A 72,089-nucleotide genomic window follows, 5' to 3' on the forward strand; every position below is an offset into this window, starting at 1 on the left:
GCATACACTCTAAAAAACAGTGGGTTATTTCATCTACCCAACCATGGGGTTATGAAATGTTTAACCCATTCTGGGTTATTAATATGGTATTGGGTTATTTTTGTGCAACCCAAGTACTGGGTCAAAATATTTTTGTCTACCCAACCATTTGGTTATGAAATGTTTAACTCATTCTGGGTTATTTATATGGTATAGGGCAGGGGCGGCGGGTGCTGTAGCGGCTAGGGAAGGCTAAGCCTTCCCAAATATTTGTGTCACTGCATCCTGGTAAAATACAAATATAGGCTAATGTATAATGTCTGTGTCTTTGACATTAGCGCTGCTAGCCACCCGCTAGCCCTGTACTACGAAGCCAGTTCAACATACCCTGGATATGTTTGAGTAACAAACAAACAAACGAGATCTCGCTAAGCGGTCATACGACGCTGGTTATCAACTCGGTAAATCAAGCCAGGGTTTCTCTCACCAGATCTGACTTTAATTACATTTGACTCGAGTGTTTCGTGAACATAATGTATTGCTTAAAATAATACTTCTGCATACAGTATGTGACACTGTAAGTGTTGCACGGCCAGATATGGCTCTAGAAGCTGACTCAGATAAGGAAATATATGATATATTATAATATTATATGATCGATGATCTGATTGATGATGTAATATGAATGATAAGTGCGACACGTCGGCGTCTTCTCTGCATACGGCAGTTTAAACTGTATTTCCTTTATCCTGTAATATGACTTGAGAGATTTAAACTCTGCACACTGAGTTGATCTCTTTTCTATAGATGCCGGAGGCGGGCAGCGTCAGGTAAAAAAAGTGATTAAGCCTTTCCAAACCTGAGCCTCACGCGCCGGCCAATACCCTATGGTATTGGGTATTGGTTTGCATGAATCGCAACCATTTCACATGTATTAGATTCATTCATGTTGAGATAAACTGAGACAAAGGGATTAGGGTATATCTGATTCCCACTCCAGAGCAGAAGGTGGCGGTATAACCACCAATAAACTGGATACCAACCACAGTCTATGATACCAACTAATGTAAACAGAGACAAAAATCAATCTACTTTTAAATGTTCACGGTTGTAAAGATGTGAAACAACAAACATGGCTTGAACAATAAGGCATGCTACATTATTGACTGCTCTTGGACACTTCCATGGATGTATTAAGAGAACTCTGCCATGGTTTGATTTTGACCGCGATCTGGCGGGAAAGGGTTTCCCCTGCATCCTGTGTGCACTCGCGATATTTGGGCATAACCGTAAACTTAACCATCATCATCGCGAGAGAGGATCATTGAGACAAGAAAGACCGTATGGCGAAAGTTGGAGGAGGTAGCAGAACACATTGTCATCTAACTGTGAAGCTGTTAATAAATGTCATCAACTGCTAGTCCATGAGCGATATTGTGGTAACGTTGATAGTTAATTTGTTATTTAGTGTTATTTTTATCTCACTTAAAAAGCCGAATGAGCCGACAAACATGCTAAAGCTAACGTCGTTAACTAGCTAGTCTGTGTAACTGCCAGTTAGGGAGATGGTTCAAATATAGGATATCAGGATTGAAAACTAAAGGACGGTAGCATTACCCTGGGAAAGTTAAACGGAAAGTGTGCTACCCCAGGCGCTTATATATGTCAGTAATATCAGCCCCTTTTACAAAGGAATGTTGCTGCCGTTATTCGGCTGCGTCACGTAAAGTAGCTGCCAAGCTAGCTGCCATGCGGAGCTAGCTGCCATGCGGAGCTGACTGCCACTGTGGTTTTTCGCTCTGCAGTTAATGTTACGTGACGGATGCCGCTCTGCCAGTGTCGGTAGTCGCACTCTCTGTCTGATAAGGGGACTGATAAGGTTTGGTGTAAAAAAAAGCAGGTTCTCTGTAACTTAACTTTCATTGGTCCTCTCAATTTTTCACAGCAATTTGTGACTGCAAAAGGTTCCTGTGGCTGCTGTCCGTAGTTGGTTAACTAATCTTGCTCTATTGTGGGTTGACCTGTTTCTAGCAGTCACAAAAGTGTATCACTCTATATAAAAATAAAGGCTTTGATATAACCATAAGTCTGCAGATAAAATACAATGCTAATAACCATAGTAAGTGGGGCTCATGTGTGCTAAATACAACAGGTAATACAAATAAATAAATAGGAGAAGCAGACATTTGTCAGTTTTAGTAGCCTCATCAACTGAATAAATTAGCCCCAGAAGTGAGGTTGAAGTCATGCAAATGTACATTTTATGTTTTGTTTTAATTAAGCTCTTTATGTGTTTTTTGTCTCAGATCAATGGACGATGTTGTGTGTGACACGTTGACACAGTGGCAGTTGACAGACGTTATTGATAGATTTAAAGGTAAGAACATGTTTTTTTTTACGTTCACAGCAAGCAGATGGTCTGTATAGCTAGGTAAAGGAATTATTTGAAATGGCATTGACTGCATTGTATTTTATGTTACTGAAAATGCATTTTTATTCCAATAGCTTCCATGTAATTAGCCTCTTATTTTTTGCTGTTCTCCATGGTTTAAATAGATGTCCTTGTTTTTTGTTTTTCAGACGAGGGAATTGACGAGGAGAGTTTTCTTCTTTTAGACGAGGGACCATCAGCCAATTGATTCCAAAAGCTGGCCCCAGGCTTAAGTTCCTCAAAAAATGTAGAGGACTTGTAAGTATAGTTAGATCACTGCAGAATGTGAGAGGCTACACCCCTCCCCCACACACGCATATTCATTCTGAGGATTTGTTCAAATTTGTGAGCAGATGGCATATATTTGCTTTAAATGCAAAAGGCAAATTCCAGGGGATGCCAAGACTCTCTTTCAAACATTTACGTGCAGTACATCATGTAAACCATTCATCAACATATTTCCAATGTAGTGAAACTGGTTGTGGTAGAACATTTTCTTTTATAAGGTCTTATAGAAGACACCTATTAAAGGAGCATGAAAACCAAAGTGATACTCTCGATGATCCCCTTGAAGGTCCAGCCCAGCCTGTTGACATACAGCTTGCTGAAAATGAGCCTGTACAGGGAGATGAGGAAGTTGAGGATGAATGGGATGAACTAGGGCAAGATGACATGACCAACCGGGTAGCCCTTTTTTTAGGCTCATCTGAGGTCTAAACCTTCTGTAATTAGTAAGGATGATCTAAAAAAGGTTAAAGGCGCCATGCATCAATCAGCAGCTCAAATGTGGTGCCTACTTAGGTTGCTGCCGACAATAGGTGACCTGGTCCCCATGCATAGCAAGGAATGGAAACTTCTCCTACTAGTTACTGTTATGTATGGAGTTCATCTTCTCTCCTTCTCTTACTGTTGAAGCAACACTGTACTTAGCTAAAATCCTTGAAGAGCATCACTCTCTCTTCCTGCAGCTCTATCCTCTTCAAACCATTTGCTGCCAAAACACCACTTCATGCTCCATTACCCAAGAGCCATTCAAAAGCTCGGACCCTTGACTCAGTTTTTGGGCTATGAGATTCGAAGCGAAACACAACTTTTTAAACGGGTTAGCCATGTAACATGCAACTTCCGAAACATTTGCAAAAACCATGGCCTTTCGCCATCAGATAGCGCAGTGCTATAATTTGCTGTGTGGAACTGTGTTGAGCCACAATACAGAAGTTGGTCTAGGGCACACTACCTTTCTGGCCAACATTGAGGGAGTTAAAGACAATCGAAAGTGGTCTAACAGGCATTCCCCTTTTCAGTGAATTGTATGAACCAGCCTTGGTTACCTTTAAGGGAACTGCATATCGAGCAGGCATGACTGTATTCCTGTCTTATGACCCAGATGGGGAGCCCCAATTTGGTCTCATAAAGTCCATTTTAGTACTAGACCAAACATCACACACACCAACAATAAAACTTGTTGTACAGAAGTGGGAAACACAATGGTTTGATAGGCATTTCTTTGCATACAGTGTGATTCCCACTCAAGTTTTGGCAGCTGTTGATGTGAGAGAGCTGCTTGATCACCATCCCCTACATGCAGTGAAGTCATTCAGCGAGACTGATGACAGTTTATACATTTCACTGCGCTATAGACTTTTTTAGAAAATCAGCTTACTGCCACCAAGTGTGTGTACAGTAGGTATGACACTTTGTAAATAGCATTTTTACTCGTCAAGTCCATTTTTTCCTGCCATATTTGTTTAGTGGTTAGCTATAAATGCTGCTTAAAAGGTGCCTTTGGACTACAGGGATGATCATGCGATGGAGTACTGGGATGTTTCTGTAAATACTGGGATGGATGTGATAAATTGTACAGTAAGTATTTTTTGTTTAATCTGTCTACATATCGTTGCTGTTGGGCAGAAACCTTGTGTCTCCATATTTAAACTATGTTTTTTATATTTGTAAATGTACTAATTCGTCATAGTGTTGTACAAAAGTAGTTCAAATAGATCTACAAGCTCCCAATGTCAAGAGCTTGTCGATTGGCTATTTCACAATTTTGAAATGTTAAAAATTATAAAAGGAACAATTTTGGACATACACGGTTTCCACCCGACGGCGACGATGTACAGTAGTAGTCACTGTCAGTTAAGAAGTTACATGTTTGTTTTATATCTTTTTCAATTTGCCGCAGATCTGCATGGTCCAAACTTGTCGCATTTGTCATTCACTCGGGTGAAAACTTTGGCGTGGTGCATATCTCTCACACCATGCATACTGTGTGCAGTCTTCTGAGTCCGCTGGTGTGGTACACTGATTTACATTACTGATGCTCATCCGGCAATTCTAGGTGGCTGTCACTGTTTGTTACATTAACCTGGGTTCTGTTTAGATTGAACCTGCTGTGCCACCTACAAGTCCTGATGTCCAACCAACTGCCACAACTCCACCCTCCATGGAGGACCAAACGGCACCTGTCGTACCAGCGATGATACCTCAAACACTACATATATTCCACAATTTGTAAGCTCCACTTTTAAGACTTGGGTTTCACTTTTTTCTTTAATCAACACTAAAGAGTAATAAACGATATCTGTGATGTTGTCCCTTCTTGCAATTTTCTCAGGATATCCGCCAGATTCTCACAGGCTCAACTGAAGGCAAGCTGATCCTGGGGAGCCTTGATGAGGATGTGATCATCCCTTCGCAAAGAAAGTGCCTTGTCCGTATTTTGGTGTCTCACCTCATGGAGAAGTTTGGAGAGAGGTAATTAAAAATAGTGGGTTTTTTTTCTTGTTTTTAGTGAATGTTATGTTAGTTTGAAAAAGGTATATGAATCTTCTTTCAGGGGAAAAGAATAAGACGGGACACTACTTTCAAGTCTGACCTTTACCTAGACCACCAACATAAACATGCACAACACATGTACCAAAACACACGTTCAGTAGTGTTTTTAATTTATTAGGATGCCTATTAGCTGCAGAATATGCTACAGCCATTATACTGGGGTGCAACACATGTTTTAGAAATACTTAAGATCTAATTTGACTCTGCTGGTAATTTAGTTTTTCTGTGTTTGCAGTCCTACCAGTGAGACAAAAAAGGCCTTGGCTGCAGCTTTGATTCATGGGTTTCCCTCCTTGAAGGACGAGTCGGACTCAAGCAGTGGCTTCGTAAGTAATTAACATTTTATTGAGGAATTGATGCTAAAACAGTCAGTTGAACACAATATAACTCATCTCCCAGCACCAGAGTACTGGACTTCTGTGCTGTTTGATGCCCGGTGTTGTCAGACAGACATACAGACAAACCCTGTTCTAGATGGCTCAGCCACATGTTGTCGCCACGCTATCAAAATGTGCCTCATCTCTATTCACCAAAGACTTTCATTTCTTGACAGGGATACTGGTTCACCCCAGGACGGAACCGCCGCCCAGCCACTGGATTCCTCGAAGAGAGGCTTCGGAACGTCAGAAAGAGGATGAGAAAACCGGCCAGGTCACAGAGCACGCAGCAGACACCACCACAAAGTAGTGAAGCTGGCACTCGTAGGACATTCATACCAGGTAATCGTTGGAACTGAATAATTTGTTTAAGCAATACAGACATATAATTTGAGATTGTTAATATCCTTATGTGTACTTTTATAGAATGTACCATATCGGAAGAAAGAGCCATACAGTGTAAAGAATGGCTGAAACACAATTCGCAGCCCCTCAACCAGGTGGAGCAATACATGCAGGATACAGCAGTGTACAGGTCAGTAGGAATGCACTGAGGACACTAGCTGCAGCACTCATTCAATGTCATTTTGCCTATGCATGCACCTCATGGTACTGTAGCACCTCAAGTCATTCAAATCTGAACTACAGACTTCTCAAAACAAACTACTACTAGACCTCTCACACCTATGACCTAACCCCTGCTCATTATGATGCTATAGTGGGATGGCTCAGGGGAGGACAGAGTACAGCAACTTGCAATGGGCCTGGTTTTCAAGGGACCAGTGCCATGTACCTGTCAAAATAAAAGGGCACAACACCAGTGGGAGCTCCATTACTCTCTCCCCCCCCCCCCCATAATCGGCACAAACATGGGGATGAATGCATTTTACTATTATGCTACCAAAATGTGGAACACCCTACCACCAGCCATCAAGAAAGTGCAACTCCTTACCCTCCAAAACTGCCATACAAGAGCACCTGTCTGCAACTGCCCTCAGGGCTTTTTGTGATATCCTTTTAACATTCTTGTACTGCTGTACTTTCTGCAAACTATCAAACAGGGCCAAGTCTTTAAGGGAAAACGGGTGGGACATTCAAGGGATCCGCCAAGAGTTCCCACATCTATTCACTCCAGGCATGGTAAGTTAGGAAGGAGTATATGTTTACATATGATGTGGATGCATTGTTTATAACAATCTTTTATCAGTATGTCAGCTGCCACATTGAATTTTCTTTTTCAATTTTTCATTTAGATTGCACAGGACTTTCAGATCCTACATGGAGAGGCTGCGCCTAAGCTCTTCGAAACCTGGCTACCTTTGTTTAAAGACAAGATCCTGCACCTGGCGAGACGGGAAGGGAAACTTATCTCGTCGCTTGATGGATTAACACCCGGTAATACATTGTTATATTGTACAGCAGACTTTATTTTGCTACTAAATGACCAATTCACAGATATGCCATGCCACATATTGATACCTATAAAATTGTCTTCCTACAGATTGTTTGGGGGAACTTGCTCTGAGCCAGTTACCAACACTGCTTCCACCAACTGTCTACAGGGTTGGCCGAAAAGTGTTCCGGTACACTATCGAGGAGTCTAAGTTGGCCTTCATTGATCATAAGCCTGTAAGTCCCTCTGCATATCTAAAGGGAAATGTTATTCTTTAATCACTTGAACCCAGCATCCATATTCTTGGGGGGGTGGCGGGGACATTAGCCAAACATGGCAGCTAGATCGGCTATTTTTGGCGAAGAGATTTGGTGAAGATGGAAAACAGTGGTCTAAAGTACAGAGCCAACCCAGGTCCAGTTTAAGTGGTTAATAATGTGCCTGACTGCCTGTTATTCCTGGGCTCAAGAATAATTCAAAACATTGTTTCTGAATATGCATTGTATCAGCCACTGCCAAATCTTGCTTACTCTTTGCTTTTGCACAATCTTTTACTTTGTTTAATTTATCTTGTCTTTTGTTCTTTATTTCTTTCTCAGGTTGGAACAAACTTGGTGGAGTACCTCCATGAGGCGAAGGTGTCAAGACCTTACCCATATGTCCTGTCCCTGGGAAACGATATTTGGCACACCTCTCAGGCGTTCGTTATTCTTGATGGGGAGGCGTTGGAACAAAACACATTGCTTCAGGCAGTAGATGTCTGTTTCAAGGTATTCTATATCTTTGACATCGACTACACAAAGCAGTGTGAAGCTGTATGGAAATTCCTCCAAAATGCAGTGTACGAAATCAAGGGAGGAGAGGAGTCAAAACCTGCTACGTCCTTGCGTGCAGCAATACTTGCTTGCAAGTAGACTTGTGGTCTTGATCCTTTTATTTTCTTCTGCTGGTCCTCCTGTTCTATTCTCTCTCTTCTGCTGCTTGGCTCAGAGTAGGGTTCTATCTGGTTAAATTAAATATTGCTGGATTTGTGAAGTGTGTGTGTGTGTTATGTTCAAAATACTACCTAATGCTCAAAGTATTTTATGAGCAAGTTGTGTGCTAAAAAAAGAGCTAAATGGTGGAAGCATAAATTGTTAAAATGTTTATTTGCACATCTTAGTTTCCTGTAGTTCGGATCACCTAAAGGAGCAGTACATTGTTGTGATCATGTTGGAGGATTTTCTTTGTAACGTTTACATAGCCAGTATATGAACCAGTCATTTCTGAAAAAACGTATGTTGCTATTAGTGGTTCTCAAACCAGAGCTTGTAGATCTGCTAATGTGTGTTGTTTACAGGCTGTACTGTACATGCATAAATGTTAAGTTTTGTTTAAAGAAAGTTTTGCACTTTATTGTGAACTGAATATGTTTGCACTTTATTGAACTGTCAATTGTTATAACAATAAAATGAATATTTTTCTAAGATTCCAACATTGTTTAAAAGTGTTTATTGCATATTATATTATTTGCATGACCAAATATAGGATGCATTTTAAAAGGGTTTGTAATTTAAATGTTTAAGAGACATGGGTATTGCATTAAAAACATGACGATAATAACTTGTAGAATTAACCCATCGCAGCTATTATGACCCAGCATTTGGGTGTAATATTTAACCCAATTCATGGTAGAATTAACCCAGGGCTGTAAATAATTTGACCCAGCATTTGGATTAAATGTATAACCCATCTGCTGGGTTAAAATACGCAACCCATTTCGTTGGGTCAAATTAACTACTGCTGGGTTGGTCCAATATTGATCCTGGCGTTGGGTTAAAAACGACCCAAATTGGGTTGTTTTTAACCCAGCATTTTTTAGTGAGTATAGACCTGGTTGCATGGTCTGCTGGGTTGCTGTCTGTGGAGACATAGTGCCACTGGTCGGGGTGCGTGGATTGTCTGATGCGAGTCACTCGATTTGAAACATACACATAAAACCTTCTTTTGGGCTTGTAGATGTACCCAAGCACAATATCGTTGTCCGTGAAGAACTTGACTGCATCCACATCCAAATCGATCTCATCTATGATTAACTCGTATAGTTCAACAGCCAGTACAACTCCACACAGCTCGAGACGTGGAATGGTGTGAGCAGGCTCAGCTTGTTCATTTTCCAACATCTTCCGCATGAACTCAATGTAGTGACTTTGTATTTTTGGCTTTTTCTCAAGAGTTCTCCGAAGTGAGCAGACACGCTTCATAGCTTGCTCTCTGTTACTAGGAAGACGCTTACTGGGAGAGCGGAATGGCAATGGTGCCACCCAGCTGTTTCTATCATCTTGGTAAACCTGTTCATCCATGGATAGGGCTGGCTTGTCATCATCCTTGGACCTTTCAAAGACTGAACACCCTAGGCTATCTGTACCAACAGTGAGTCCTGTGTCTTTCCCACAGACAGAAGAGATTGGCCTATGTTGTGTCATGCCACTGTAGTCTTCCTTCACCAGAATACTGTTTGCACATGGACTAAGAAAGGATGTGCGACCGTTGTTCAACACGTTTGTTTTGTAGACGTTGACACCCGCTGGTTTGAGGACTGTTCCCAAACAGGCTTCCCCGACTATGACCCATCCTAGGTCAAGTCGCTGCGCATAAGGAGCAATGTGAGGCCTGTTGATTTGCTCGCGCACCTTGTGCACCCTTAAGATGTCTCTTCCTAAGAGCAGGAGGATTGGAGCGTCTGGGTCCACAGCTGAAATCTTGTCAGCAACTGGCAGTAGGTGGGGGTGATGGCGAGCAACGTCTTGGGAGGCAATTTCCATCCTATCATCCGGCATCAGGTCACACTCGATTAAGGTGGGGAGAAGAAACTGTCATTTTTCATCCAAAGACTCTATCATGAAGTTACTAGCTCTCCTACCTGAAGTCTCTGTTGTTCCCGAACAGGTTTTCAGCGTGTATGGAGACGAGATGGCCTTGACTTGAAGAGATCGAAGAACTCTGTCTTTTCTAGAGACCTGTTACTTTGCTCATCAAGCACTGCATACATCTTGATAGCTGTTTCCTTTTTCCCTGCAGGATATGCCTTGACCAAACAGATCTTTGAGCATGAACGTGGGCTGTCAGCATTTCCGCACACCTCTGTACACTTTGAGGTGACTGAAGAAGTGACTGAAGAAGATACACTCTCGCTTTGTTCATGGCTCTCCTCTTTATCAATCATAAAACTCTCTGTGGTCGAGGGAGGAGGACCTGGATGCAAGGCTGCAATGTGTTTTTCACTGTTGCACTCAAAGCACTTCACTGTCGCTTTGCAGTCTCTTGCTATGTGTCGGGTCGACCCACAACATCTGTAGCATATGCGGTTATCTCTCAGGTATACTTTTCTCTCTTCTATAGACTTGCATCTGAAGCTTCGGCACTTCTTGAGTGGGTGTGGCTTCTTATGTATCGGACACTGACGCTCTGGGTCATCAACTTTCTTCTCAGCAGGACCAGCTTGATTGTCCGAGGTGTCTGTAGGAACATCTGTTTTGTGCACACTCACTGAGGTTTTGTTGCTGTACTTCTCAGGCTTCTCCGCTTTGGAAGGAGCTTGACTGCTTGAGGTGGTGAAAGTGAAGCATGGATCATTTCTGATCTTCGCCTGACGTTGTACAAATGAAAAGAAGACAGAGAAAGGGGGAAATGCCACTACTTGGTCCTCCTTATAATTGGATCCATGAGCTATCCATCTTTCTTGAAGGTTAAAGGGGAGCTTCTCTACTATTGGGTTTACTCCACGAGTCGTATACCAGCGGCCCACCTGCAGCAGAGTACGTGGTTCTCAGGTCCTGCCATCATGTCTCATGCCAATGCAGAGGAGACACTCGAGTAAAGTCTTTTCACCCTCGTGAAGACTGAAGCCGATGCAGAGATACGGCCTGATGTGACGGCTCTGGTCACTAAAGCCTCCGGATCCCAGTTGGGTTCTCAACGCTTCGAGCGATTCTCAAGCTGGAGAACTCTCTTTGGGACTACAGCCAGACTCGTCAATGTTGCCACATCCTTCCATGCAGAGAATGCAGAACACATGGGCTGGAAGTGTTTCAAAGAAGCGTTCACTAGTAAGTAAGCTTTCACAGGCTAAAGACGTCATAATTCGCTCCGTCCAGTACGACGCCTTTAATGACGAGCTCAAATGTCTTGAAAAGGGAAAGACACCCCCCAAGCAAAGCCTACTCAAGAAGCTCAACCCTGTTCTTTCCGAAGAAACCTACGGAAAGGACTGAGTATGTTGAAGCCTAAGGCTTGTTTTTAGAGTATGTTGTATTGGTAGTGGTACAATGGTATGATACCAAGCGGGGAGTGTGTTGCCTTTCTTGGAAGATGAATATTAGTTTCAAAGTGAAACTGTTCAATATACATCATTAAGGTTGATTTGCATTGTTTATACTGCCCCCCTGTGTTCGTTTGTGGTGCCTAGGATGTGTGCATGTAATAGGGAATTTCTTCAGTTGACGTCACAACATGCAGCCGACTCCCGGTGCTGCAGAGTTCCTTTATTATTACGCTTTTGCTTTGGATACTATTGATCTTTTCACAATGAGAATCGTACAGTAAACATCAAGAAAAGCCAAAACCTTGTGATTATTGGAGGATTCAAGTTGTTAGCTACCTGTCTAGCTTTGCATAGCCGCACACTGCGAGGGCAGAACAACAGATACCCATTAAATAATAATAATATAATATACCCATACAATTTTCATCAACCGTTAGTGCCAAAGCAGTAGGCTATAATATATGAATTACTGCTGTAGACTACAACCACTACTTGTTTAGCTAGCTCCCGGTGTAACGAGATCACGTCTTAAGGGTCAACAATGGATAGCTTTGTTCATTATTCTCGCGTCCAGGAGAGACGCTTTTAAAAGTAAGGAGACCAATGGAGTCTCTGAGAAGGTTCAAATGGGTAATTTAATTAAAATGGCGCGGTAATGTTACAAGCAGAAGATGGTTCAGAGAGAGAGGCTGCAGCCTCCTCTCGCAGTGGCCGCCGTGCAGAAGAGGCTCTCCACACATTCGTCTTTCCCGCTTGGTGGCTGTTTGCTCCTCCTCTCTGGAGGCTGTGGTGACTTCCCCCTCGTTCGTGTCCGATATCGCGTTAAAAAGAGACACTTTACATTCATTGCTTACTTCCACAAGCCTTTTCTCCTCCTTATCTCTTTCATAACTTTAAATACCGCATTTAAAATCTGATGAACTCAGTGTACATCTGACCGGGTGACGACATTTCCTATTGACGCAGCAACCACTGTAAGTTATATTCTTGTTTAATTAGACTTCTCTGTTTCATTTATTCTGCTCTGTATAATTGTTCTGTAGTTATTGTAGCTAAAACGGCTAAATCGCTTTTGAGAGATTTTAAATCTCAGATCTGCTCAGGCGAAACCTGCTTCACAGGTCTCAGCTCTCAATCCTGCATTATAATATAGGCAGGGCCAGTCTATTGTCGCCCATCAGCTGTAGATAGTTAACTAATTAGAGGGGCGTGCTCCTACAGCTGTGAGAACTCAGCAATCAGGCGTCCATTTTAGGTAGCTCTTTCCTGGAGCGTCAGCTTAAGCGTCAGACAGCCGAAGACTGACAAAGACATTGGAGTCCTACGGGAGTAAGACTGACAAAGACATTGGAGTCCTACGGGAGTCACGAGGGAGGCAAAGAGGAGGCAAATCCTACTCTGATTGAGCTGGTGTCTTATTTCTCTTTTCTTTAGTTTTCTAGCCCCTCATGCTATAATCATGTGTATTTTCTCCATTCCTGTTCATGTGTCTTCTCGCAATTATCACTGGCCCCGTGTATCTCCTAATCGCTATAACCGGCCTGCTCTCGTCTATCCCACGTGCTCCACTGATATCCAACATCTAGTTTCAGGTGGCCTGTGGAATTGCCAGTCAGCTGTTCCTAAGGCTGACTTCATCTCTAGCTACGCCTCCCTGCAATCTCTGGATTTCCTTGCTCTCACTGAGACCTGGATTACTCCATTCAACACATCCACCCCAGCAGCTCTCTCCACTGCATATGTCTTCTCCCATACACCCAGACCAACTGGCAGAGGAGGTGGCACTGGTCTCCTGCTCTCTCCCAAATGGAGCTTTTCCCTCTTCAAACTACCTAACTTCACTCCTTCCACCTTTGAATTCCATGCCGTCACAGTCACCCATCCTATACAGTTAACCATTGTTGTTCTCTACCGTCCACCAGGCGCCGTGGGGGAATTATTGGAGGAATTCTTGGAGGAATTAGATAATCTCCTCTCACACATCCCTGAAACTGGCCCTCCCGCTGTACTTCTCGGAGACTTCAACCTCCAGACGGGGAAGATAGACGAACTAACATCCCTGTTAACCGCCTTTGCTTTCTCACTGTCTCCGTCCCCACCGACTCATAAAGCTGGCAATGTCCTTGATCTCATATTCTCAAGGAACTGCGCTACTTCTAACCTCTCTGTAAACCCGCTCCACACATCCGATCACTTCTTCATTTCATTCTCTCTATCCCTTTCCAAACATAACAAACTAATCTCTTCTCATCCTGCACTTGTCCGCCGTAACCTTCGTTCCCTCTCCCCCTCTACCTTTGCCTCGTCGGTGCTCTCAGCCCTCCCTTCCTCTGACTCGTTCCAACTCCTGCCTTCAAACTCTGCTGCAGAATCTCTCCTCTCTACTCTCTCATCCACTCTGGACTCTCTCTGTCCTCTCACATCTCGGCAGGCTCGTCAGTCCCCTCCTGCTCCCTGGCTAAATGATGCGCTGCGTGCTAATAGAACCTTCCTTAGGGCAGCAGAGCGGAAACGGTGGAAATCCAAACACCGTGACGACCTCCTAACCTATCAGGCTCTCCTCTCCTCTTTCTCTGCTTCGATCTCTCAGGCAAAAAGCACTTTCTTTCAAGATAAGATCCAATCTTCCTATTCCAATCCTAAAAAACTATTCTCCATCTTCTCCACCCTCTTGGACCCTCCAAAAGCCCCTCCCCCCTCCTCACTTCTGTCAAGCGACTTTGTTACCCACTTTGAAAAAAAGGTTGATGATATTCGCTCTTCTTTTTCTGACTCACCTTTACTCACCGCTGGGTCACCAGACCTTCCTTCCACCAACACACTAACCTCCTTTTCCCCTCTCTCTCCAAGTGAGGTTCTTACCCTCATTACCTCTGCCCGCCCTACCACCTGTCCTCTGGACCCCATCCCTTCAAACCTCCTTCAGACTATCGCTCCTGATATTCTACCGTTTCTCACCCATTTCATCAACACTTCTCTAACTTCTGGTCACTTTCCAAACAGTCTCAAGGAGGCAAGAGTAAACCCTCTCCTAAAGAAACCCACTCTCAACCCGTCTGATGTTATAAACTACAGGCTTGTCTCTCTCCTCCCATTCCTGTCTAAATCACTTGAACGCGCTGTCTTTAAACAACTCTCCTGTTATCTCAATCAGAACAACCTTCTGGATCCGAACCAGTCTGGTTTCAAGGCAGGTCACTCCACAGAAACTGCTCTCATTGCTGTCACGGAAGAACTGCACACTGCCAAAACTGCATCCCTCTCCTCTGTCATCATCCTGTTGGACCTGTCTGCTGCATTTGACACGGTGAATCGTCAGATCCTCCTTCGCACTCTCAAAAAACTTGGCGTTTCAGGCTCTGCACTTTCCCTCCTCACCTCATACCTGAAAGACCGTACCTACAGGGTGACTTGGAGAGGGTCCGAATCCGACCCTTGTCAATTAACTACAGGGGTCCCTCAGGGCTCTGTTCTTGGTCCCCTCCTCTTCTCCCTGTACACAAACTCGCTCGGATCAGTCATTAGCCCGCATGGTTTTTCTTACCACTGCTACGCTGACGACACCCAATTAATTCTGTCCTTTCCCCGCTCAGAGACCCAGGTCGTTGCACGCATCTCTGCTTGTCTAGCTGACATCTCTCAGTGGATGTCTGCTCACCACCTCAAGCTCAACCTTGACAAGACTGAGCTGCTCTTCCTTCCGGGAAAAGATTGTCCCACTCTTGACCTAACAATCAACATCGGCACCTCAGTTGTTTCCCCGACTCAGACTGCAAGGAATCTGGGTGTGACCCTAGATAACAACCTGTCCTTCACTGCAAACATCGCTGCTACAACCCGTTGCTGCAGATACACGCTTTACAACATCAGGAAGATACGTCCCCAGCTGACACAGAAAGCGACTCAGGTTCTGGTCCAGGCTCTCGTCATCTCACGCCTAGACTACTGCAACTCCCTCCTGGCTGGTCTACCTGCATGTGCCATCCGACCTCTGCAACTCATCCAGAATGCAGCGACTCGTCTGGTCTTCAACCTTCCTAAATTTTCCCACACCACGCCGCTCTTCCGCTGCCTTCACTGGCTTCCGGTAACTGCTAGAATCCACTTCAAGACACTGGTACTTGCTTACCATGCTGCGAATGGATCTGGCCCTTCGTACATCCAGGACATAGTTAAACCGTACACCCCAGCGCGTGCACTACGCTCTGCATCAGCCAAACGACTCGCTGCACCCTCGCTGCGAGGGGGACCCAAGTTCCCATCAGCAAAAACACGTGGGTTTGCTATCCTGGCTCCAAGATGGTGGAATGAGCTCCCCATTGACATTAGGACGGCAGATAGCTTGCACATCTTCCGGCGCAAACTGAAAACTCATCTCTTTCGACTCCACTTCGAGCGATAGAACTATTAACGAAGCACTTTTATACTAATAAAGGACTGGCTTATCTAAAGCCAGTTGAGTAGCACTTGAAATGTTTGGCTCTATGAAACCTGATGTACTTATATGATTCTGTTTTCTTCAAGTTTGTATTTTGTTGGTCGAACGCACTTATTGTAAGTCGCTTTGGATAAAAGCGTCAGCTAAATGCAATGTAATGTAATGTAATTATTCAGGTTTACATTAACTCTGGATAATAACACGGGAGAAATGAGCGGAAGCGCTCTCCCTCTCTCCCCCTCTCTCCTTAGAGCATGATCAATCGGTAGAGAGTGAGTATCGTCCGATATCGGGCCAGTGTTACAGTGACACAAGATGTGTGAACATTTATTTAGTTTCCTATCCATGTGGACATGATTTAAGTGGGGGGGGGGGGAGATTTTTTTATTTAAGTGAGACTCTTTTCTTTTCTGACTATATGGGTATTTGACTTTATATTAAATACATAACAATAAGAGTGCAGACCATCTAATACACTTCACTCTGAATCCAGAACAATACAACTGCAGGAGTTTGGATACAGCGAGATGTGTGCATGCATTTGGGCAGAATCCAGCAGAGTGGATCGTGCTGTTCATCCTATGTAATCTATATGTAAAGACACAAGTCTAAATATTTAAGATAAAGCTGTGAAACAATCTCAATAATTGGCAGCAACAATGTAAGGTTTTTTTTATGCATAAAAGGATACATGTTGAGATAGGAAGTTCTAATATCTTAAGAGAAGAGCTTGAATATTAAAAAATAAAAATACAAACTCTTTTGGCTCCTTCCTGTCTGGGTCTTTCTTGGCTTTGCTATCTTCTAGCTCTATTCAGGTTTTTGGAGTTTTTTTCTAACTCTATCCCTGATCATTTTCAGAGCCAGAAGGCTCTATGCGGACTATCTTCTGGTTCTCCTCTGGATCCATCCACTATCTCTTGTCTCTGTCCAGTCAATTACACTTGTGTTACTGGAGCAGGTAAAGCATACAACAGATACTTTCAGCATTATCGGAGCACGCAGTGGAAGCTTGGATGAAACACAGCGGACTTCTAAACAATGAACACCCGCAACTTGGAAGAAATAAAGTTGGGTTTTATGCGTTCTAATATTGCAATGCAAACCCATGATGTAATGACAGTAATTCAGAATAATTGAGTCATTGAATGCTCATTTCAGTCGATTTAATCAAACAAAACACAAACATATTGGACATGGCCTCAAGAATGTAACCTCTTCACATTCTGTTGAAATAGTCAATTACTAGCCTTATCTCACACATTGCTGTTTTGAATCTCTAATATGTGGATGACAGTTGAACTGCATGATGTAACATGTAACATCTGCTGGAAAGAAGACGCTCCATTGGCATTGTTCAATGTTTAGACAACAAAAACAGAGTGAAGCTCTCATTTCATCAACAATCTTTGAGTACAGACACCGTCCTGCAGAGAGCACACAGCCCAACAGCACGTTGTTGGTCTAGCATCACTTTACAAAACGTTTGCATTAAGACACTAAGACTAGCTGGTCCCTTGTAAAGGTGAGTCCACCTTAAATGAGCAGTGGGTGATCAGCAGGTGAAAGGCAGGACACGGGAACTTGGTCCTGAGGAGATGTAACGATTATTAAACAAGAAATACTCTCAAGGGGTCGAAGAAATGAACATTTGTGATTATTAGAGAATCGGTTGCAGGTGGGTGAAAACAGGCTTAGGGAGTAACGTATTACATGTAACGGCATTAGGATACAAAATAGACTAATGTATTCCCTTACCAACACACTTGGTCTTTTTAAACGATTACGCCATTTAAATCTTTTGTCACAAACTTTGCAGATCTATTTTTCCTCTCCTGTGTGGATTCTCATGTGTCTCTTTAAATGTCCACTATGTGAAAAAGCTTTCTTACAGACTGAGCAGGTGAATGGTTTCTCTCCTGTGTGGATTAGCATGTGTCTCTTTAAATCTCCACTCTGTGAAAAAGCTTTCTTACAGACTGAGCAGCTGTGTAGCATCTCTCCTGTGTGGATTCTCATGTGTGTCTTTAAACTTCCACTCTGTGAAAAAGCTTTCTTACAGACTGAGCAGCTGAATGGTTTATCTCCCGTGTGGATTCTCATGTGTGTCTTTAAACTTCCACTCTCTGAAAAAGCTTTCTTACAGATTGTACAGCTGAATGGTTTCTCTCCTGTGTGGACACTCATGTGTTCCTTTAAACTTTCACTATGTGAAAAAGCTTTCTTACAAACTGTACAGGTGAATGGTTTCTCTCCTGTGTGGATTATCATGTGTCGCTTTAAACTTCCACTCTCTGAAAAAGCTTTCTTACAGATTGTACAGCTGAATGGTTTCTCTCCTGTGTGGATTATCATGTGTCCCTTTAAACTTCCACTCTCTGAAAAAGCTTTCTTACAGACTGAGCAGCTGAATGGTTTCTTTGCAGCACTACGTTGTGGATCACTGACAGATTCATGTCTATTTTTCAGTGAGTTTGAGCCTGAGGCAGGTTCTCTGGTCTCTTTCCAATCAGCACTGTCTTCAGTGTCAGGTTCAGAAGAGTCTTCAGTGTCAGGTTCAGAAGAGTCTTCAGTGTCAGGTTCAGAAGAGTCTCCAGTGTCAGGTTCAGAAGAGTCTCTAGTGTCAGGTTCAGAAGAGTGTTCAGTGTGGTCCTCAGTCTTTGGTTGTAAACTGCTCTCTGGATCTGAGTTCCTGGCTGGTTCTGGTCCTCCACAGTCATCTCCATCAGCTTCTGTTTCCATGTGTTCAGTTTGTCTTTGATGAGGCTGAGAGGACTGAGGTTTCTCTTCATCATCTTCACTCTTCACAGGGTCAGGAGTGAAAGTGGACTTGGTGATATCAGCCTCCTCCAGCTCCTGAAGCTGCTCTCCTTCCTGTTCCTGCTTAATGTGTGGGGGGGGCTCTGGGTCCTCCTGGTCCAGACTGGTGCTCCACTCCTGCTGGTCAGGGAGAAGCTCTCCTTTAACCACCACCAGCTGCTGGACGTCTGCAGGAAACAGGAAACACAGTCAGAACAAACTGTTAAGTGTTATCATTCAAAATCTCATCACCATTACAATGGGAGACATTCTGCAGCCCTAATGAATGCCTTTGTTTTTATATTTTCACACTATCTTTCTTAGTCCCACCTATTGTGTATTTCTGTTGGCTCAAGTCACCTCATGTAGCCCAGCCCCTTTCCACTTCCAGTTCAAAATGTAAAAGGTTTTTTTCTTCTGGCGTAGCACTAGCCGCAATGTTAACACTGAATTGTATTTGGGATCGTTACCAGATACACTACGCCTACAGTATAGAATGAAAATACTGTTACAAATTAAAATCCTGCATTCAAACCTTATTTAAGTAAAAGTATGCAAGTATTAACAGAACATTTGACGGCACCTTCTTATGTAACAGTAATGATGGTGCAGTAAAATGTTCCCTGTCAGTGTTTAATTTATGTTGTTTCTTGATTATTTTGTATGTTGCATTTTACTGCTGTACATTCTTCATTGCATTTTTTGTATTTAGCTGACGCTTTTATCCAAAGCGACTTACAATAAGTACATTCGACTAGGAAGACACAACCTTGAAGAAAACAGAATCATAAAGTACATCAGGTTTCATAGAGCCAAACATTTCAAGTGCTACTCAACTGGCTTTAGATAAGCCAGTCCTTTATTAGTATATAAGTGCTTTGTTAATAAATCTATCGCTCGAAGTGGAGTCGAAAGAGATGAGTTTTCAGTTTGCGCCGGAAGATGTACAAGCTATCTGCTGTCCTGATGTCAATGGGGAGCTCATTCCACCATCTTGGAGCCAGGATAGCAAACCCACGTGTTTTTGCTGATGGGAACTTGGGTCCCCCTCGCAGCGAGGGCGCAGCGAGTCGTTTGGCTGATGCAGAGCGTAGTGCACGCGCTGGGGTGTACGGTTTAACCATGTCGTGGATGTAGGAAGGGCCAGATCCATTCGCAGCATGGTAAGCAAGTACCAGTGTCTTGAAGTGGATTATAGCAGTTACCGGAAGCCAGTGAAGGGAGCGGAGGAGCGGAGTGGTGTGGGAAAATGTAGGAAGGTTGAAGACCAGACGAGCCGCTGCATTCTGGATGAGCTGCAGAGGTCGGATGGCACATGCAGGTAGACCAGCCAGGAGGGAGTTGCAGTAGTCTAGGCGTGAGATGACGAGAGCCTGGACCAGAACCTGCGTCGCTTTCTGTGTCAGCTGGGGACGTATCTTCCTGATGTTGTAAAGCGTGTATCTGCAGCAACGGGTTGTAGCAGCTATGTTTGCAGTGAAGGACAGGTTGTTATCTAGAGTCACACCCAGATTCCTTGCAGTCTGAGTCGGGGAAACAACTGAGGTGCCGATGTTGATTGTTAGGTCAAGAGTGGGACAATCTTTTCCCGGAAGGAAGAGCAGCTCAGTCTTGTCAAGGTTGAGCTTGAGGTGATGAGCAGACATCCACTGAGAGATGTCAGCTAGACAAGCAGAGATGCGTGCGACGACCTGGGTCTCTGAGCGGGGAAAGGACAGAATTAATTGGGTGTCGTCAGCGTAGCAGTGGTATGAAAAACCATGCGGGCTAATGACTGATCCGAGCGAGTTTGTGTACAGGGAGAAGAGGAGGGGACCAAGAACAGAGCCCTGAGGGACCCCTGTAGTTAATTGACAAGGGTCGGACTCAGACCCTCTCCAAGTCACCCTGTAGGTACGGTCTTTCAGATATGAGGTGAGGAGGGAAAGTGCAGAGCCTGAAACTCCAATTTTTTTGAGAGTGCGAAGGAGGATCTGATGATTCACCGTGTTGAATGCAGCAGACAGGTCCAACAGGATGATGACAGAGGAGAGGGATGCAGTTTTGGCAGTGTGCAGTTCCTCAGTGACAGCAATGAGAGCAGTTTCTGTGGAGTGACCTGCCTTGAAACCAGACTGGTGCGGATCCAGAACGTTGTTCTGATGGAGATAACAGGAGAGTTGTTTAAAGACAGCGCGTTCAAGTGATTTAGACAGGAACGGGAGGAGAGAGACAGGCCTGTAGTTTATAACATCAGACGGGTTGAGAGTGGGTTTCTTTAGGAGAGGGTTTACTCTTGCCTCCTTGAGACTGTTTGGAAAGTGACCAGAAGTTAGAGAAGTGTTGATGAAATGGGTGAGAAACGGTAGAATATCAGGAGCGATAGTCTGAAGGAGGTTTGAAGGGATAGGGTCCAGATGACAGGTGGTAGGGCGGGCAGAGGTAATGAGGTTAAGAACCTCACTTGGAGAGAGAGGGGAAAAGGAGGTTAGTGTGTTGGTGAAAGGAGGGTCTGGTGACCCAGTGGTGAGTAAAGGTGAGTCAGAAAAAAAAGAGCGAATATCATCAACCTTTTTTTCAAAGTGGGTAACAAAGTCGCTTGACAGAAGTGAGGAGGGGGAGGGGCTTTTGGGGGGGTCCAAGAGGGTGGAGAAGATGGAAAATAGTTTTTTAGGATTGGAATAGGAAGATTGGATCTTATCTTGAAAGAAAGTGCTTTTTGCCTGAGAGATCGAAGCAGAGAAAGAGGAGAGGAGAGCTTGATAGGTTAGGAGGTCGTCACAGGGTTTGGATTTCCACCGTTTCCGCTCTGCTGCTACATGTTCAAAGTTGCGATTGTATAAATGATTATAGATGAGGGAACCTGCTAAATGTTCAAATATGTGTGTTTTTTATATACAGTACCAGTCAAAAGTTTGGACACCTTCTCATTCAATGTTTTTTGTTTATTTTAATTTGTTTCTACTTTGTAGATTAACACTGAAGACATCAAAACTATGAAAGAACACATATGGAATTATCTAGTTAACAAAAAAGTGTTCAAGAAAATCAAAGAAAATCAAGAAAATTATTTTTATTTTAGATTCTTCAAAGTAGCCCCTTTTGCCTTGATGACAGCTTTGCTCACTCTTGGCTTCTCTCAGTCAGCTTCATGAGGTCGTCACCTGGAATGGTTTTCTATTAACACGTGTGCCTTGTCAAGAGTCAATGTGTGGAATGACTTGCCTTCTGAATGTGTTTGAGACCATCAGTTGTGTTGTGCAGAGGTAGAGATAGTGCACAGTGGAAAGCCCTATTTTACTGCTGTTGTAATCCATATTATAGCAAGAACGACTCAACTCAGTAAAGAGAAGCGACTGTCCATCATCACTTTAAGAAATGAAGGCCAGGCGATCCGGAAAATGTCAAGAACTTTGAATGTATCCTCAAGTGCAGTCGCAAAAACCATGGAACGCTATGATGAGACTGGCTCTCATGAGGACCCCCCGGGAAAGGAAGAGCAAGAGTTACCTCTGCTCAGAGGATAAACACATCAGAGTTACCAGGCTCAGAAACCGCAAATCAAAGCACCTCAGATTAGAGCCCACATAAATGATCACAGAGCTCAAGTAGCAGACAATCTCAACATCTACTGTTCAGAGGAGACTGCGTGAATCAGGCCTTCAAGGTCCAATTGCTGCAAAGATCCACTACTGAGGATGAACAACAAGAAGAAGAGAGTTGTTTGGACCAAGAAACACAAGGATTGGACATTAGACAGTGGAAATCTGTACTTTGGTCTGATGGGTCCAAATGAGAGATTTTTGGTTCCAACCTCCGTGTCTTTGTGAGACGCAGAGAAGGTGAGCGGATGGTTTCTGCATGAGTGGTTCCCACCGTGAAGCATGGAGGAGGGGGTGAGATGGTCGGGGGGGGGGCTTTACTGGTGTCACTGTTGGTGATCTATTCAGAGTTCAAGGCACCCTTAACCAGCATGGCTACCACAGCATTCTGCAGTAGCCAGCAAAATATAAATCATATTCTTTCAACACTTTTTTGTTAACTAGATAATTCTAGTTAAAGGTGGGGTAGGTAAGTTTGAGAAACCGGCTCGAGATACACTTGTTATATTCCATGGAATGCTCTTAACATCCCGATAGCAATGAATATCTTAAGTGCTTTGTCAAAAAGTCCATAAATAAATATTATCTGTGGAAGCCGTAGTACTGTAAAAAGCACGACCAATCATCTGAGCCGGCTAAAGTAACTGGATGGCCTACCTGCCTGTCAGCCTTCCATCTGTGCACAAACTTAGCTCGTGCCCTCATTGGTCATGTACGCGTCCGTGTGTGTTGGAGGAGGGGCTCTGTAAGGAAGTGGCAGATTTTTTCCGGTTGTGTATTTTCAAATTCTAGCGCACTCGAGCTGGTTTCTCCAAAATTACCTACACCACTTTTAATGTGTTCTTTTATAGTTTTGATGTCTTCAGTATAAATCTAGAAAGTAGAACCAATTTAAATAAATAAAGAACTTTGAAAGAGAAGATGTGTCCAAAGTTTTGACTGCGACTAATACTAGTGTGTATCTCTCTCAAAATATATATATTCTGTGTGTGTATATATATATATATATATATATATATATATATATATATATATTAGGGCTGTCAGTCGATTAAAATAGTTAATCGCGATTAATCGCACATTTTTTATCTGTTCTAAATGTACCTTAGAGGAATATTTTTAAAGTTTTGAATACTCTTATCAACATATGAGTGGACAAATATGCTGTATGCTAATGTTTATTATCATTTGAACAATGACAAATATTCTCATGAATATTAAACACAACAACCTCTGAACATTACAAATATTTGCCTCAATTCAACCTGGAACCTCTCATTCAATAATACAATACAAATTGGGTGTGTGTGTGTGTGTGTGTGTGTGTGTGTGTGTGTGTGTGTGTGTGTGTGTGTGTGTGTGTGTTTGTGTGTGTGTGTTTGTGTGTGTGTGTGATGGATCGTTGGAGCTATGTGCAACTCAAGGCATATGCTCTAACGGGAGCTGCCTGGACGCTGCAATCATGTTGCGCACACTATCCGTGCTGAGTGTGCTGACTTTTCGTACAATGTCCCACTGTCTGGCTGCCTGCATAAAGTCAAGTGCTCGGCGCAGTTGTGGCGAAATGTTTTCATTTAAACAGCTCCTTGTATCCGTTAGCGCAGCTAGCTAGCACCAGATGCTAACAACAACAATGCACGTAAGGTCTCTCTCTCGCTCGGGCCACACATACACACACCCTCCCGATCCTCCCAATAGCCAGTCGGTGCCTGCCGGTGAGCGTGGAAGTGTGGTCTGCCACAAGCGGGCGGCAGGAGCGGGGCTGTCAGCATCAGCTTGTAGATGGTATTTTAAACTCGATGCACTCTGAAACTACGGGGCAGCATAGGAACAAAAATACACATGCGTTAATCGCGTTAAAATAATTAGTGGCGTTAATTTTTTTTTGCATTAACGCGTTATTAACGCGTTAAATTGACAGCCCTAATATATATATATTAGTGCTGTCAAAATTATCGCGTTAACGGCGGTAATTAATTTTTTGAATTAATTGCGTTAAAATATTTAACGCATTTAACGCATGTGCAGAATGGCCCGCCCCATACGTGCCACCAGTGGCAGCGCCAGGGTATGGCTGGGGTAGGCTACACCCATACCAAGAAATGGCTTAGCCCCACCATGAAAAATGATGTTAAAGTAAGCTAAATAAAGTCTGCCAACTCGCGGAGTAAATTGCACAGACAGCAGTTAGTAAGATTGATTTCAGTAGCCACGGTTTTGAAAACTTTTGTCACGTAGTGATCGTCTTCTCAATAGAACATCTTTGATAACGGCGTGGTGTTGTTGCAGGAAGTCCCGACGGAGAATACTTTTGCTGTAGTACAGGGGTGCACATAACTGGTACGCAGGTTATGTGCTTAATCTGAAATGCATACCGTCACTTGTGTCACAAAGCGCATTTGCGTACCGACGTACTTGTGAAGCTTTTCCAGAAGGCGGTTAGATCACCGGACGACAGAGTCGGTCTCCGTGTGCACAGACAGGGCTGCTGTTAACGTCGGTCTGTATCTGCTGCGGAGGGAGACTTCCCCCCTTCACTGGAGAACTGCGCTAAAACAGCTGATCACAACGTTCACACTCTGTGGTCACAAAGTACTCCACTAGCCGCCCCCCCCCCCCCTCTGTCGACTTTCCTGAAGTACTCCCCCGTTGATAGAAATCAACACGTAATGAATTAAGACCCCACGGTTTGATGATTGATAGGTGTGTGGGTTGTCTTTAATTTTGACACGCAGAAAAATGTTATAATAAACATAGATACTGTATGTTAAATGGATATATCCGCCTTCTTTCATTTATCTTTCCATTCCCACAACAATATGCATAAATAAATGGCATATTTTGGATGGTGATTAATGATGATTAATTAATTTTTAAGCTGTGATTAATCTGATTAAAATTTGTAATCGTTTGACAGCCCTAATATATATATATATATATATATATATATATATATATATATATATATATATATATATATATATATAAATATATATATAAATACACAGAATATATTATAAATACATGTTGGCAATAATTGATTGATTGAAGAGATTTTACATTAATTTATATTGTTTTAATTACTTAATGACCTTTGTACTAGTTCCCCTAATCTTTATCAAGTAACATTTTAGATGCGTTTAATTTATTATTGAACATATTTATTAGGGATGCTCCGATCGCCAATTTTGGGGCCGATCGCCGGAATCAGCATCGGCCGATACCGATCCGATCGGGTGGGCGGGGCCTATGGGGATCTTTCAATTCAATTCAATTCAAAGGGGGCTTTATTGGCATGAAAGTTAAATTAAACAATGTTGCCAAAGCATCACAATACAAAATAATTAATAACATCAACATACATTTCAAATGTTTACATATTATTGATGATATATATATATATACAGTGATACAATTACATTTCAACGTGTGTGTGTGTGTGTGTGTGTGTGTGTGTCATTCACTGTCCCTCAGGTTGTGGCATGTGTATACATATTGGGCATTAAGATGTGCCTTGTCTCCTTCTCCTAGGAGTACTCTCAGTCTTGAGAGGTCATCGACCTCCTTGAAACCTGGGATTACAGAGTTCAACTTGTTCCACTAAACGCTCCTTACTTCGTTGAATGTTTGGCACTTCAGGAGGAAGTGCATCTCTGTCTCAGTCTCACCTGTCGTACAGTGACCACATATTCTGTTCTCTTTTGGTTGCCAGGATCTTTTGAGTCTTCCTGTTTCAATAGCCAGTTTGTGGTCACTGAGCCTGTACTTGGTTAGGATCTGTCTCTGCTTTCTATCTCTGACAGTAGAGAGATATTCTGCCAGCTCATACTCTCTGTTTAGAGCCAGGTAACATTCTAATCTACTTTGGCTTTTAGTTTCTTCTTCCCAATGTTGTAAATAGTTGTCTTTACATTGTGTTATAATGCGTTTGACTGTGATTGGTGTTTGGAGAGCAGTGTTGTTGAGAGACTGGTCAGAGTGGCTCTGAGAGGGGGCAGCTAGCCTCAGCACCAGCTGACATAGGGTACTCTTCTCTGGGCTTAGCTCTTGGCTTTGGAGGGCTTTGGAGTGGAGGGTGTCTCGGGGCTGGATCTAGATGGTTAAATAATGTTAGTGCTCTCTTTTGAGTGTTAATGATCAGTGGGTATCTGCCTAATTCTGCTCTACATGCATTTGATCTCATTTGGTCATATTTAAATCCGTACATTAAATGACATATTATTCAATATATTTATTTTGGTAGGTTTGCTCTTCCGAAATACATTTTAATTATTATAATAAAGTACATGTGTCTAATAATACTTAAATACTTTTACTTAAATAACATATGAATGCAGTACTTTAACTGGTAATGGAGTATTTTCAGTGTGGTGTTTGTACTTTTACTTCAGGATCTGCTACCTGCAGCAAGTGCTGATAAAGGGTCTAAAGTGTTATTAATGTGATGATAAAGTGCTACTGAAGAGTGTAAAGTGTTAATTAAGGGTAAAGGGAACATAGATATATATATATAAACACTAGAAGACTCACCCGCGCTGCTGGCCAATGGAGACCGACGTTGCCACTTGGCCGCCATCTTGCTACAGGCAGTTATCTCATTCATAACATTATGGTTTACTATTTAAATAACCATAGCTTGCTCAATTTTCAACCAATTTTCAAACGGTTTGGTTTTTTATAAACATCAAAGATGTAGTTATGATACTGCATACTTATAATCATGGACTTTCTTATGAAAATAACATTAAGCAGATAAAGCAATAGCTATACACACACACAAGGTATTTCTATTAAATATTTACCGGTGTATATATTTCCATTTATTTGTATTATATTGTTAATATTTAAAATAAATTATAAAATTAAAATATATTTATATTTTATATATACAAATCGGTCTCATGTTACCACTCTGTAAGCCAAGAGTTGTTAATTTAGCAATGCCTTAGCTTGAAGAACAGGGACACAACTAATGACAATAGCATATGTTGGTATATTATTTAACTGTATTCGGATTACTTTCAGAGCCATGTAACTGATTACATTTACAAAGTAACCCTCCCAACCCTGGTCATATTTAAATCAGTAGGCCTACATTAAATGTCATATTATTAAATGTATGTATTTTTATAAATATATTTATTTTGGTAGGTTTGCTCTTCCGAAAAACATTTTAATTATTATAATAAAGTACATGTGTCTAATAATACTTAAATACTTGTACTTAAATAAGATATGAATGCAGTACTTTAACTTGTAATGGAGTATTTTCACAGTGTGGTGTTTGTACTTTACTTCAGGATCTGCTACCTGCAGCAAGTGCTGATAAAGGGTCTAAAGTGTTATTAATGTGATAATAAAGTGCTACTGAAGAGTGTAAAGTGTTAATGAAGGGTAAAGGGAACAGACCTGCTCTGTGTATCCGAAGCTGAGGCTGTAAAACAGCGTCCAGTAGCTTCTGGAGTCTCTTGTTCTCCTCTTTGGAAAGAAACAGCTCCTCCTCGAGCTCTGCTATTGTTTGTTCAAACAGAGCAAATATCTCTTCATTAGCAGCAGTGAGTCGCTGCTTCTTCAACGACAGCAGCATTTGGACTTTACTCATGTTTCCTAGATCACCTTTCCCTGCAGACTCCGTTAAACACACCGTTTCTCTCTGCATCAAACTCTCAATCTGACTAGTGTTGCTAACGTGTTTCCAGCTAGCATGCTAAGCTAGCTCCTATAGTCCGAGGTAAACGCTCCAGAAAAAAGATCACACAGTCCATTCGGAGGTTTATCCAGACACACAGATGATATATCAGTAGAGCTGGAGCTCACACACACTTTCTCAGGAACACAGAGAGAGAATCGTAGCGAGGAGACGCCACGAGGATCCAGGTTCTTCTTGTTCTTCTTCTACTTCTCTCGGGTTTTGGCGGATTGCAAACAGCTTTAAGGTGCATACCGCCACCTACTGTACAAGAGAGTGTATCACCATATCATCCTATCACCACTTGTGGAATTATACCATTGTGTTGTTTACGTTGTTTTAAATTCTTCCAATCAATCCTGTTCCACTCAAATACTCAAGAATGGCCTTCCTGCCTCTCTTACCCCCTCACCTTCTGTTCCCAGTGTCCCCATCAGGCTCCACTCCCTTCCTGGTAGCTCTTACCCCCTCACCTTCTGTTCCCAGTGTCTCCATCAGGCTCCACTCCCTTCCTGGTAGCTCTGACCCCCTTTTAAATGTTACACATCTTTCTGACATTATTCGTGTAACACAACTTTTAAATCTGATTCTTACATTTAGAGATATTAAACATTGTTCAGACCTTGTTAAAGAGGTCTTCTTCAGATGTTAACATTAACTAGAGTGCGTGATGTCACAGCTAGAGGGTAAGAAATCTTGAAATTTGCCTTCATATTTTTTTTAAACTGCCATGATTCCCAAACCCTACATTCCTGAGACATAACTTTTCATGACAAACGTAGGAAAACATCTCGTAGCTTGAAAAAAGACAAATAATTAAGCAATAATAATTAAACAAAATGCCTCTTGAGGGCATGAAGTGACAACAACTTTCTACATTAATATTTTAATAGTAAAACAATAAAAGCAATGAATGATAACACTTTACTTTATTCAACATAAAAACAAATGAACCTTAATAAGATATGGATATTAAGAAGGCCTTCAAAAGTGATACTGATGTATTGATGAAAGGCCGGCATTTTTTACGTTTGCTTACCGAAAAATGTAGAATCTCGCAAATATACAAAAAACAACCTAGTATAGTATTTGGAATATATGCAAAAAAAATACTTTAGTCTGTCAGAAATATGAAAAACAACATATATGTCCAAGAAATATGTTGAAAATATGTAAAAACAAAAACGACAAAAAAACACGTTTGGTTCTTTGATCAAATATTTCCTCAACAGAATCATAAAGCTGGACTGAGTTTGATTAAGGGGAGGTTATCCTTTAACTTAAGTAAATAAGTTCTGAACTAAGTTTCTCTATAACATGTGATGACTATGATCTGAAAATATCTAAAAGGGAAATGTGTCTCGTAAGCAAAGCAATCAGTGCTGGGTCCCTTTAACCAATAGTATAGTACCAACAGTGAATCACATTGTGTATTCATACCAGTAAGTAATGACGTAGTGTGGGTCCAAAAATAATCACTTGCACTTTCATTATGTTGCTACATTCCCACAGGTATGTTGATGTGTTCGTGGAGCTTAAACAGCTTTTCATTGGTTAATAAAGGTCTTGTAGAGCTGTAGTTGGAAGAGCAGATCTCTTGACAGCTGACAGATGAATACAGATGAAGAAGCCAGGATATTACTGCAGGCAGGAACTTGTTTCTGTACAACAAATCAGATTTAGATCTACAATCACTGAAGTGTCTCTGTAGTATGGAGTCCCGCTGCCCTCTGGTGGCTGACAGAGGAAGTGCAGAATGCATTTCCTTTTATTTCCCTCTCATTTGTTTACCTGCCAAATCCAGAACTGGAAACACATTAAACATCATAATGTCGGTATTCAGCGTGAGAAAAACATAGTGTGCAACATTGTATTCAACACAACCTTGTATCTTATTCCTGTAGGAATATTTGTTGTTGATCAACTTTTCATTATCAACTATTTTCTACCAGCAGAAATGCCTGACAAAGAGGATTTGCAGTCTTCCCTTGGTTGGTTTTGAACTCGGGTATTTGGACTGTTGGTAAAACAAGCTGTATAGTATTTCACATTTGAAGCTCAGGGAAATTGCAAAAGGCGTTTTAAACTATTTTCTGAAATGCTATAAACAAAAATGTTTAATCGAGGGAGAAGCCTGTGAGTAATTGGTAATAAATCATTACTCCTAGAAGTCCAGTCAGTGTTGGTGGACTTTTCCAAAGCCTCTGAGAAACCAAAAGACCTGTGATGATTTTCTTTTGGCACTAGAAAATGTTGTGGCCGTTTGTCTGACTGAATGCTGACGTTACGTGTTTACTCAGTAGGGTTTTTGTCAGCAGTTCACATCAGAAACAATTCAGAGATAATTCCCCCGGGGGCTTTTCTGACAACACACTCTCACTCCATAATCGTCCAGGAGCGACGTTTGGTCAGAGTCCGTGGCGTGCAGTTGTGACGCTCCTAGGCTCCTTCAGCTTCATAAAGGGACGCAAATAGCTTTCAACTGATTGCAATGTATTCCCATCTGCGGCGGGAGTTGACGCTCATGGAAGCACGGCATTTATTTGTGTCAGCTGCCCTTAAAGGCAATGTGAGCGTCCATTCTCATTGGATAACGGAGAATTGTACACCCGGAAGTAAGTATTCCCCTTACTGTCGATTGATTTTACAGTGATATCTGCACTACTCATCGACCAAAAAACACCAAATTATCCTTGTTAATTACACAACATTGATTGGTTTAAATTGTGTGCAATGCTTTTGTATTTTTCCCCTTCGATTCGGAGAAACAAATATTTTTTCGGAGTAAAGGATGGCAGAAGACACTACACTACCCAGAATCCCCAGCTATCGTTTGGACTACACCACGTGCTCTATTTGACAAACCCCGTTTTTTTTCACCATTCATTCCAATGGCTGGCGTCTATGTCACGTGATTTTCAAATTTCTCCCTGCAGAAAAAAAAAACATGGCCGAACTTTTATTCTCGGTGGAAAATGCCTATTTTAAAGTTAGTTTGGCGATTAAAATGCGTTTTGATGCGAGAAATATGAGTTGTTATTTCAGATTATGTGTGCAGTGGATGTACATGATCTTTCGTTTGCTAGTTATTATGAAGATTATTTCAGGAAATTGCGTACATAGAACGTTTTAATTGTTACCAAGGTGGTTGCTAGGGACGCTGCTATCGATATTATTTCTGTTATGTTGTGGTTATCTTTATTGCTACCCCCTTCCCCGTCAATGTATTTATAGAGCCCTGATGAGAAGACTTCTAGACAAACATGAGGAACTGAAAACGTGACGTGGATCATAAATATTCATTACTCGTTATTCTCTACTAATAGTTAATTAAAGACTGTATATAATGACTATTTTACACATCCCTTTCAAGATTTCAAGATTTTCTAAGTTTCATTGACATATCATATAGGCCACATAACTATGGTGTAGTTATGCATTGAATGAAAAACGTGGGTCGCAGGTTCCTCAATAGTGCATTACAAGACATCTATCAATATTTTTGCATACCTCCAGCAATGTTAACTATGTTGAAGCACTTATTTTAACTGATATTATACATAATGTATTATACTCTTATAAGATGTAGATATTTCATCTCCGGCCTTGTCAGGTATTGAACAATCAATAAATAAAGAACACATAATTGTTAAATATAAAACACAGAATTTGTGTGATTATACTAAATGATTTACAAATAAACACCACTGCATATTTACAACTCTTACACATGCTGATGTAACGCAAATGTTCCAACTTGGGATCAATAAAGTATGTCTTATCTTAAGCTGATCGATGGCTACTGCCATATTTGCAAAATGTGCCTCTGAACCTTGACAAGTGCATGTTTCAGGCTTATCAATTAATGTAATGTTATCAATTAACAACAGGGGTCACAAACATAAGACCAGCTGTTAAATAAAGCTCTTCTGACCTTAGCTGGCATGTGTGTATATATATATTAATGTTGCCCATTATGGGCACAAGCCATTTTCACCCATTTATTAATTATATGTTTTAAATTTGAGTGTTTCCTATCCCCTAAACCTCCAGGGATGTACACAGTTTAATACTGGCAACTTCTTATTATGGGAAATACGAAAACGTATTTTAAAACTACAACTCCCAGTAGAGACGTGCCATAGATAGAGAACATGTTGCAAAACAGAATAGCCAGCATGTGTAGTTCTGGGGACGGGGTGGGGGAGGGGGGGACGCGGTGGACCCGTTCAAATCCAGTTTTAGACAGTCTGCCGTGGTTCCATCCCATTTCAAGTGCTGTTCGAGGCTTGGCGTAACCCTCGGAGCACACTCTCCAATCACAGAGCTTGAGGACTATCACGGGGTTTGTCAAACAGAGCACATGGTGTAGTCCAAACGATAGCTGGGGATTCTGGGTAGTGTAGTGTCTTCTGCCATTCTTTAAAATATTTGTTTCTCCGAATCGAAGGGGAAAAATACAAAAGCATTGCACACAATTTAAACCAATCAATGTTGTGTAATTAACAAGGATAATCTGGTGTTTTTTAGTCAATGAGTAGTGCAGATATCACCGTAAAATCAATCGACAGTAAGGGGAATACTTACTTCCAGGTGTACAATTCTCCGTTATCCAATGAGAATGGACGCTCACATTGCCTTTAAGGGCAGCCGACAAAAACGAATGCCGTGCTTCCATGAGCGTCAAATTACATTACATTACATTACATTGCATTTAGCTGACGCTTTTATCCAAAGCGACTTACAATAAGTACATTCGACCAGGAAGACACAACCTTGAAGAAAACAGAATCATATAAGTACATCAGGTTTCATAGAGCCAAACATTTCAAGTGCTACTCAACTGGCTTTAGATAAGCCAGTCCTTTATTTGTATATAAGTGCTTTGTTAATAGTTCTATCGCTCGAAGTGGAGTCGAAAGAGATCAGTTTTCAGTCTGCGCCGGAAGATGTGCAAGCTATCTGCTGTCCTGATGTCAATGGGGAGCTCATTCCACCATCTTGGAGCCAGGATAGCAAACCCACATGTTTTTGCTGATGGGAACTTGGGTCCCCCTCGCTGCGAGTGCGCAGCGAGTCGTTTGGCTGATGCAGAGCGTAGTGCACGCGCTGGGGTGTACGGTTTAACCATGTCCTGGATATACGAAGGGCCAGATCCATTCGCAGCATGGTAACTGTAAGAGAATATTTTCATCTGATCTGTTTATAGAGTTTCTTATTGTTTTATAGAATCTGTGATACTGCAAACATCTGCTTGTAGTCACTCAAAGACTCCTGTGTAGGTTGAGGCTTGTCTGGATCTCTTTGAGACAAGTAGACTATTGTCTCACATCTGCTACTAATTAGGTATACGCGGGCTTTCTGGGAGCCCGCCTCTCCTCGTGTTGGTTAGATGTTTTGTGTCTTTTGGTTCAGAGATTACCTTGGTGGAGCACAAGGACAGTGTGAAACTAGGATGATTTCCCGGCCGTATGTAATTGTCTGTCTCTCAATAAATATCAGTGTATTGACAGGTGAATCCAGTTTCCCTCATTTGATGATGCGCTCAACATTGCTGCAAAGAAGTTTTAACTTCACAGTAAGCAAGTACCAGTGTCTTGAAGTGGATTCTAGCAGTTACCGGAAGCCAGTGAAGGCAGCGGAGGAGCGGCGTGGTGTGGGAGAATTTAGGAAGGTTGAAGACCAGACGAGCCGCTGCATTCTGGATGAGCTGCAGAGGTCGGATGGCACATGCAGGTAGACCAGCCAGGAGGGAGTTGCAGTAGTCTAGGCGTGAGATGACAAGAGCCTGGACCAGAACCTGCGTCGCTTTCTGTGTCAGCTGGGGACGTATCTTCCTGATGTTGTAAAGCGTGTATCTGCAGCAACGGGTTGTAGCAGCGATGTTTGCAGTGAAGGACAGGTTGTTATCTAGGGTCACACCCAGTTATCTAGGCCCACACCAAATCCCGCCGCGGATGGGAATACATTGCAATCAGTTGAAAGCTATTTGCGTCCCTTTATGAAGCTGAAGGAGACTAGGAGCGTCACAACTGCACGCCACGGACACTGACCAAACGTCGCTCCTGGACGATTATGGAGTGATAGTGTGTTGGTTAATCGCGTTAAAATAATTAGTGGCGTTCATTTTTTTATTAATGCGTTATTAATGCGTTATTAACACGTTATTAACGCGTTATTAACACGTTATTAACACGTTATTAACGCGTTATTAACGTGTTAACTTGACAGCCCTACTAATTATATTTAAAAACATTTTAGAAGGCCTCACGAAATATTTTAATGTACATTTAAATTTAAATGTGAAGGGATGTGTGTAATGTGGTGATTATTATTCACCCACGGATCTATGGGTTACTTTATTCCGAGTTTGCTTGCTTTTCTCTTTGGAAGTCATGACATAACGGCATTGTGATGCACGGTTCGGCTGCATTGAATATTACATATCTGCCGTAGTTTGCTATTTATAGAGCCCTTATGAGAAGACTTCTAGACAAACAGGAACAACTGCAGCCGAAACTGAATATGTGACGATATATCAGCAATCAAACAAAATATTAAATTTCTCTTCACAATATAAGTCTCCTTGCAGTATCAATACTAATTCGGCTGACTTTTATATTTGATCCAATCGGTATATTGGTATATTTACACCATAACGGTGCACAGATGATAGAAAGGGACACCTGGTGGTTAAAGCACGTTATTGAAATGTATTATTTTTATTATTAGATATTAATAGGAGACACAGACAGACAAACTAATAAGGATGTATTTAAACATTAAAGAATACTTTAGGTTACGGTCTTATTTTGAATAAGAAAAAAGCTTTGGGGGTATAAATATTAAGCCTGACAAAGTACTAATATATTGCTTTCCTGCAATGTTAACTACTGTATGTTTAAGCACTTATTTTAACTGATATTATACATATGTATTATGTAAGGGATAATGTGCAGCGACATGGTCATTATGATAATCAAAATCAAAAAGCTCCTCAAAAACACTATCGAAGCAGTTCCTGCCGTTGTTACGTTAGTTCAAACGGTAACAACTGTCATAGTCTGCTCCATCATTCACCAGTACTTTTCCATTCACCTGTCTCACCTGTTTTTCACACCCACTCGTTAGCTCACTCTCTTTCTCTTCTGCACCCATTAGCTTCTGCCAGTATTTAAACCCGCACCTTTCACACACTCTTTGCCAGATTGTACTTTGCCTCATGCTTGTCTTTCCCGCGTTTGAAACTAGATTGCCTACCCGGTTCCAACCCTGCCTGTCCTCGATCTGCCTGCTCTGCCTGTTCCCTGATCCTGCCTGTCCCTCGACTATCCTGTCTGGCCTGTTATCCGACCCTGCCTGTATCTACGCTGACCTTTGGCTTACTCCCTGACTCTCTGCCTGTCCCTGACTCACCTTCTTCCCGCTGTCCTCCGGTGCGTTAAACTGCTCGGTTGATATTTCTCAGATCCAGTGGAATCTCCAATAAAGTTTATTACCAATTATCCTTGGTTTCTTGAGTGCTGCATTTGGGTTCTCCTTAAGATTGTGACAACAACGGACTATTTTTACTTAGCTGATGCATGTCAATTTAAATCAATACATACAACTATTTTTTAAATCAATAAAATCATTTTCTAAATCCATAAAAGCATTTCAATGAATATTGGGAGTCATGACGTTACTTTGTTGAGAATGTGGCCATGTAATAAGCGGGATAATGTGCAGCGACTTGGTCATTATGGGGAAAAGACCACTGACAGGCTGATCAGGAGCCCGTCGCGAAGCGGAGGGATCTAGATCAGCCTTACATTATCCCTTACATTCCTCCAGAGTGAGGAAATACTCTGTTATATTTTGGGAGAACTAGAGAAAAGGGGAGAAAATGGAGAAATTGTATCCCAAAATAGTGTCTCATAATGCAGGTACAGTCCCCTGACAACTGCCCTTACATTCCTCCAGAGTCAGGAAATACTCTGTTATATTTTGGGAGAACCAGAGAAAAGGGTGAAAATGGATAAATTATATCCGAAAATAGTGCCTCATAATGCAGGTAGGTCTCCTCACATTTCTCCAGAGTCAGAAAAAGTCCAAGTTAACTTTTAGAAGAACCATAGAAAAGGGGTGAAAATCGATACAATGTATTCGAAAATAGTGCTTTATATGCGGGTAGTGTCTGCCCAAACTCCCCTCACATTCCTCCAGAGTCAGAAAAAGTATAAGTTAACTTTTAGAAGAACCATAGAAAAGGGGTGAAAATTGATAAAATGTATCCAAAAATAGTGTCTCTTAAGGTGGGTAGAGTCCCCTGACAACTCCCCTCACATTCCTCCAGAGTCAGAAAAAGTCTAAGTTAACTTTTGGAAGAACCATAGAAAAGGGTAAAAATGGATAAAATGTATCCGAAAATATTGCCTTATTATTCCGTGACAACTCCCCTTGAATTGCTCCAGAGACCAGTTCAAAAACTTAAAGTTTTGTAAGAACCATGATTGGGGGTCCTCCAGGCAACAATTGTATCCGATCCAAAGTGCTCATGCAGCGGATGCATTCCTCCATGATTTCCCCATCATGTGAAATAGCCAATTTTTTTCTAAGTGCTCTCAAAAACCGGGTTTCTGATTTCGTGCAGATGGTAGCTTGGAAAAGATGAATTAATTTTCGGACAGAGGAAGGGAGGTCTCGATTCCCCTCTCCGTTGTAAAATGCAACGGGGGAGTGCAAATGTCTCCGGGGCTTCCGCCGGAAGCACAGAAGACTTGAGCTTTTGTGAGCCCCTCCTCCGTGGGCACTTAGCCGTTTTTTCGAGAATTTCGAATAACCTCCATAACCTTGCACCGTGAGACCCCGGGCCCCCGGACTTAAGCACTCCACCACGGACTAAACACAGATGTTCACACCCTCCAGAACCTCATGCCCCTGGAAACACTTAAAGGTGGTGGATTTTGTGGTGCTGTACTGTCCGCACACCAGCATCAATATTCGGCCTTCTTCACAGCAGCACCACCCACCCTCCTGTGGAGGATGTTATCATGCCCCTGGTTACACTTAAAGGTGGTGGATTTTGTGGTGCTGTACTGTCTGCACACCAGTATCAATATTCGGCCTTCTTCACAGCACCACCCATCTCTCCCTGACATGTGCAAACAGGCTATGTCAGACTTCCATGAAATAGACCGGGAAAATCACCCATTTGTAGCCCCTCACAGAGCCCCAAACGACGGACTAAGCAGCTCCAGCATATATCTCTAACATGCGCACTTCCATAACATCGCACACCGTGAGACCCCGGGCCCCCGGACTTAAGCACTCCCCCAGGGACTAAACCCAGATGTTCACACCCTACAGAACCTCATGCCCCTGGAAACACTTTGCTGTGATCTACCCTCCGCCCATCAGCATCCATATTCGGCATTCTTCAAGGCACCACCCCCCCACCCCGTGCTGGAGGTTCACACTTTAACTGTTTTGTCATATTTCATCCAAGTAAGACCTTAGTGCCCCTTAGTGCCCCTGGTACACCATGTGGTTAAACGAGAGCTCCGTAATGTACTGCACAACATCACATGGGTAAAATGAGCTTCGTGTTGCCCTGCAAAATCACATTTGGTGTATTTCCAAAAAGCTGTGACACCTATATCCGTCATGTCCTGTCAAATAGCATTTTGTGTTTATTTCCATCATTCAGGCAAATACACATATCTTTGTCCGCTCCAGGAGCTTCAAAGTGCAGACCCCTGAGCCCTGTCAAATATTATTATTTCGACCGCCAAGCACCGGCATGTGGACCCGGGGAGGAGGCCCTCCGATGGCGGTTCAAATGTTCTGATAGCACAGCTGACGGCTGGACACTAGCCGTAGAGGAACACCAGGACAGGACCAGGCAGTTCACTCTTTACAGACATGCATATATGGTAGTTATGCAGGATCAAACAGGTAGCCTGTGATGAAGTAGGGTCAACCCTATATCTTGGTAGCCGTTTCTCAGGCTTCCTCTCCGGAATCGAACCCTGATTCCCCGTTACCCATGGTCACCATGGTAGGCACAGAAAGTACCATCGAAAGTTGATAGGGCAGACATTCGAATGAGACGTCACCGCGACGAAGGCCAGCGATCGGCTCGAGGTTATCTAGAGTCACCAAAGCGCCCGGGGCGCCCCGGAGAGCACCCCGCCTTGGGTTGTGGGTCTGATAAATGCACGCATCCCCGAAGGTCAGCGTTCGTTGGCATGTATTAGCTCTAGAATTGCCACAGTTATCCAAGTAATGTTAGAGCGATCAAAGGAACCATAACTGATTTAATGAGCCATTCGCAGTTTCACTGTACCGGCCGTGTGTACTTAGACTTGCATTGCTTAATCTTTGAGAAAAGCATATGCTACTGGCAGGATCAACCAGGTAGCCTGTGATGAAGTAGGGTCGACCCTATATCATGTGAAGCCACCGAACACTGGTCCCCGGGGGAACCGGTGCCCGGAGCAAGGCCAATTGCTAAATGCCGCAGCCGACGAAGGCCGCTATGCAAAAGTGGAGGGTTCGAGAAACTACATTGTTTGCCGGGCGCACCGCGACGGAGGTGGGGAGGTTCCAGCCCGGAACCTCCGTCCCGCTGCGGGGCCCGTGGTGGGACCCCTGAGTCAGACGGTTCGTCTCGGTCACGCTTCATATCGGGTGGCCCGGGAGGGAAGAGACATGCAGGGTTACCCCCACGCAGCACACCCTCCCGGCGATCAGAGTCGAACCCACAGTGCGGAGGAACCAACAGCCAAAGCACCGGCACGTGGACCGGGGGAGAAGGCCCTCCGATGGCGGGTCACGTTTGCCATTCGATCAGTGAGAAATCAGGAAAAAGTCTGACTTAACTTTTTGGAGAACCAGAGAAAAGGGGTGAAAATGGAAAAAAGTACCCCAAAATAGTGTTCCATAAGGCGGGTAGAGTCCCCTGACAACTCTCCTCACATTCCTCCAGAGTCAGAAAAAGTCTAAGTTAACTTTTGGAAGAACCAGAGAAAAGGGGTGAAAATGGAAACAAAAGTACACCAAAATAGTGTTCCATAAGGCGGGTAGAGTCCCCTGACAACTCCCCTCACATTCCTCCAGAGTCAGAAAAAGTCTAAGTTAACTTTTAGAAGAACCATATAAAAGGGGTGAAAATGTATACAATGTATCCAAAAATAGTGTCTCTTAAGGCGGGTAGAGTCCTGTGACAACTCCCCTCACATTCCTCCAGAGTCAGGAAAAGTCTAAGTTACATTTTAGAAGAACCAGAGAAAAGGGGTGAAAATGGAAAAAATGTATCCGAAAATAGTGTCTCTTAAGGCGGGTAGAGTCCCCTGACAACTCCCCTCACATTCCTCCAGAGTCAAAAAAAGTCTAAGTTAACATTTAGAAGAACCATAGAAAAGGGGTGAAAATGGATAAAATGTATCCGAAAATAGTGTCTCTTAAGGCGGGTAGAGTCCCCTGACAACTTCCCTCACATTCCTCCAGAGTCAGAAAAAGTCTAAGTTAACTTTTAGAAGAACCATAGAAAAGGGGTGAACATGGATACAATGTATTCGAAAATAGTGCTTCATATGCGGTTAGTGTCTGCCCAAACTCCCCTCACATTCCTCCAGAGTCAGAAAAAGTATAAGTTAACTTTTAGAAGAACCATAGAAAAGGGGTGAAAATTGATCAAATGTATCCGAAAATAGTGTCTCTTAAGGTGGGTAGAGTCCCCTGACAACTCCCCTCACATTCCTCCAGAGTCAGAAAAAGTCTAAGTTAACTTTTGGAAGAACCATAGAAAAGGGTGAAAATGGATAAAATGTATCCGAAAATAGTGCCTCATTATTCCGTGACAACTCCCCTTGAATTCCTCCAGAGACCAGTTCAAAAACTTAAAGTTTTGTAAGAACCATGATTGGGGGTCCTCCAGGCAACAATTGTATCCGATCCAAAGTGCTCATGTAGCACATGCATTCCTCCATGATTTCCCCATCATGTGAAATAGCCAATTTTTTTCTAAGTGCTCTCAAAAACCGGGTTTCCGATTTCGTGCAGATGGTAGCATGGAAAAGATGAATGTATTTTTTGGACGGGGGAAGGGAGGTCTCGATTCCCCTCTCCGTTGTAAAATGCAACGGGGGAGTGCAAATGTCTCCGGGGCTTCCGCCGGAAGCGCCGAAGATTTGAGCTTTTTGCAGCCCCTCCTCCTCCGTGAGCTCTTAGCAATTTTTTCGAGAATTTATAAACTTCATTTTTGATTATTTTAAGATATAATTGACCGTTTTCTTTACTTTGTTTTGCTTTCCACGGGTGGGCGCGCATGGCAGGCCGCCTATGAGCTCCCAAATTCGGCCTGGGACTTCCGGGAATTGTGAGCTAAGCTCCATAAACTGACAAAGTCACCCAGAAATGTCATTTTAATAGCCCAAAAATATATAATACAAATACATTTAAATAGTAAAAGGTACAATTGTGCTCCTAATTACCCGCAATTTGATTTATATAGCCCCATCATAGTGAATAAAAATCATTTTCATGGGAAAAAGTGTTAAAATGCCTGATTAATATGTTTGTAATGCTGGCAGCAGTCACTGCTGTAAGCAGGGTCCCACAGGCACACAGGCAGAGATCCAGGGAGATGCACATTGCTTTCTTACCCAGGAATGAGTGTGTAAAAGCTGGGTAAAGGTGCTGTGAATACAGGGAGAGAGGTGGAGCAGCAGCAGCCGCAGCAGCAGGATGTGACCAAGGGAGCTCCTTCCAGCACCTCGCTCTCCCACCACCCAGAGGACAGGCTGCTTCACAGCACTATGTAACCCGGGAAAGAAGCTTGAAACCTGTCCATTTCATCCACATTTGACTCGAGAAATGTACAGGAATCTGTCCATTTAATCCACATTTGACTCGTGAAATGTACAGCAGAGTCACTGCTGTAAGCAGGGTCCCACAGGCACACAGGCAGAGATCCAAGGCAGAGATCCAGGGTGATGCACATTAATTTCTTACCCAGGAATGAGTGTGTGTGAAAGCTTGGTAAAAGTGCTGTGAATACCGGGAGAGAGGAGGAGCAGCAGCAGCAGCAGCAGGATGTGACCCGAGCTCCTTCCAGCACCTCGCTCTCCCACCCAGAGGAGAGGCTGCTTCACAGCACTATTTAACCCGGGAAAGAAGCTTGAAACCTGTCAATTTCATCCACATTTGACTCGAGAAATGTACAGGAACCTGTCCATTTAATCCACATTTGACTCGTGAAATGTACAGCAGAGTCACTGCTGTAAGCAGAGTCCCACAGGCACACAGGCAGAGATCCAGGGTCATGCACATGGGTCAGAAAAAGTCTAAGTTAACTTTTGGTAGAACCAGAGAAAAGGGGTGAAATTGTATCCCAAAATAGTGTCTCTTAAGGCGGGTAGAGTATGGGGTGACATATACAGATGAAGCACTCCAGATCAGACTCACATGGGTGTGTCCCAGTCAAAAGCCTAGTGGACCCCAGTGGCTGGGGGTGTTGCCAAATTGCTAGAGGGCGTTGCCCAATTTCCCCATTTGTTCAATTACAGGATTTAACCATGAGATGGCGCTTCATTCACAAAATGCACAAAGACAACTGGGTGTTGTATAACTTAGTCTGTTTGCAATGTTTGCAGCTCTGCAGTTGTGTTTGCTGAATACTGTAGCATTTAATCACTTATTTGTTACTGTATGGTTTTCACAAGCTACTATAATGAAAAAACATCAATGTTTTAGATCAAATAAAGTATATAGTTTGCTTTATGCAGTATATTTCTTGTAATATTGTTGGGGTGTTTTTACACAGTACAGTAGATTGAAGTAAATCAACGTATACATTAAGATAAGATAATATGGACCTTTATTAATCCCGTGGGGAAATTCAGTAGTTCAAACAGCAACAGGGTGAGAGTGAAAAACAGGACAGCACAGATTCACACAGATTAATAAAATCAAAAATAAGATGAGCGATACAAATAATAATAATGAGAAACTATTAAATAAGAAATGAATAAAACTAAAATGTAATTATCATATCATATATTATAATGTATTGTATTATTAAGTAATATCATACATTAAACCCATTATAGCAGATGCCACATTGAATAGATTAACACATGTATGCATCAATAATTACAACATTTCTAAATACAAGTTGTAAAAATATTTATATGTAATTAATATTAATAACATAATGATTAATTTAAGATGATAATATTTTTCAGGGTTAGGTCCGGTCTGACTGCGCTTAGCTCTCTGCTGCAGAGAAGATCACTGCTCTAAACAAAGTCAAAAATCCTACATCCAAACGGAATAAATATAATTAATTATGATAAATACGTTAAGTCTTGTTCATTGTTTTTCACTTTTATTAAATGTTTGATATTTCCGGCACAGACCCTTTCATACCGGCAATGCACGATAGAAACAACAGAAAGTGCGACAGTTTAAATATGTCTTAATTTCGTCAACGAAAACTATGACGAAAAATGATCGTCAACAACCTTTTTTACATGACTAAGACGAGACGATGACGAGCTAAAAATAGATTATTGATAACGAAAACTATGACGAAATGTATATTTAGTTTTCGTTGACGAGACGAGACGGGACTGAGGTGTTAATGGTGGACTATCGGACATTGAAAATGCAGCATATTTTCCCCCAAGTGTCCATCTTGTCTGTCAAAATGCATCTTACGTTTCTAACTTGCAATATCATTATTTCCGCTCTCTTCACTCCAGAAGAGCGATCTCCCTGGCCCTTTCTCATTTCTCTAACTCCCTTCCTCAACTCCCCTCCTCGACTCCTATCCTCGATACTTAGTCCCGCCCACACGAGATGCGAGCCGAGGAGCCGAGGAGGGGAACCGAGGAGAGAGGAGGGGAAGCAGCAGGCGGTTAGAGAAATGAGAACTCCTCTCCTCTGAGCGGTCATTTTAAAGAGACGTCCATTAATGATGACAGGAGGCACAGCAGCCCTCTGTCTGATGGACAGATGTGTTCATGACGACTTATATATTTACTTTGAATTCATTCACAGCGCGGTATAATGAGACAATAACAGGCTACAGATGCGGACACACACCCCCCCCCCCCCCTCTCCCCTCTCTGGTCGCTACAATGAGGAATGTAAATTACGGGCCAACAGTTTTATTTACAAGTATTAAAAGTAAGCCGAGGACACCAAACCAACTGAGACCTGTCTGTCCGCTGCATCTACGCACACACTGTACCACACACACCTACACACTGTACCACAAACACGCACATACAGTTCATAAAACAGGCTACAGCCGTTGTGTATTTTATTATGTGAAGCACTAAATGGTTTTAGAAAAATATCGACTATTTGTAGAGGCCTGTTATACTGAGTGATATATATTATACACACTGCTCTGCTTTCTGCATGGACCTCACAGCTGTTCTCTCTGTAAACATCACGTTGCGATGAGAGCAGTTCATAAAATAATATCCAGGGGACGCATGCAGAGCTGTCATTGGCTGAGATAAGTCCGGCCGTACGTCACGACTCTTTGAAACATCTCTGTTGCCGGAAATGCATCCGCGAAGGAGCCGTGGAGGACCGGGGAGGAGCCATCAGTATATCCTCAGTTAGAGCTCCTCCAGAGAGCCTCCTCGATGCTCGATGCTCGATCCTCGGTCCTCGGTTAGAGCTCCTCCAGAGAGCCTCCTCGATGCTCGATGCTCGGTCCTCGAAGAGCATTTAGAGAAATGAGATGTCCTTCAACATGGTGCGCTGAAATTCATTTCCGGGTCACTACCGGAGGACCGAGGAGTCGAGGAGGGGGATTTGATTAAATGAGAAAGGGCCCCAGTGTCTCTCTGTGTGCGGGGGGCGGGGCCTAACAGACATGATGCAGCGGACACAGAGATCTGCCGGGGACGGAGCGTTCAGAGATAGAGACACATTTTGACTAAAAGTTGACTAAAATGTAATTTTTCATCGACTAAAAGTTGACTAAAACGTTTTGAGTTCTCGTCAACTAAAACTAGACTAACCCGTTTTGAGTTTTCGTCGACTAAAACTAGACTAAAACTACGAAGGACAGGAATGACTAAAATGTGACTAAAACTAATAACCATTTTCGTCTAAAGACTAAGACTAAATCAAAAACAGCTGCCAAAATTAACACTGAAATATGCGAACACATTACTTTTCACTTTACTGCTTGTTGCACCGTTAGAAGCTAAACTGCATTTTGTTGTCTCAGTACCTGTAATCTGTGCAATAACAATAAAGCAGGCATCTTTATTGTAGCCTCAACAATCAAGTTCTAAGTAGTGCAATATGAAATAAAAACAAAAACAATCTGTGCTGTTGTATTTGCTGTAAAGTGTCTCTACTGTAGGCTATTTTTATTATGTGTACAGCACTTTGGCTCGACCAAAAATCGTTTATAAATGTGCTATATAAATAAAACTTGATTTGATTTGAAAAACAACTACACTCTTTTGGCAGTGATGTGGTGCCGAGAGACGGGAGTCGGAGGCGGGGTATCAAAGGTACAAGCCAGACTTTTATTTAGCATCTGAAAACCATTGTAAACAGGCTTGATCCGTGGGTGAATAATGTCAATCACCACAGTGTACACATTAACAACAAGTGCAACTACACTATTTTGGCAGTGTAACAATTAAATAAGAACTACACTCTTTTGGCAGTAACAATTAGATAAATAATAAACTGTCAGACAGACAAACAAACAATTTTCAGCAATCAATCTGTTTAGTTGACTCTGGGTGACATGTGGCGATTTTAAAAAATCGTTTTTTGGCTGTTTAGATGGTGTTGCTCCATCTGGGTCACTGCCGGTGTTGAGATGGTGGGGTCTTTGGCGACTAGTTTTATAGCCCCATGTACATTAGTTAGCTGCTTCAGGAGATTGGCATTGCTGTTTTTCGATGTGGACAATGCTTTCTGTCCTGCACACAATTTACATTTGACCATAATATTTAGTGCGTCCTTTATCCCCACAAATTGAAAATAGTGGTTATATCTCCAAGTTGCAAATGCACTGCTGCTCTCGCTGATACTTGCATCTACCATAGTGTGTGTGTGTGCTGGTGGTGAGCGTTTCCGTGTATGTTAGCAAGTGTTTGTGTGTCTGTGTATTTTCCCCATAAGGCAAGACCAGGGGCGGCGGGTGCTGTAGGCTAGGGAAGGCTAAGCCTTCCCAAATATTTGTGTCACTGCATCCTGGTAAAATACAAATATAACATAATGTCTGTGTCTTTGACATTAGCGCTGCTAGCCACCTGTGCCCTGCACTACGAAGCCAGTTCAACATACCCTGGATATGTTTGAGTTATCTTAACTAACCCTAACAAACGAGCGGTCCTACGACGCTGGTTATCAATTCGGTAAATCAAGCCAGGGTTTCTCTCTCCAGCTGAGAGCGCGTTCACGTGAAAGGGGCGGGGTTAGCTACATTTGACCAATCACAAACAGGGACAAGTGTACCGACAGCGCAGCATCATACTTCATTAATGAAAAGTAAACTATATTAGACAAATATATAATCCAGGATACAAGCCACAGAGTTGCACCTGCAAGGAGAATACAGAACAACTGGTTTAAAAAATAACTAGGCCTACCAAGTGTTTGAAAGCGTATAGTTTTATGATATCACTGCCCCATCTAAGACACGAGTGGATCTGACTTTAATTACATTTGACTCGAGTGTTTCGTCAACATAATGTGTTACTTAAAATAATACTTCTGCATAAAGTATGTGACACTGTAAGTGTTGCACGGCCAGATACGGCTGGAGAAGCTGACTCAGATAAGGAAATATATGATATATTATGATATTATATCGATTATCTGATTGATGATGTAATGATAAGTGTGACACGTCGGCGTCTTCTCTGCATACGGCAGTTTAAACTGTATTTCCTTTATCCTGTAATATGACTTGAGAGATTTAAACTCCGCACACTGAGTTGATCTCTTTTCTATAGACGCCCGAGGCGGGCAGCATCAGGTAAAAAAAGTTATTTAGTCTTCCCAAACCTGAGCCTCACGCGCCGCCTATGGGCAAGACCCGCCCAACTCTGTCTCTGATTGGCTTACCCTGAAATGTTACCCCAGGTTAACCAATCATCACTCCTCTCTGGTCACTTTCACTTTTCCATGGTGCTGTGAGAGGACATCGCTGTATTCGCCTGTAAACTACATCCGCAGGGAGATTCGGTTCAGTTCCATCACATAATGTAACGCAGTAACGCACCCATTTAAATCACAGTAACTGTAACGGCGTTACTGAATGGGAATAGTAACGTTATTAGTTTCCGCAAAAGGTAGTTGCGTTCAGTGGCGTTTTCTCCCGGAGGCCAAGGGAAGCCAGGCTTCCCCTGTTTTTTCGGATTGTAGTTATAATTTAAATAAATAAATAAAAATACTTTGTTTTGTTTCGATAATTCTCCTTTGCTGTGTGTTGCTGCCGGCCCGTCTCTCCCCCATTCTCATTGAGTATTTTACAAAGAGTGAAACAAACAGCGGCCCTCTAGATGTTATGGTGAAACAGTAGATTGCACTCACTGTTGCGAGAGGAGGCCAGCCGAATCTGGCTTCCCTTGGTGAAAAAAAATGGAGGGATTGACCAATCAGATGAGGCTCACGTGATGCCCCTGCCAACCTGTGATTGGTCAGGGCCATGCCAGAGGCGGCTGGCTTCCCTTTCCTCACAATCCAATCAAAATGTTGCAGTGACGCCTCCTGAAACCCGGAAGTAAGCTGCGCTCGGTTTCCCTCCACAGAAAGCAATGGGATTTCTGCATAGGATTTTGGAAAATAGCTCGAAATAAGTTCAGTGGAAAATGAACCTGTTAGATAAATGCACGTTGTGTTCAGTCGGATAATATCCACATGTCTACCCTACTTTTATAATTTTATAATCATAAATCTAATCGATAGAAGATAAATTGCGTCACTGCACCACTCTCACCGCTGTTAGAAAGTAGCAAGCAACTGAAGCAAGTGCAATTATGGAGGGTGGAGATTTTGAGTATTTCATCAAAAATAATTGTACTAAACTTCCGCTACAGCAGCAACAACCAATACAATCTGATGACAGGCCAATGCCCAAACTGGAGCTGTGTACAGCGAGGAACAAAGGAGCGAATCGGACGTAAAACGTTAAAGGTCTCCTGATTTAGTTTGTGAATGAATGCTTATTAGAGTTTGTGCTGGAGAGTGGGTGCGGAACTGTTGGTTTGATAACAGGCGTGTGTAAGTCCTGCATCTGATACAAATGTGTGTAAAATGATACCGGGTGCTGTAATCACTCATCTGGTTACATTATTACATTGACCACCTTACCCCCGACCCAAAATAAAGGACGTATTATTGGCTTCCCCTAATTTTTTTCCCACGCCACGCTACTGGTTGCGTTACAGTAATGCATTAGTTTATAACACGTTAGTCCCAACACTGGTAAACACACACCTGATCACCTGAGAGCTGCCGTTTCATTCAGACTGTTTAAAAAAAAACAACGGTCTGATTTTAACAACTCAATGTGTGATTGTTATTGCAGTAATATTAGACACTAATAATACAGTAAACTATTAACACTGTTGGCCTACATATTATTGTTTGCACGTGGGATTAGGATTATCGGTAGTGAGAGCCGTGCTGCATTTTCCTCCGGTCGGATGTGATATAAAAACAAAGCGATTATTTTTGTTGTTGTAAACTCACGTGGATTAAACTACATGTATTAGTGCATTCATTTCAATTCGCGAACATATGATACATTAAATGATCGTGAGGATGATGATTGAAAGTCGTTTGTTTGAGCCGGGCCACATTTCCTGATGAAAAAACATAGCGATGGTTTTGTACTTACACCTATGTGAATTAAACAACATTATTTTGTTAAATAAAAACATGGTGATGTTTTTCAAATGATTACATGTCTCTTATTTAGCACAGAATATGATCCTATCCGTGACATATGGATCTTAACAAATGTCCGCACAATCAACAATGTTATTCTGACTCTTATCCCTAGGGGACCCCACAATTGCTTTGGCCTTGTTCTTGACATAATCTCTATTTTCTCCATCGTTGTGTCAGTTACAGAATTTAAATGATGAGTACAAAAATAACGTATACAAAAACAAAACGTTGGACTCTTTTTCAGGTGTAAAACAAAAAATAGGTTTTCACTTTAGTGTACTATCTATACAAATCTATAGACAATTCGTCTTTTGAGCTGTTTCTATCTTAATCTTATTTCTATCTATTGTTTTGTTCCAGCTCTGCAAAATCAGTCCTAACTCCCAATAATGTTCTGGAAGTTGCCAGTGAAGGGTGACAATGTGTGAGGTGGTGTCAATTTGCTCCTTTTTCTTTACCTTTAAACCGGAGCGCGTGTGAAGTTCATTACAACTTCTCACTGTTCCGACCACCGGGGATCAGCTCACTGTCTTTTGTGAACTTTCCCCCTCAGCCAATCACCTGGCCGAACAGGAGTCTCTTCTGGTGTCTCGTCTGGTATCTCTGTAGCTTTCTTAGCCTGTGTAGACAAAACTTGGATAATATTACTCAGAGCTCTGACATGTTCATCACTTCTATTCGTCTAATATCTAAAACTGGACCACTCCCTCCTTGGAGAAAGCCCAAGCTTTGGCATACCTTTTGTTGTTATGAGACCTATTGTTAACTACATGTTATTATTTATTAACTACAACGTCACTGAAATCAATATATCTCTATAATTATGACACTCCCTCCTTTGAGCATAACATGCTCAATTAATATTGCAATGATTACCCTATTCTGAACAGGACATGGAAAACCCACAACGTTGCATGATATAAATACAAATCCTCCATGTACCCATAAGGCATACAAAAATATCCTGTGATGTATGGTTTTCTGATGGTATAAATGCATATTCACTCAAATCTGCCATTAGCACAAAAAATAGTTTACTTGTTTCAATAATGGCTTTTGTCATGGTATTATGCATCATTGTTGCTGCGAAAAACAATACCCCTGGTGTCGCTAATGCGTCTCAATAATTCTAGGATTAGAGGATTGGTTGATACTGCTGAACTAACATATGATAACATAATATTTCTCTAAACTAGAGGGAAAATACGAACTATTCTCACCGAGGGTGACATGCAGGAGAACATGAAGGGCTGGTGCCCCTCACTCAAAATGAGATATTGCCTTACGCACTACATTATAAATCAGTAAAGTCACTCAAGAATAAATAAATAAAAACTGATTATTGAAACAGTTCTAAAAACCCTACAACTTATTCATCCAAGCTCTCAATCAGTGTTATGTTATTTAGTTTGCAGCTTATGCCTTAAAACAGATACTTCAGATCGATTATAAAATTGTGTTTATCAGAAAAATGTAATATGACTCCATAAATCACATAATTGTTTGACTAAAAAACTACACTTCCACTAACAATAAATGAAGTTCCCCTTTAACCACAGCCCCGGTCTTCTGACGGGGTCTATCTATATACTGGAAAATGTTGTGCCAGTCTCTGTCGCTCTGTCACTGTTCTCCCGCTAACAGTCACTCTCTAGTTCTGCTGGGTTCTTGTTGACTTCTTCATTGGTTTGAGACAAGTGATCCTATCGGACACCTCCCTTTGTAGCCAGACTTCACCACAGCAGAATCGAGTTTCTGTTTTCAGGTCTCAACAGCTCCACGTCAGGTGCTTCGTTGCCCCTTGAACTGCAGTCGGTATAAACAGGAGGACTTGGTAAGGATCCTCCGTCTTGGGCGAGTACTAGGTTTCCGTCTTCATATTTTAGGTGGAAACCCATCGTCTTCACCTCACTAGCTGTGTGGACACAATAGTTTTCACTCGTAATCTCTATCCTTCTCATAATTACAAAAATAGTCTGCTAAATGTTCTACTATGTTTTAATCTTCTACTAATCTGTGGATGCTTTATATGTAAATGCAATATGCTACTCTCTATCTTTTAAATTACATTCCACCTCTCTCTCTTGTGGTGACAGATGTGGCTCAATGTAGATTGAAATAAAAATACCCTTCTGGGCTGAAGATGCATCACCTGGTGGTCTGGCCCTCTGAGCTTCCTCATTGTTATGGTTGATACCAGGCTGTCAGTGGCATTTGGTTAATGTTTGGAAATCCTGTTCCTCTTTGACATCCCTGAGACCCCCTGCCTCTGTCGTAGTCATGGAAACCTCCCCTGGGGTAACTGCTTGGAGGGCCGTTGTGTTGTGCTTGTGGTGGGTATTGCATTAGTAGTTGCGGACAATCTCTGGACCAATGGCCCATTTGGCCGCAATTGTAACATTCAATTAAATTAAATTAAATTAAATTAAATTCAAGTTTATTTATATAGCCCAAAATCACAAATCCTATTTGTCTCAGAGGGCTTCACAAGTCAACAAACACAATTGGCAATGTAAAACAATGTAAAAACAACAAGCGTATCTTATGAGATCAATGTGAAAATACCAATCTAAAAAGAAACATAACATAATGACACAAATACAGTTAGAATACAATACATACAATTCCATAAAAGGAAGGGTCCATGAGGATGTATAAAAGGGGGTTTGAATCCAGTCTTAACTGTACGCTGTACTAAAGAGGAAAGTCTTCAGCCTGCTCTTAAATGTGTGGACACTGTCTGCCTCCCTAATTGTCACTGGAAGTTGATTCCAGAGGAACGGGGCTTGGTAGCCGAAAGCTCTAGCACCTGACCTTTTTTTGTGGACTCTGGGAACCACCAACAGACCTGCAGTCTGGGACCTTAATGCCCTAGGGGCAATAGGAGATTACAAGAAAAGAGTCCTCTCCATAGTACGTAATGCATGTTTTCTGCTGTCTTTGATGAGTGATAAAAATACAATGTTACCATTAGTTCTTAATGAAATTGATACTGTTTGACTTTGTATTAGTTAGCCTACTACTTACAATACATTTAAGTACTTTTACTGTGTATTTGTTGAGAAATCCTCTGTCAAAGTCCCCTGCTGAGAACAACATCAGTACTAGTGTGGGTTGATTGTGCGTTGATCTGTTGGTAATGCCTCGGGGTTCCGGTGGGCATCTAAACAAATGCATAATGCTGCGCTATACTTTGCGGCCTCACCCGGTTGCATAGCGACGTTTATTGTTTAGGTGTCTTTTAATAAGCAGGTAGTCCTATCATTAGCTGGATCTGATCGATATGGACATAAACGCGAGTAGTAGTAGTTGTAGTAGTAGTAGTTGTAGCAGTAGTAGTAGTAGCAGTAGTAGTAGTAGTAGTAGTAGTAGTAGTAGTAGTAGTAGTAGTAGCAGTAGTAGTAGCAGTAGCAGTAGTAGTAGTAGTAGCAGGGTGTCTATAATAGTGACATTGAAGGTGCGGGGGGAGACAAAGATTTTCATTTTCAACATTTTTTAATGACATTCCAGCTATCTGCTGCTGCAACCTGAAAGGCGGAGCGGCCAAAGGATGCATGGGCTTTGGGGATCTTTAGCAGGATGCTTGTAGCTGACCGGGTGTTGTGCGTCGGGGGTGGGCGGAGTTGCAGTAATTGTGTGAGGTAGAAGGGGGTGAGGCCTAGTGTTTTGTAAACAAACATCAACCAGTGGATGTTGCGCCTGGTCTCAAGAGAGGGCCAGTTAGCCAAAGAGTACAGGTCACAGTGGTGTGTCCTGTAGGGGGCATTGGTGGCGAAGCGGATGGCGGAGTGATACAGAACGTCTAAATGATCGAGAGCTCCTTTACACGCCGAGCGGTAGATGGTATCGCCGTAGTGGAACAGAGGAAGGACAGTCATCTGGACCAGAGAGAGTTTAGCAGATGAAGTGAATGAGGAGCGATCCCTATATAGAAAGCTGAGTCTAGCTTTAACCTTGGTCTGAATTTTGGAGAGATGTTCTGAGAACGACAGATTACTGTCAATCCAAAATCCAAGGTATTTATAAGATTTAACTATTTCGAGGTTCCGGCCATTGGCGGTCACAATAGTGCCAGTTTGGGAGGCACCACTGCGGCCAAACCACATGATCTTGGTTTTAGTGGTGTTCAGGACCAGGCCAAGGGCAGAGAGATGGGACTGGATTCTCTGAAAACTATCCTGAAGAGTTTTCAGGACAGTATCTGTGTGCATCTGGACCCGGTGACAACATTACCTATTGACGCAGCAACCACTGTAAGTTATATTCTTGTTTAATTAGACTTCTCGGTTTCATTTATTCGACTCTGTATAATTGTTACTGTAGCTTAAACGGCTAAATCGCTTTTGAGAGATTTTAAATCTCAGATCTGCTCAGGCGAAACCTGCTTTACAGCTCTCAGCACTCAAGCCTGCATTATTAACATAGGCAGGGCCAGTCTATTGATTGCGTGAAGTAGAACTGCGTGACTCAGTCATCCTTTAGCTCAAAAAGCATTTAAATACCGCATTTAGAAACTGATGAACTCAGTGTGCATCTGGACCCGTTGACAACATTACCTATTGACGCAGCAACCACTGTAAGTTATATTCTTGATTAATTAGACTTCTCGGTTTCATTTATTCGACTCTGTATAATTGTTACTGTAGCTAAAACGGCTAAATCGCTTTTGAGAGATTTTAAATCTCAGATCTGCTCAGGCGAAAGCTGCTTTACAGCTCTCAGCACTCAAGCCTGCATTATTAACATAGGCAGGGCCAGTCTATTGATTGCGTGAAGTAGAACTGCGTGACTCAGTCATCCTTTAGCTCAAAAAGCATTTAAATACCGCATTTAGAAACTGATGAACTCAGTGTGCATCTGGACCCGGTGACAACATTACCTATTGACGCAGCAACCACTGTAAGTTATATTCTTGTTTAATTAGACTTCTCGGTTTCATTTATTTGACTCTGTATAATTGTTACTGTAGCTAAAACGGCTAAATCGCTTTTGAGAGATTTTAAATCTCAGATCTGCTCAGGCGAAACCTGCTTTACAGCTCTCAGCACTCAAGCCTGCATTATTAACATAGGCAGGGCCAGTCTATTGATTGCGTGAAGTAGAACTGCGTGACTCAGTCATCCTTTAGCTCAAAAAGCATTTAAATACCGCATTTAGAAACTGATGAACTCAGTGTGCATCTGGACCCGGTGACAACATTACCTATTGACGTAGCAACCACTGTAAGTTATATTCTTGTTTAATTAGACTTCTCGGTTTCATTTATTCGACTCTGTATAATTGTTACTGTAGCTAAAACGGCTAAATCGCTTTTGAGAGATTTTAAATCTCAGATCTGCTCAGGCGAAACCTGCTTTACAGCTCTCAGCACTCAAGCCTGCATTATTAACATAGGCAGGGCCAGTCTATTGTCGCCCATCAGCTGTAGATAGTTAACTAATTAACTTCAGCTGTGAGAACTGAGCAATCAGGCGTCCATTTCGGGTAGCTCTTTCCTGGAGCGGCAGCTTCAGCGGCAGACAGGCTAAGACTGACAAAGACATTAGAGTCCTACAGGAGTAAGACTGACAAAGACATTAGAGTCCTACAGGAGTCACGAGGGAGGCAAAGAGGAGGCAAATCCTACTTTGATTGAGCTAAGTATCGTTGGCGTTTTTAATTTTTACTTTTGTTGTTTAGCCCTTCATGCTATAATCATGTGTATTTTCTCCATTCCTGTTCATGTGTCTTCTCGCAATTATCACTGGCCCCGTGTATCTCCTAATCGATATAACCGGCCTGCTCTCGTCTATCCCACGTGCTCCACTGAGATCCATCATCTAGTTTCAGGTGGCCTGTGGAACTGCCAGTCAGCTGTTCCTAAGGCTGACTTCATCTCTGGCTACACCTCCCTGCAGTCTCTGGATTTCCTTGCTCTCACTGAGACCTGGATTACTCCATCCAACACATCCACCCCAGCAGCTCTCTCCACTGCATATTCCTTCTCCCATACACCCAGACCCACTGGCAGAGGAGGTGGCACTGGTCTCCTGCTCTCTCCCAAATGGAGCTTTTCCCTCTTCAAGCTACCTAACTTTACTCCTTCCACCTTTGAGTTCCATGCCGTCACAGTAACCCATCCTATACAGTTAACCATTGTTGTTCTCTACCGTCCACCAGGCGCCTTGGGGGACTTCTTGGAGGAATTAGATCATCTCCTCTCACACATCCCTGAAACTGGCCCTCCCGCTGTACTTCTCGGAGACTTCAACCTCCAGATGGGGAAGATAGATGAACTAACATCTCTGTTAACCGCCTTTGCTTTCTCACTCTCTCCGTCCCCACCGACTCATAAAGCTGGCAATGTCCTTGATCTCATATTCTCAAGGAACTGCGCTACTTCTAACCTCTCTGTAAACCCGCTCCACACATCCGATCACTTCTTCATTTCATTCTCTCTATCCCTTTCCAAACATAACAAACTAATCTCTTCCCATCCTACACTTGTCCGCCGTAACCTTCGCTCCCTCTCTCCCTCTACCTTTGCCTCGTCGGTGCTCTCAGCCCTCCCTTCCTCTGATTCGTTCCAACTACTGCCTCCAAACTCTGCTGCAGAAACTCTCCTCTCTACTCTCTCATCCACTCTGGACTCGCTCTGTCCTCTGACATCTCGGCAGGCTCGTCAGTCCCCTCCGGCTCCCTGGCTAAATGATGCACTGCGTGCTAATAGAACCGTCCTTAGGGCAGCAGAGCGGAAATGGTGGAAATCCAAACACCGTGACGACCTCCTAACCTATCAAGCTCTCCTCTCCTCTTTCTCTGCTTCGATCTCTCAGGCAAAAAGCACTTTCTTTCAAGATAAGATCCAATCTTCCTATTCCAATCCTAAAAAACTATTTTCCATCTTCTCCACCCACTTGGACCCTCCAAAAGCTCCTCCCCCCTCCTCACTTCTGTCAAGCGACTTTGTTACCCACTTTGAAAAAAAGGTTAATGATATTCGCTCTTCTTTTTCTGACTCACCATTACTCACCGCTGGGTCACCAGACCTTCCTTCCACCAACACACTAACCTCCTTTTCCCCTCTCTCTCCAAGTGAGGTTCTTACCCTCATTACCTCTGCCCGCCCTACCACCTGTCTTCTGGACCCTATCCCTTCAAACCTCCTTCAGACTATCGCTCCTGATATTCTACCGTTTCTCACCCATTTCATCAACACTTCTCTAACTTCTGGTCACTTTCCAAACAGTCTCAAGGAGGCAAGAGTAAACCCTCTCCTAAAGAAACCCACTCTCAACCCGTCTGATGTTATAAACTACAGGCCTGTCTCTCTCCTCCCGTTCCTGTCTAAATCACTTGAACGCGCTGTCTTTAAACAACTCTCCTGTTATCTCAATCAGAACAACCTTCTGGATCCGCACCAGTCTGGTTTCAAGGCAGGTCACTCCACAGAAACTGCTCTCATTGCTGTCACGGAGGAACTGCACACTGCCAAAACTGCATCCCTCTCCTCTGTCATCATCCTGTTGGACCTGTCTGCTGCATTCGACACGGTGAATCATCAGATCCTCCTTCGCACTCTCCAAAAACTTGGAGTTTCTGGCTCTGCACTTTCCCTCCTCACCTCATACCTGAAAGACCGTACCTACAGGGTGACTTGGAGAGGGTCTGAGTCCGACCCTTGTCAATTAACTACGGGGGTCCCTCAGGGCTCTGTTCTTGGTCCCCTCCTCTTCTCCTTGTACACAAACTCGCTCGGATCAGTCATTAGCCCGCATGGTTTTTCTTACCACTGCTACGCTGACGACACCCAATTAATTCTGTCCTTTCCCCGCTCAGAGACCCAGGTCGTCGCACGCATCTCTGCTTGTCTAGCTGACATCTCTCAGTGGATGTCTGCTCACCACCTCAAGCTCAACCTTGACAAGACTGAGCTGCTCTTCCTCCCGGGAAAAGATTGTCCAACTCTTGACCTGACAATCAACATCGGCACCTCAGTTGTTTCCCCGACTCAGACTGCAAGGAATCTGGGTGTGACCCTAGATAACAACCTGTCCTTCACTGCAAACATCGCTGCTACAACCCGCTGCTGCAGATACACGCTTTACAACATCAGGAAGATACGTCCCCAGCTGACTCAGAAAGCGACTCAGGTTCTGGTCCAGGCTCTCGTCATCTCACGCCTAGACTACTGCAACTCCCTCCTGGCTGGTCTACCTGCATGTGCCATCCGACCTCTGCAGCTCATCCAGAATGCAGCGGCTCGTCTGGTTTTCAACCTTCCTAAATTCTCCCACACCACTCCGCTCCTCCGCTCCCTTCACTGGCTTCCGGTAACTGCTAGAATCCACTTCAAGACACTGGTACTTGCTTACCGTGCTGCGAATGGATCTGGCCCTTCCTACATCCAGGACATGGTTAAACCGTACACCCCAGCGCGTGCACTACGCTCTGCATCAGCCAAACGACTCGTTGCGCCCTCGCTGCGAGGGGGACCCAAGTTCCCATCGGCGAAAACACGTGGGTTTGCTATCCTGGCTCCAAGATGGTGGAATGAGCTCCCCATTGACATCAGGACGGCAGATAGCTTGCACATCTTCCGGCGCAAACTGAAAACTCATCTCTTTCGACTCCACTTCGAGCGTTAGAACGATTAACGAAGCACTTTTATACCAATAAAGGACTGGATTACCTAAAGCCAGTTGAGTAGCACTTGAAATGTTTGGCTCTATGAAACCTGATATACTTATATGATTCTGTTTTCTTCAAGGTTGTGTCTTCCTGGTCGAATGTACTTATTGTAAGTCGCTTTGGACAAAAGCGTCAGCTAAATGCAATGTAATGTAATGTAATGTATCTGGGGAAGGGCCAGCAGTGTACAGAATCGTGTCATCGGCATATAGGTGGATAGAGGAGTTGCCCACTGATTTCTCCATGTCATTTATATATATTGAGAATAGGATGGGTGCTATGATAGAGCCTTGTGGTACTCCCTTAGAGATGGATAGGGGCTGTGTCATCAGATTTTCAGATTGAACACACTGGGTGTGCATGGACAGGTAGTTTTCAAACCAGGCTATCGATTGGTTAGTGACATTAATGCATTAGGCTTTCCCAGAAGCAGTTGGTGATCTACGGTGTCGAAGGCTTTGGCAAGATCGATGAAAATGGCAGCACAGTATTGTCTGGAGTCAAGGGCATTGATGATATCATTTAGGACTTTGAGAGTCGCCGTCTCACACCCCTGACCTGCACGGAACCCAGACTGCATGTCAGATAGTATGTTGTAAGTCTTCAGAAACCATGTTAGCTGTTTGCAAACTAACTTTTCGAACACTTTGGCTATACAGGGTAGAATGGATATTGGACGATAGCAGTTGGGGTCAGCATGGTTTCCCCCTTTAAACAAATGTTGCACTGAGGCTGCCTTCCAGGCAGAAGGTATCACTGATGTCTGTATGGACAGATTACAAAGGTGGGAGATAGCTTCTAAATTAATCGGGGCTGCAACTTTAAAAAAGAAGGGGTCTAGCCCATCGAGATCCTTCACTGCAAACATAGCTGCCACAACCCGTTGCTGCAGATACACGCTTTACAACATCAGGAAGATACGTCCCCAGCTGACACAGAAAGCGACGCAGGTTCTGGTCCAGGCTCTCGTCATCTCACGCCTAGACTACTGCAACTCCCTCCTGGCTGGTCTACCTGCATGTGCCATCCGACCTCTGCAGCTCATCCAGAATGCAGCGGCTCGTCTGGTCTTCAACCTTCCTACATTTTCCCACACCACTCCGCTCCTCCGCTCCCTTCACTGGCTTCCGGTAACTGCTAGAATCCACTTCAAGACACTGGTACTTGCTTACCATGCTGCGAATGGATCTGGCCCTTCGTACATCCAGGACCTGGTTAAACCGTACACCCCAGCGCGTGCACTACGCTCTGCATCAGCCAAACGACTCGCTGCGCCCTCGCTGCGAGGGGGACCCAAGTTCCCATTGGCAAAAACACGTGGGTTTGCTATCCTGGCTCCAAGATGGTGGAATGAGCTCCCCATTGACATCAGGACAGCAGATAGCTTGCACATCTTCCGGCGCAGACTGAAAACTCATCTCTTTCGACTCCACTTCGAGCGATATAACTATTAACAAAGCACTTATATACTAATAAAGGACTGGCTTATCTAAAGCCAGTTGAGTAGCACTTGAAATGTTTTGGCTCTATGAAACCTGATGTACTTATATGATTCTGTTTTCTTCAAGGTTGTGTCTTCCTGGTCGAATGTACTTATTGTAAGTCACTTTGGATAAAAGCGTCAGCTAAATGCAATGTAATGTAATCTGCAGGTTTGTTGGGGTCAAGTTTGCTAAGGACCTCCAGCACATCGTTCTCACTAACTTCCTGTAGGCAGAAGCTTTGACATGGGGCTGCGCTAGAGGGGCTGGGTGGTGGAGTGTTGGTGAGGGGCTTAGGAGGCGCTATAGAGTCAAACAGGTTCCCACATTTAACAAAGTGCTGGTTAAAGAGCTCTGTTATGCGTTCATTACCGGTGACTACTGTGTCCTCAATAACGAGGGAGTTAGGGAGATGAGAGGATGGGGATTTATTCTCCATCTATTTCACAGTTTTCCAGAATGTCCTTGGATTGGCTCCACAGAGGTTGAATTGATTATGGAAGTAATCAACCTTGGCTTTGCGGATAGCCTGTATAGATTTATTTCTAATTGTCCTGAATGATAGCCAATCGTCGTGTGATTTTGAGTGACGAGCCCTGCGCAAGGTGGAGTTCTTGAGGTGAAGCAGTTCAGCTAAATCTCGGTTGAACCAAGGACTGCATCGGTGGAAGCAGTATTGCCAAGCCTCAGGAGTACAGAGTTAAAGCGGTTTGCCATATGTGGTATGGCCATCTCCCAACCATGGGCATTGACTCCAGATGTCACACCGTTACGTACTTGGAGTGATTTATTGGAGGCCAAAGCCAAGGAACTTCACGGGGCGGCCAAGCTTGGTGACTCATCGTCAACTGACTCTCCTACAGCAGAGATGTACAACAAGGCAGAGCAGAATGTTCTAAGACAAGTTCAGCTGGACAGCTTCACAGAAGAATACCATCTACTAAAGTCTGGAAAACCTATCCCTTCTAGCAGTCGTCTCCTATGCCTTGCGCCTCAGTATGACATAGATGGCGACCTTATCAGAGTTGGAGGCAGACTCCGGCAGGCAGAGGACCTTGATCCGACAGTTATGCACCCAGTTGTACTTAGCCATTCGTACACCAAGCTCCTCATTCAACATGTTGATGCTCTTCTCTGTCACCCTGGACCTGTGTTACGTACTCCCCCCCTTTTTGTTGTCCTCTTTGTTCTCTCTGCTGTGCAGGTACACCTGGCTCCGCCTTCCCCAGTTGTCACTCAGCCGAGCTTGGCCCAGGTGTTCCCAGTTGCCAATCAGCCGAACATAAAAGAGGAGGCTGAAGGAGAAGGAGAGGCCGATCACTACTCTGGATGTCTCTGCTGTGTCAGAGCTCTTTGGCCTTTTTGTTGTGTTTCCTGGAGGACGTGTTAGGATTAGGTTTTCGCGGCTTTATTTCTCCTGTTAGGTCTGTTGGATTTTGGGTAGCGGAAGAAGGCTCTGGATCCTACGGCCCGTGGTGTGGTTGACCCAAGTCCCCTCCGTCTGTTTGTTTGTTTTACCTGTCCTCCAGTGGAATGATTAAGTATTGTGGCAATACATATACGATTACAGTTTAGTGCCTACGTGTTGTGTACTTTTGTTTTATGTTGCGGACTGCCTCACGAGCCACTACTATTGAGTAGGGAGGCGGGTCGTAACAACCTGAGAGAGTGTTTGCCGAGCTTCGCCGCACAGTATGAATCCTGCATGGTCGAGAGGCTGTTAGGCGGCACCAGCACAGCTGTACCGAATGCCGTAGATGGAAGGCAAAACCTGCTTCCCAACAAATGGCTGACCTACCCGTGGCCCGCCTCAGGCTATTCAAGCCTGCCTTTTACTCAACTGGCATGGATTGCTTTGGCCCCTTTCTGATCAAAGTGGGACGACGCAATGAGAAGCGGTGGGGTATTGTGTTCAAGTGCCTCACCACAAGGGCAGTTCACATTGACCTACTTACCTCTGTCGATACAGACTCCTTTTTAATGGCTTTCAGAAGGTTCATTGCCAGACGCGGAAGACCATCAGAAGTCTACTCCGACAACGGAACCAATTTCAAAGGTGGAGAAAGGGAGCTCAGGGAAGCATTCACCAATATGTGTCCAGAGCTCCAGCAGCAACTGGCGAAGCAACGGATCAGTTTTCGCTTTAACCCACCAGCAGCACCACACTTCTGTGGCGTGTGGGAACGAGAAATTCGCTCCATCAAGACTGCTCTGTACACTACCATTGAATCTGAAAAGGTGAGTGGTGAAGTGCTCATTACAGTTCTTACTGAAGTTGAGAGCATCCTAAATGCAAAACCCTTAGGGTATGTTTCTTCCGACGTGACTGATGTTGATCCTGTGACCCCTAACTTCCTGCTCATGGGTCGAGCTGACAGCTCCCTGCCCCAGGTGGTATATCCTGCATCAGAACTGCTGGGGCGGCGAAGATGGAGACATTCACAGATATTGGTTGATCGTTTCTGGTCTGCCTTCGTGAGACATTATCTGCCTAGCCTTCAAACTCGAGGCAAGTGGCAGAGACAAACAGAAGACATCAAAGTAGGAGCGGTTGTACTGCTTGTCGACCCACAGCTTCCACAACCATTATGGCAGATTGGGCAAGTGACCAGAATATTTCCTGGGCCAGATGGTCACATCAGAACAGCAGAAGTGAAGATACAGGACAAAACCTACACCCGGCCCAAGAGATCCATGACGAGGACAACAAGGGACCAGATCCCTCATCTGGGTAGTTAGCCTTTCCATGGAAGCCTGCTGACTCCAGCGCCCTCTGTTGGCGGCACTCGCAATTGTAACTATCAAGCACATGGAGCGCAGCTGTTAGGAGAAAGGGAGAAAAGAACGTCAGGTTGACGGAGCGCAGCCTGGACCTTCAGTGGCGACCTTGTGTGTGTGAGCTTTGTGCGTCTCTGAACAACAGTAAGTTAATGTTACTCGCATGGGACTGGACAGTATTAAGCCTTTCACGACATATTAGTTGTTTTGGAGTTAGCTAACTCCGGTTATTATCGACAAGTTGAGCTAAGCTAACAAAGCTAATGTTAGCACTACGTAGCTGTACTTCTCTCCATCTGAAATGTTATGTTTGACCCTGTTGGCAATGTCTAATGTTTAGATGGCATATTAACCTTTTTTTACTGTAAGTTAAAGGAATTATCTGTGCAGTATATTTCTTTTGTATGTGGAAGGGTTATATTACAACCTGCCTGTTGCGCAGTCAGTTAGCCTGGTAGAATATGTTATTTAGTACTATTAATGGAAAAGTTATGCATATTTTCACTGTATAATATATTGGAATAATAGATTATAATTATACTTGTACCTTTGTATTTCTCTCTTATAGACCACACACATATGCATACACTACACCTGCTCCAAGGCTGTAATACTGTGACTGTTGTGTTGATATCTTCAGTAAAAGGAATTAACCGCTACCAAGACTCCTGTGTTCTTACCGACACCCCAAGGCGTTAGTCATTCCGAGTGGAACTTTCATTATACAGTCCTTATCTAATTCTCTACTTTTCACTCTATGAGGGGCCGTTAGGGACATTATTCAGAAATACCGTTCACAAACACTTGTGAAACGCTCTCACGCACACATGAAACGCTCTCACACACACATGTGAAACGCTCTCACACACACACATGAAACGCTCTCACACACACATGTGAAACGCTCTCACACACACATGTGAAACGCTCTCACACACACATGTGAAACGCTGAGTTCAGTATTGAATTAATTTGCTTTTCAGTTAAAAGAGGAAGGCCTTCCTGTCACATGAAGAAAAATCAGGACATTCTGATGTAGAGCTTCAAATAAAAGACCATTGAAATCTCTATTATATATGAACAAACACAATTCTCCAGTATCAAAGACTTATTTCACTCCAGGGTGAATGATGCTTTTATACTGGAGGGTGTTTGTTTTATTATTATCTAAAAACAGAGGGATGACAGCTCATATAATAGAGATTTCAAAGGTCTTTTATTTTGAAACTCTACACCAGAATGTCCTGATTTTCTCTGAGTGGGGTGTCCTGCTATCACCCTGAAGTGAAATAAGTCTTTGATGATTGACAGTTTTGTATTTATTCTTATCTAAAAACAGAAGGCTCATGAGATTTCAAAAGTATTTTATTTTTACTCCTGAAGTTTTACATTCACTCAGTTATAATGTGGTAGTTATACGTAGTTTGTTTTAATTATTATTGATCACATTATACAGTGCATATTTCTTAATTTAATCTCCAGTATATATGAATATGTTTGGTATATTTGTTATTGACCGAGTAAGCACTTTTATTTTGAAGGCAGTTTTTCCAGGCCTCTACCGTAATGCATAGGATATTCGCGCACCGCAATATAACGTGCGGGCGGCTGGCTTGACGGCAGTAGAATGAAAGTGTATTCATTCGATTAAGAAATGCTTTCATTCTTCAATATGGAAGAAAAAACTCAACGCAGTTAACACAATAAGATGTCATACATCGGAAATGACTAACATTTATCATCTTTCCTCTTTGTCGCTTATCTATAATTATCCATTATAATGCTTTTGTGCTTTTTTAATCTTTATTTATTTTTTCCCCTCAACACCACTAAATCAATTGCCGAGCAAAGCAGTGTTGTGCTTGATATCGGGGTGCACAGTCCCTCAATACAAGGGGAGCTGTAGTGGTCCGTTTCCCGCCGTGGGACAAAGAGGGACGTTAGCTGACCGTCCAGGGCGTTCCCACTAGCAGCTCCAACAGTCGTTTGCGGCCCGGTTGAGGCCACGTTCGATAGCGTTCTAATAGTCTCAGCTGAGGCCAGAATACTACTTAGCAACGCTGCTGCATCAGTTAAGCTTTGTGCAGGCTGCTGAGCAGATATGATGACAAATATTGTTTTCTCTTTTTTGAAATTCACGGTTCTTCGCTGTTCAACTGAGATGCCTTCCGTTTCAACTGAAATCCCTCTCTCACAACATACTGAAATCTCTCTCACACACACCTGAAATCGTGTGAGTATATATGAACCAGTTTCATGTGTGTGTGAGTGCGTTCATGTTTTTGAACGGTATTTCTGAATAATGTCCCGTACGGCCCCTCATAACTCTCACTGGTTCAGAACCTTTTTCCCTAAGTAAGACTCTTTTCTTTTCTGACTTTATGGGTGTTATGACCGGCTCGTAGGCTTAATAGCACCTCGGCGCCGGCCAGGTGTCCGCGATCGCGCTGATTGGCCTCTTCAGCTCCACCCCACCGTAAGACCTGTAACACACCTTGCACACAGGCTCTGGGGCCGTCACAATGGGTATTTGACTTTATATTAAATACATAACAATAAGAGTGCAGACCATCTAATACACTTCACTATGAATCCAGAACAATACAACTGCAGGAGTTTGGATACAGCGAGATGTGTGCATGCATTTGGAGCCGATTTGGGCAGAATCCAGCAGAGTGGATCGTGCTGTTCATCCTATGTGATCTATATGTAAAGAAAACAGTCTAAATATTTAAGATAAAGCTTTGAAACAATCTCAATAATTGGCAGCAAAAATGTAAGGCTTTTTTAATGCATAAAAGGATACATGTTGAGATAGGATGTTCTAATATCTTAAGAGAAGAGCTTGAATATTAAACAATACTAACTCTTTTGGCTCCTTCCTGTCTGGGTCTTTCTTGGCTTTGCTATCTTCTAGCTCTATTCAGGTTTTTGGAGTTTTTTTCTAGCTCTATCCCTGATCATTTTCAGAGCCTGAAGGCTCTATGCGGACTATCTTCTGGTTCTCCTCTGGATCCATCCACTATCTCTTGTCTCTGTCCAGTCAATTACACTTGTGTTACTGGAGCAGGTAAAGCATACAACAGATACTTTCAGCATTATCGGAGCACGCAGTGGAAGCTTGGATGAAACACACCGGACTTCTAAACAATGAACACCCGCAACTTGGAAGAAATAAAGGTTTTATGCGTTGTAATATTGCAATGCAAACCCATGATGTAATGACAGTAATTCAGAATAATTGAGTCATTGAATGCTCATTTCAGTCGATTTAATCAAACAAAACATAAACATATTGGACATGGCCTCAAGACAGTAACCTCTTCACATTCTGTTGAAATAGTCAATTACTAGCCTTATCTCACACATTGCTGTTTTGAATCTCTAATATGTGGAGGACAGTTGAACTGCATGATGTAACATTTATGCCATCTGCTGGAAAGAAGACGTATCGCTCTGTTGGCGTTGTTTAGACAACAAAAACAGAGTGAAGCTCTCATTTCTTCAACAATCTTTGAGTACAGACACCGTCCTGCAGAGAGCACACAGCCAAACAGCACGTTGTTGGTCTAGCATCACTTTACAAAACGTTTGCATTAAGACACTAAGACTAGCTGGTCCCTTGTAAAGGTGAGTCCACCTTAGATGAGCAGTGGGTGATCAGCAGGTGAAAGGCAGGACACAGGAACTTGGTCCTGAGGAGATGTAACGATTATTAAACAAGAAATAGTCTCAAGGGGTCGAAGAAATGAACATTTGTGATTATTAGTGAATCGGTTGCAGGTGGGTGAAAACAGGCTTAGGGAGTAACGTATTACATGTAACGGCATTAGGATACAAAATAGACAAATGTATTCCCTTACCAACACACTTGGTCTTTTTAAACGATTACGCCATTTAAATATTTTGTCACTAACTTTGCAGATCTATTTTTCCTCTCCTGTGTGGATTCTCATGTGTCTCTTTAAATTTCCACTATGTGAAAAAGCTTTCTTACAGACTGAGCAGCTGTGTGGTATCTCTCCTGTGTGGATTCTCATGTGTGACTTTAAATCTCCACTCTGTGAAAAAGCTTTCTTACAGACCGAGCAGGTGAATGGTTTCTCTCCTGTGTGGATTCTCAGGTGTGACTTTAAATCTCCACTCTGTGAAAAAGCTTTCTTACAGACTGAGCAGGTGAATGGTTTCTCTCCTGTGTGGATTCTCATGTGTGACTTTAAATATCCACTCTGTGAAAAAGCTTTCTTACAGACTGAGCAGGTGAATGGTTTATCTCCTGTGTGGATTCTCATGTGTATCTTTAAATCTCCCCTCTGTGAAAAAGCTTTCTTACAGACTGAGCAGGTGAATGGTTTCTCTCCTGTGTGGATTCTCATGTGTGACTTTAAATTTCCACTATGTGAAAAAGCTTTCTTACAGACTGAGCAGCTGTGTGGTATCTCTCCTGTGTGGATTATCATGTGGTCCTTTAAACTTCCACTCTGTGAAAAAGCTTTCTTACAGACTGTACAGGTGAATGGTTTCTCTCCTGTGTGGATTCTCATGTGTAACTTTAAATGTCCACTCCGTGAAAAAGCTTTCTTACAGACTGAGCAGCTGTGTGGCATCTCTCCTGTGTGGATTATCATGTGGTCCTTTAAACTTCCACTCTGTGAAAAAGCTTTCTTACAGACTGAGCAGCTGTGTGGTATCTCTCCTGTGTGGATTATCATGTGGTCCTTTAAACTTCCACTCTGTGAAAAAGCTTTCTTACAGACTGTACAGGTGAATGGTTTCTCTCCTGTGTGGATTCTCATGTGTGACTTTAAATGTCCACTCCGTGAAAAAGCTTTCTTACAGACTGAGCAGCTGAATGGTTTCTCTCCTGTGTGGATTCTCATGTGTAACTTTAAATATCCACTCTGCGAAAAAGCTTTCTTACAGACTGAGCAGCTAAATGTTTTCTTTTCAGCACTACGTTGTGGATCACAGACAGATTCATGTCTATGTTTCAGTGAGTTTGAGCCTGAGGCAGGTTCTCTGGTCTCTTCCAATCAGCACTGTCTTCAGTGTCAGGTTCAGAAGAGTCTCCATTGTCAGGTTCAGAAGAGTCTTCAGTGTGGTCCTCAGTCTTTGGTTGTAAACTGCTCTCTGGATCTGAGTTCCTGGCTGGTTCTGGTCCTCGACAGTCATCTCCATTAGCTTCTGTTTCCATGTGTTCAGTTTGTCTTTGATGAGGCTGAGAGGACTGAGGTTTCTCTTCATCATCTTCACTCTTCACAGGGTCAGGAGTGAAAGTGGACTCGGTGATATCAGCCTCCTCCAGCTCCTGAAGCTGCTCTCCCTCCTGTTCCTGCTTAATGTGTGGGGGGGGCTCTGGGTCCTCCTGGTCCAGACTGGAGCTCCACTCCTGCTGGTCAGGGAGAAGCTCTTCTTTAACCACCACCAGCTGCTGGACGTCTGCAGGAAACAGGAAACACACAGTCAGAACAAACTGTTAAGTGTTAGCATTTAAAAATCTCATCACCATTACAATGGGAGACATTTTGCAGCCCTAATGAATGCCTTTGTTTTTATATTTTCACATTATCTTTCTTAGTCCCACCTATTGTGTATTTCTGTTGGCTCAAGTCACCTCATGTAGCCCAGCCCCTTTCCACTTCCAGTTCAAAATGTAAAAGGGTTTTTTCTTCTGGCGTAGCACTAGCCGCAATGTAAACAAGGAATTTGGGATCGTTCACAGATACACTACGCCTACAGTATAGAATGAAAATACTGTTACAAATTAAAATCCTGCATTCAAACCGTTTTTAAATGCGAATTTAACAAAACTAACCATACAAATAAATGATTTTCTGTTGGCAAAATTAGCTGCATTTTCTGTAATTTAACTAAAAAATACTTTTGTTATGCCTATATATCACTGTCAAATACATAATACTGTTAATACTCGTTTAAAAAATGTATAATTGCAAGACAATATATGAGTAAAGAAAGAAATATTTTGTAATTTTGCTTAATTTAACCACTACCTTACATTGATAAACTGAAAAACACAGGTATTGACTATCCTATTATAGTGAAAAAACTACATTTTAACACATTTTGACTTTCACTTTATTGCTACATTTGTATTAATTTGAAGATGTAATAGTTAAATATGTGAATTTCATGTTATAAAAACTGTGTAAAACCATAGAGTTAAAAAACGTGACTGTTATTAACATGTTGGGTGCGAATTCCTACCAGAGCACAATTCAGATATAACACGATGCTATAACCCACCAGTAACAGCCATAGACTGTGGGTTATAGGAGACATTTGTCTATGCCATGATACATCTATAAACTAGCTCAGAGCTGTCAGCATTCACTGCAGGCAAACCTAATGTGACCATTCACTTATGATTTCTAAGTAGAAGAAGATATAATGTATTCATCCCTCAGAGGGAAATGTCTTCCCCCACTCTGTTGTGTTTAAACACATTACACACACAGGGAGGATATACTGTACATGCACAAACTATGGGCATAGATATGTCTCATAATTATTTGTGTGAACATAAAATAATTTGTGTGTAAATGTGTGATTTGTAAATGTAAAACACCACAAATGCATTTAAAAGATTTGCAAACTCACAAATAAATGTGCAAGTGTAAAACGGATCTGCAAATACGCTAAATATTTTCACAAATAAAAAATGTTGAGACTTTTTCTAACCCTGATTTGTTATTGGTTGAGATCATATTCTAAAGATGTTTGGATTCTTGAAAAGTATACAGCTCCCTTTCATCTGAGTGTTGAGAGCTGTATCCATAAATTCATGTTGTGCTCAAAGTGCACCAGATTGATGCATTTCACTTCAACATTTAAAAAAAAAATCTTGTTGGGGGTGCATGCATCCAGAGGAGGTGAGGACCCCCCCTAGAGGAGGTGAGGTCCCCCCTGGAGGATGTGAGGACCCCCCTAGAGGAGGTGAGGTCCACCCCCAAAGAAAGCAGGTTAAAATAATTAAATTGCATACATGTTCTTTTAGTAAACACTGAAAACGGGTCCCACAGAGCCAAACAGCACACAAAGGTTAAAGGTCAGCATATAATAATGTTAAAATGTGCTAAATATATACACTGCAAAAAAACAAAAAAGGAGTAAAAGTAGCCCCCGATTTGTTTTATTTTTTGAAAGTAGCCCTCACCCTAAAAAAGGTTGGTGACCCCTGGGTTAAGACAACCCAGCGCATGTTCTGTCCTATAGTGACTCAGCAGCTGGGTTATGATTGGTTTATTTTTTAACCCAGCAGTTTTAAGAGTGTAATTACATTTCCTTTTTTGTTTTGTGTATTTTATAAATTTGGGATTTTCTTGGCGAGCTATTTTTAGAACGTGCCCGGCGGGCGCCTCACGTTGCCCCTGCGGGCGACCCCCTTTCACACCAAGGCTGGAGCCTGAGAAGTGCCGGTCTTTCCTGTTCACACCGCAGCGGCGCCGGCTCTTAGCTCCGGAATCCGGTTCACTTCCAGCTCCAAAAAATTGTCGGTCTAGAGGCAAGAGCTTCGGAGCTAAGAGGTGGCGTCGCTTACGTCTCTCTTACGTCGAGGCGTGCAGGAAACTAAACCCACCTCCCCTGAACATGGGTCGACTGTCATGCCTGCCTACAAGCAGTAGTGCTTATAAACACACTTTATAAAGTCAGGCAACACTAACCAGGCTTCGTGTGATTCTGTTTATTTGTACCTTACTTTGACCATCCGTTCACTGTTATTGATCATTGTGGAGAGAGGCAGACGTTTTGTTTTGTATTATAGCAGCTATCGGATGGAATCAATACATGGGCTGCACAGGTTGTCGTGTCCGACTATCACAAGTAGAATCATAATAAAAATATGCCGGTAAAATGTGCCTGAAGAAAACGGTTTATGCCACAATAGGATAGCAATTGCAAGTAGTCAGTTTAGCTTCGGTTGCTATGCTAACATAACACATTTTATACCAGAGAAACTTTCATAACAGCGTTGTGATGCCAAACAGCATCAATCCAGACTGACACACATTCACTTAGGCTAAGGGGAACTGGGGATACATATCAGCTGCTTGTGTGAGTCGGACAGTGAATACTTTAGAGCGGCCGCTGCAGTGTGAGCTAACGGGAGAATAAACTCCCGTGGAAGAGCAGCCAACACTGCAGCGGTCGGTAAATGCCGCAGAAACACATTAATAAACAATGAACCACGGCACTCTGGAGAAAAGTATAAGGTTGGAGAAGTCGTTATTTAATTTAATCTGGCTTCGTGTGATTAAAAGCAACACGATCATCGACCCGACGCAGTTCCCCGTTGTTGTTGTGAGCGCCGTAACGCCGTTGGGGAGCAAATCAGCGATGTAAACGGTGACGTCATGACGCAGCAGCGGCAGCACCAGTCGGGCTCTGGGCGGTGTGAACAGAGCGGGAGCAGAAAAGCTCTAAATTGGAGCTAGAAAGGGAAAAGCGCTGGTGTGAAAGCCGCATAGTGCCCGTGGGCACCGTGTTGCCTACCCCTGCTTTATGGCATGCGAGGGACTGCTTTACTTCAGAGTAAGCCCGCGAGTTGTGTGGTTGCTGCCGACTGTAACGGCCCGTCCACACTACAGCTTCAAAAAAAGCTTGGAGCTGGGCATGTCTGAAGTTTGGGGATTTTATTCGAGCAACGCGACCAACAACCAATCACATGAATCTCCCGCCCCCGACATATAAAGCAAAAAACCCCGGGGATTTATATATATATATATTAGGGCTGCACAGTATTGAAAAAAAACTGACATCGCGGTTTTTTCCCCCCCTGTATACCGCAAAGTCCCGGCGGGTACTTTACTTTTTTTTCACGACAGTGTCTCAGGGGATCGTAATATTTAAGAACCTATTAATGTGTTATACCAGATTAACGGAAATAATCTCAGCTAACTGACGATACAAACCATTGTATACCAAAACAAAACACAAGTCTCATAAGAAGCATCTAAATTACCCCCTGAGCGAAAAATGCTAACGCACTTTGGCACAGAACTCAAGATAAAAGTACCCTTATTACTACTTATCGTAGCTGCATTTACAAGATATCCGATTAAAGCTGAGGTTCCACAGATTATTTAGGTATATAGTATCATCACTGAGTGATCTGAACTCGGACAGGAGAAGCAAACACAGACATCACAACACGTAACTTTACGTAGCTACGAGGGGAGATGTCTCACCGTAGCTGTCAATCTGATCAAAAGACGTGTTCAATTGCATTACAACGAGAAAGAAAAAAATGCGGCCAAATCCATAGGTTTTTAACGTCTCTGTATAAAAAAATGATTTAATTTATAATCCATAATTCCATTTTTATGTAAATATCGCAGAGCAAAAATTAGCTGCTAATGGTAGCCACTGGTAGCTGCAATGGTAGCTGCTGCTTCCGGTCTTGGCGATCCGGAAGTCTCACACACACACATTACCAAATAAGGAATGTGTGACTTCCCCTCGATTCCATTGGCTCTGACGGTCAGAAAGAGATGTAACATGTCACAATCCAGTAAGGTGGGCCAGAGATATGGAAAATCCACCCAAATGGCCCCAGAAGAGGTTTTTTTTGCTAAATCTGTCTAAAAGGTCAAATATCACTTGTTTTGCATCAATCTTGATACAGAGTACTTATTATATGTTGTACTTTGGATTCCTAAAGCTTTTACCGCTTTTATCGCTCATTTTTTACCAGTGTTTTGATGGTCTGCAAACTAGCGGGGCGGGGCCTGCTGTGATCTGATCAAGAATGATTGTGATTGGTGGTTTGCTGTGCATGCAGGGGAAGTTCTACACACACCAACACATGAACAAATAAGGAGTGAGAGTGACGCGTAGCCAAAAACCGGTGGCTACCATTAGCAGCTAACTTTTGTGCTCCGATTTTTACATAAAAATGGAATTATGGATTATAAACAATTGCTTCAAAGCCACAGATACATTATCAACCTATGGATCAACCGATTCAGCCGCGTTTTTTCTTTCTCGTTTTAATACCATTGAACACGTCTTTTGATCAGATTGACAGCAACGGTGAGACGATCTCCCTTAAAAGCTCCGTAAAAGGTACGTGTTGTGATGTCTGTTTGCTTCCCCTGTTGCGAGATCGGATCGCTTAGATACTATACTTAAATAATCTGTGGAGTCTCAGCTTTAATCGGATACATTGTATGTGCAGTTTCGATAAGTGATAAGGGTATCTTTATTTTTGAATTCTGTGCTAAAGTGCGTTAGCATTTAAAAAAAAAAATAATAATAAAACCGCACGTCCCTGCGGTGTGAATACCGCGCATGTGCATACCGCGGTTATCGCCATGACACGGTATACCGTTCAGCCCTAATATATATATATATATATAAACTCCCCAAACAGGTGAAAACCTACCAGTTTCACCCACTGTCTCTGCCACCTCCCTCCATGACTGGTTCTTCCGGTTTGTATCCTGGTAGCTGAAGAGGGTCTGGTCAGGGCTCGACATTAAGGACTGCCCGATGGCCCGGGGCCATCTAGTATTTAACTCTGGCAATGAAGCCTCACCTGCTGGTTGCCCGATCGGGCAATCTATTGTGTCAGTCTCATGCAGCTTGCGGATCCAGTAATGAGTGACCCGACAGTAAAACTAAACATATCTATGACTAGTTTAGGTAGTTTGAGAGGTAATTAAAATAGCTACGTGTGATATTCTAACCTGAAGTGTGTGTTTTGTCCGCTCACCGCTGCAGGTGATCATGCAGAGCTGCGTGTCCACTCGTGCTAATCCTGCTCAGCTGATCTCTCTCTCCCGTCAGATTATACTTCACTCGCGTTTATGTCCATATCGAGCAGATCCAGCTAGTTCTAGCTAATGATATGCCTACCTGCTTATTAAAAGACACCTAAACAATAAGTGTCGCTATGCAACTGGGTGAGGTCACAAAGTATAGCGCAGCGTTATGCATTTGTTTACATATCCACCGGAACCCCGAGGCATTACCAACAGATCAACGCACAATCAACCCACACAGGACATCTCTTTCTCCACATTAAGTGTTAGACATTAGAATTGACTATTCTTGTCTGTCACATACTCTTCTTGTCTGTCACATAAGTGGCGCAACTGAAGCGGTATTGCGCTAAAGGGAAATTATTTTTGACCGGACATTTTGACCGAAGAGATTTAGATTTGCCGGCTATCAGGAACACTGACGTCGCCATTTTGTGTGCTTCGCGGATGCGTTCGGCTCCTCTCGACTGCTGCTCGGGTCTGCTCGGTCAGCTTCCGGATGAGGAGGCATTCGTTCGACCAATTTACAGTAGATAACATTACAAACATTTTTAACAGGGGCCATACTAATGTAAATAATGTTTGTTTTGCATTAATAACTGAATGTAATGTTTTCTACTTT

The 72,089-nt window shown here is 42.9% G+C and overlaps 1 protein-coding gene across 5 annotated transcripts; it reads left to right on the forward strand.

Annotated features, from left to right (window-relative positions):
• Positions 1-2,599: 2,599 nt before the first annotated feature.
• LOC117560338 lies at positions 2,600-8,492 on the forward strand. Of its 5 annotated transcripts, XM_034237196.1 has the most exons (11): positions 2,654-2,668; positions 4,207-4,273; positions 4,794-4,924; positions 5,028-5,167; positions 5,484-5,574; positions 5,802-5,967; positions 6,052-6,160; positions 6,687-6,765; positions 6,879-7,020; positions 7,127-7,254; positions 7,618-8,492. In XM_034237196.1, the coding sequence occupies exons 4-11, from the start codon at positions 5,148-5,150 to the stop codon at positions 7,930-7,932; spliced, it is 1,050 nt and encodes a 349-aa protein (XP_034093087.1). In that variant the 5' UTR covers positions 2,654-2,668; positions 4,207-4,273; positions 4,794-4,924; positions 5,028-5,147; the 3' UTR covers positions 7,933-8,492. The 5 variants fall into 5 exon arrangements, with proteins under 5 accessions (XP_034093086.1, XP_034093089.1, XP_034093087.1 ...); XM_034237195.1 differs by lacking the exon at positions 4,207-4,273 and having other exon boundaries at positions 2,600-2,668; XM_034237193.1 differs by lacking the exon at positions 2,654-2,668 and having other exon boundaries at positions 3,693-4,273.
• The last annotated feature ends 63,597 nt before the right edge of the window (positions 8,493-72,089 follow it).

The sequence above is a fragment of the Gymnodraco acuticeps genome, unplaced genomic scaffold (assembly GCF_902827175.1).
Source record: "Gymnodraco acuticeps unplaced genomic scaffold, fGymAcu1.1, whole genome shotgun sequence".
In the NCBI taxonomy this organism is placed as follows: domain Eukaryota; kingdom Metazoa; phylum Chordata; class Actinopteri; order Perciformes; family Bathydraconidae; genus Gymnodraco; species Gymnodraco acuticeps.

Coding starts and splice junctions, on each gene's coding strand:
- LOC117560338 (XM_034237195.1), top strand. CDS start 5,148: ATGGAGAAGTTTGGAGAGAG. Junction 5,168..5,483: donor ATGGAGAAGTTTGGAGAGAG/GTAATTAAAAAT, acceptor CTGTGTTTGCAG/TCCTACCAGTGAGACAAAAA. Junction 6,161..6,686: donor CAGGATACAGCAGTGTACAG/GTCAGTAGGAAT, acceptor ACTATCAAACAG/GGCCAAGTCTTTAAGGGAAA.